The sequence below is a fragment of the Jaculus jaculus genome, chromosome 5, assembly GCF_020740685.1.
Source record: "Jaculus jaculus isolate mJacJac1 chromosome 5, mJacJac1.mat.Y.cur, whole genome shotgun sequence".
Classification (NCBI taxonomy): domain Eukaryota; kingdom Metazoa; phylum Chordata; class Mammalia; order Rodentia; family Dipodidae; genus Jaculus; species Jaculus jaculus.
In genome coordinates, this window is record NC_059106.1 from 151,362,387 (window position 1) to 151,434,475 (window position 72,089).

Consider the following 72,089-nt stretch of genomic DNA (forward strand, 5'->3'; position numbering starts at 1 on the left):
GAAACTCACCACAGGGATGTTCTCTACTTGCTGTCTAAGTCTTTACTATTGTCATTGCTAATTTACTGCTACCGGTTTTCTTAATAGCTCTTCAAGATAGCCATCATACATTACCTTCCAATATCTCCTTTTAATATTTTTCTAGAAATACCTGAGTGTCAGATTCATGCTGAAGGAACTTACTAAGAAGAAGTTCTTATAGAAAGTCTTAATGGAATCACGCAAACAGAGTGGACTAAGAAAGAAGCAAGGCAAGTGTGTTGGCCAGTTTGCCCTGGATATTCTGTAAAATGAATCACACTCAGATATTGTCCTGCCCACAAGCAAGGGGCTTGACTGTGAGACTGTCTTTATTGTGCACTAGTGAGGGGGAGACCTCAGGAAAGGAGTTTTGTACTCCTAAACTTGCATGCAGCAGTAGGTGAGTCAGCTCCTCTCTACAGCCTTCTGGCCTGTTTTTAGAGAAAGATTCAGCTATTGAGTTTCTGGAAGCATGCATTACCTCACAAAAAGGGATGTGGGTTGGGCACTGAAAATTTATATCACAAATATTTTGAAAAGTGGGTCAGTTTTATACTAGAATAAGATTGTTGTCATATATATCTACATATATATAGAGAGAGAGATAGATAGATAGATAGATAGATATAGATATATAGATCTCTCTCTATATATGTGTATATAGTAATTATATATATGTATATATAGTAAAGGCTGGAATAGTCACATCACTTAATAGAACATCTGGCATTTGGGGCCCCAGATGAGCATTATTATAAGAAAATCATCAGTATCCTTATGTTTAGACTTCACCAAAAAAATTCATCACATGTCAGATATTACAAATACTATATTTTAAACATGAATTCATTCAGTTATTGCACAGAGGTGACTTATCAGGTCAGGGCTATGGTCTTATTCTATTATCTATCATACCAGCTGCTTTGTTCCTCTATCTCCCACAGTAATCACTCACTATAACTGCATTGGCCATTCATCCCATGCAGACAAAAATACAGGCATTTTTGTCACAATTTATGAGCAAACACAAACCTTAAAAATGCTAAGTCTTTTAGAATTCTTTCCCCATATACCAAGTAAAAGTTCCCTTATGAATGTATTAACAAACAGAAGGCTTCAGGAAGTAGATAGCTGTCTCAGGATTACATAGGCTTTATCAGTCTACCAGAGGATCCCCACAACTTTCCAGCCCAGTATAAGTAGATGAGTAAGTGTAAGTTCAAAAGTATAAGCCAAAGAACTGGAGTTTTTTCACTTTATATTGGGTCCAGGAATCCACTAAGCATAACTGTGGGGTAAGAATGACTTCTAAATTGGAAGTTGGTTTAAAACACAGCAGAATGCCAACCCTGCCAGGAAGAGCAATCATATTATAGACTTATTTTAAAATGTATGTATTACTCAGATCAGGACTCTGAAAGCCGTCCTATCTGGGATATAAGAATATGTTTCTGTTAGATATTTATAAGCTTCCATCCTGTTCTTATTTCCTTGCTGGAACTTCCCTAAGACTAAAATACAAGGGAAAAATATTATTAGCTTTTAAACACTGCTAAGACACCACTAGCCTCTAAACACATGAAAGGGATTAACCAAATTGTTTGAGATACATAATAGTGGGCCAAGAAACACTTGGATCAAGGTGCCACTGAGACCAAACCACAGCTTTCAGCATTCACTATGCCATTCCTATGCCAAAGAACCCACAAATAGAAGTCAGAGACCTCAGTCGCTCCAGAACAATAGCAGAAGAGTCCATGGACTGTCAACAAATATACAAGAAATAAGTAAATCCTAACCATCACCAACCCACAAGCTTTTTCAATTGTAAATAACCTAAAGAGAACTCTTTCATCCATCCCTGGCAACTGACTTTTGGAATACATCACTGTACTTAGCCTGGCGATGGGCTATGCACCGCCTTTCCCTCAAGCCAGGCTCAGGTTAAGGTTTGGCAGGTTTTCTAAGGTCTTTGACCAATTTCTTCTTGCAACATCCATACCCAAACTCTCCTCACACTTCCACTGAAGAGATTCAAGTCCCCAGAATCTTAATTGACTTAACAAAAATGGTTTTCCTTCTGAGTACATACTTTTGGAATTTGTTGTTTCTATGGACTATGGTACCACAAATGTCAGGTCAAAGAAAAAAAAAAAATTATCTGACTTCCGTGATTGGCGTTCATTCTTTGGCAAAGATGGGAACTGGAATTGGACCTGTCTGGAAACCTTCCCAAGTCGTCTGCTCAGGGCTTTGATAGCAGCTCTGCCAGAAATTGCTCTCTAGCCAGTGAAAATTAACTCACTCAAATCCTTAGAAAACAGCAGCAGGGAAGTAGTACGATGCAGTGGAAGAACAGAGCAGTGCAAAACTGTGTGGCCATGGGTCTGCTCTCTATAATGCCCACTGGTTAACATGATAAAGGAATGTTCTCCAGACATATTTAAATGGTGACTTTATTTATCACTATCATTTTCCTTTTAATATAAACTTGTTCTTAACGTTCTGGTGTGACAGACTCTTTTTGTGTTAGCCTTTCTGGGGCTGAAGTAACTTTGTATAACTTGAACCACAGCAGACCCTCTACCTTGTGCTTCCCAGAGCAGGTGAATTCCCTGCTGAAACTGTCATTCTGGAGAACATGCAGGATTCACAGGACCTTAGTTGGCAATTGTGTGAGTGATGGAGAATGAAGAATGAAGACTTTGGAGTCAAAGTGACTGCTTCCGAATGGGGCTCTAGCTTGCTAGATATGCGGCTTAGAAAAGCTGAATTAATCTGTCTTTTGAAGACTCAAGTATCCATTTTTAGTGATGAAGATAACACATTTCATGTTCTGTTGAGGATTAAATGAACTGCTTTTGACAGTACTGGCACTTAAATTGAATTTTAAATGTTCTTTATTCTTTCAAGCTACTACCCTATGATAAGTGCCTTAATAGAAGTAATGCTACCTTGACTAAATTCAGTCTTTGGGACATGATAGCTAGTAAAGCAAAGCAAATAATGTTTGGTTAGAAAAAAATTAACTTCTTCCTTCATGGTTTTAAAGAATAACTTAATAAACAGCTATATTTTTTATTTATTGTGACATTCATAGACATCCACAGTTTATGTTGACAGTCTACAGAACAATGCTTATAAAATTGTTCTGCCATTTTTTGGTGACAATGCAAACATTTTTTCTTCAGTATTGACTGTCAGACTTAGGGATTTGAACATACCAGGCAACTGCTTTCCCCCTCTCGGCTATACCCCAGAAGCAAACTTAATTTGTTTGTTCATTCATTGTTTTAAAATTTCAATCACAAAAATGAGGTAAACTTTAGGTGCTTTTATATTATTTATTCTCACTTAAATATTCATGTATATTTATCAAAGAAAATGGTATTTTATGATATTGAATTTATCGGCAATATATAATCCTATATAGATACTTCCCTTATGTTCTCAAACAGTGAACCAAATTTGGGATTTTAAAACCTTGTAGATTCCCATGTCACTAAAACTTAAGTATAAAAAGCAGGTGAAATTGTTCCATTTCTATTAGAAAAACAGAAATCATACCAGTAGAATTCAAACGCACTTAGTGATAATTCTGTTTATATTACTAAAGAACATTGTTCCATTAACAAAAACGACTGCAACAATGTCTAGCTAAATCCATACGCATTTATTATTGTAAGAAAGGGAACTATTAAACTGTAGTTATAGTTATTTTAAGAACCAAAATTGTGAAGAGGAAAATACAAATGGGGGTAAAAACTACAATAGCTGCTTTTTTTTAATTAAAATCTGACATTAGGCAGGCTTTCAGTTATAAGAGAGAAGAAAGTACTCTTACTGACATTATGTATTTATTTGACTCACATTATCATTAGAGGGTTTGGTATCTGCCCATGGTCCTACTTGTAATATGTGAAGGTTACTGCTACAACCCAGCTTCTTCTGGTGCTGGAACCAGAGAGGCTCCTCCTCCCCTACCAGCTCCTTTCAGCTCAGTGAGGTGGACTCAAACAGGTTCATTGGGAAGAATTTTGTTCCAAATATTCTGTCACCTATGATTATCCTGCTTGACATTTCTACAAATTATATTTACTTCTGTAAGTTTTAAGCTAATTATCCATTCACAATCTCTCATTAAAATTCCCCTGTTGCCTGAGATTAAATTAGAGATTTGTAAGTGACATCCTAACAATTGTTGTGAGTCACAGCTTTGTCAAGCAGGTTAAAGAAATGCATAGAATTGGTACAGCAGAGCTGTTATGAACTCCTGCTATATTTGCTTTTTGGAAGTTTGGTTCCTTGGATGTTGTTTGTGTCCTGGATATGCTGTTTTTAAGGCATGGACTTTAAAGAATAACATATTTTTCTCAAAAGGTATGCTGTGTAGTAATTGCATTTTAGAGGAGCAGTTGTATTTTCCTTTGATGGGTCTCTTAAAAGTGGTGGGAAATATGTCTTAGGAAATAGTGAATGGTAAACAGATGGTGCTGGCTTGTAAAACTACATGGGTCTAGACATCTGCTCTATCTTGAGCTTTAACTATGGACAAGCACATCAGGAGTCTTGTGTGTTCCAGTAAAGGCTGCTCTATGAAGTTCAAGGGAACATCTCATCTAATCACTGGGGTCCTGAACACATAAGAATATAAGCCTTCCTGTGTGTTCCTCACTGTGTGTTTGGAATTTGAAAACAACAGTTTTATTATTTAATTTTTTTGAAACACTGAAAAATAAGAGGGAAATTTAACACTAATATTTATGTGAATGATTCAAGTTGAAGTGAAATTTTCATTGTAAACATTCAGTTATTTTAAAGGAAAGGGACATTTGTCTTTGCCCCACGTCATGGATTTTGTAGATATCTACCATATGCATATGTTATACTCAAAATAATTCCTCCTGACATGTATTGTTCACCTTAGTGATGGGTGGTGACGTGAATGAATTTTTACTAGAGGCAAGACATATTGTGAAGGAGTCAGACTCTATAACTATACTTTTCTAGTAATAGTGATCTTTGGCTTAGACGGAAAGAATTCCCAACTTTCAGACTACTGAAAATATCCACAAACACAAATGTTTTAGTTTTAAAAATATATCGTTAAATTTTTTATCTTAATCTGAAATACTTTCAAATTTACAAGAATAAAAACAATGACCTTTCACTGTTTTCTATTTAGTGTCTCCAAACTTCTGAATATTATACTCCACCATTCCAGCATAGAAATTGTCCCAAACACAGCCAAATGTAACCTAAAAAAACCACAATATAACCATTCAAACCAGGAAACTAACGCTGGCATATGAGTTCAGCCTAATTCTCAGATTCATTGAAGGTTTGACATTTAGCCCAGCAAAAGGACCCTGTTGAGGTTGACACATTGATTTTATGTCTAATCTCCTACTGTCTTGAAAAGTTCTTCAGTATTTCTTTGGCTTGTGTGAACTTAGTACATCTAATAATTAAAAAAATATATATTTTTTAATTTTTGCATGCCTGTGTATAAAGTGCATATTCATGTGGTATACATATATGTTGTTGTGTGAACATATGTGTGCTAGCGTGCTCATGCTTTTGGAGGCAAGATATTAACAACATGTGTCTTTCTCAATTGCTCTCCACTTTATTTACTAAGGTAGTATCATTCAAACGTAGAGCTCATTGATTCATCTCTTCTAGGTATACAGCTTAATGATTTAATTTCTACTTCATAAAATGATGAATTTTCCCATATTATAAATCTTTAGCACAGGTCCTTCCTTCTGTGGTACAATTAGATAATGCTAAGCCCCTCTCAGCATTCTGTTCTTTGTTTCCTGGGAGTGTTTATCCCAAAACAAGATTTTCTATTAATCAATGCTTACGGTGGCTTTGTTTTGCTCATCCTTTGTTTTGTATTCCTATAATACAACACCCAGAAATTCTAATTGATGAAGAAAAGAAGTTAAGTTTTCTTCACACTGTTATGGAGAATACAAAGTTGAAGGTTGATGGTCCATATTTGATAAAGCCAATAATTCTATCATAGGTACTAGACCTCATTACTCTATCAAATCCTAATTATTTCCCTAGAACCTCACCTTCAAAGACTAACAATGTGTTAATTTGGGAGTTATATTTTGAAGAAATGACTTTTGAGCAACACATGAAACCATAGAATCCTTCCTTAACTAAGAAAACTTTGTAACTCTTTAGCTGTCTGACTCACTTAGAATGAATTTTCTAGAAAGTAAAAAAAAATATGAAAAATTTATCTAATCCCTGATTTAAAAAAGGTTTTGGAACCTTTTTTTGGAACCTCTTGCATGACCAGTCCATCCCTCCTAAAGTTCTATAACACATGTGTACCAACTGTTTAATACTACTTAAAAGCACATGGCTGTGTGCATCTTGAGAACAGAAATGTCACTTTATTCCCTTGAATACTTCCCATACATAAGTCAATAACATAATAGAGGAATGTATAAGAAGCAGAAATGCACAAGAAATATTCATTGCTTTATACATCATCACCACAACTTACTGAGTAAGAGCAGATAATTGTTTCAATATGTCTTCCTAGCTTGCTAACATTATGGCAGATTTTTGTTTGTTTGTTTGTTTCTGAAATACAGCTACAAATTGTTTGCCTTAATTATTACATAAACTTTTTTATTTTCTCTCATTCCTGCTTAGCAGAAATATTGGAGGAGGAAGTATTCATATACTAATGACCATTTTGAAACATTGTGATGAACTTTATGAGTTTGCAAATTTAGACTACAAAGTTGATATAGTTCTATACTTAGAATTGAAGTATTAAAGATGGTATAATGGAAATAGTTTCTAATTCCATGCCATGTTAATGTTAGAGTCAGTATATGTTGATTTATCTCATATACCTAGTATTTCCTGATTTTCTTTCATTCTGGGATAGTTGCCATGATTTTTGTTTATAAGCATCTGCAACATGATAAGGTAGGTGACAATATTTTAGGGACATGACATGAGATGTTGTATTTGAATACTCTACACTTCACACACATATAAAGAAAGACATGCTACATCATTTGAGGTAATCTATGGGCAATGGCCCCAATGTGAATAGCATTCTTTTGGCTAGAGATGGGAGTTTTCTCTGGGCCTGTTGGGGAAAATCTAGGGTCACTTCATTTTACTCCTGGACAGAAAAAACAGGAAGGCCTGGCCTTTCTGCATCTCTGTCCACTCAGGTGTTATTCCACTCCCTTATGAGAAGACCCTTCCTGAAGAATTAAGATTTCTGTGAAGACAGCCATTTTCTACAAATACTGATCCCAGACCATTAGCATCAGGACCAGATTGCCTAATCCAGCTGCCCATCCATGGGGCTCATCCATGGGACTTGAAAAGATGGAAAGACCTCCCATGCTCCTGGATAGGCAGAATTAACATTGTGAAGATGACAATCCTACCAAAGGCAATATATAGAGTTAACGCAATTCCAATTAAAATCCCTACAGTGTTCTTCACAGAGATAGAAAAAATGATCTCAAATTTCATATGGAAAGACAGAAGGCCTCGCATACCCAAACATATCCTCAGCAAAAGAAATACCTCTGGTGGCATCACCATACCTGATATAAAGCTATATTACAAAGCAATAGTAATAAAAACAGCATGGTACTGGCATAAAAACAGGAGTATAGACCAATGGAATAGACTTGAGGACCTGGATTTTGGGCCAAGCAACTATAGCTACTTGATATTCGACAAAGGCCCAAACAATATAGACTGGAAAAAAGATAGCATCTTCAACAAATGGTGCTGGACAAACTGGATAACCACATGCAGGAAACTAAAACTTGATCCACACATTTCACCATGCACAACACTCAAATCCAAATGGATCAAAGACCTCAACATAAGACCAGAAACTCGAAAACTACTGGAAGAAAATTTAGGAAGTACTTTCCATGATATAGGAATGGAAAAAGACTTCCTGAATAAAACCCCAGTGGCTCAAGTTCTTAAACAGTCACTCAACCATTGGGATCATATGATCATCCCTAATCATCAGAGAAATGCAAATTAAAACAACTATGAGATTCCACCTTACCCCAATAAGGATAGCCAACATCAAAAGGTCAAATGAAAATAAATGCTGACGAGGATGTGGAGAAGCAGGGACACTCATTCACTGTTGGTGGGAATGCAGGATGATACAACCACTTTGGAAAGCAATATGGAGACTCCTGAAAAAGCTGGCTATAGAAATATCAACAGACCCAGTTATACCATTACTGGGCATCTACCCTAAAAGCTTCAAACCAAAAGCCAGAGAGATTTGCTCAACCATGTTTGTAGCAGCTCAATTTGTAATAGCTAAAAGCTGGAATCAACCCAGATGTCCATCATTAGAAGAATGGATAACAAAGATATGGTATATCTACACAATGGAATTCTATACAGCAGTAAGAAAAAACGACAAAAAGAAATTTGAGGAAAAATGGTTGAACCTGGAACAGATCATTCTCAGCGAACTTGCCCAATCACAGAAAAAAAAATCTCCACATAGTCTCACTCATCTGCAACACCTAACCTGAATCTGCCCAAGATGCCTTACATACCCAGCAAGCAACTCATGGACTAGACAATAAGATGGATGGGAGGGCAGGGAGGGAATCAAAGGGTGGAAAACAGTAATCTGGACCCAAACGACAATGGTGCCATAAAATTCTACTTCCTAAAAGACAGACAAAATGGCTGAACCTTCACTAGACCCTTACAGGAAACACCTGAACCACAAGACACTGGAGAGGGTAGGATCAAGACTGACCTAAATCTCCTACATCTTCCCTCCCTCCCTCTCCCCCTCTCCCCTTTATCTCTCTCCTCTCTAACTCTTGTATATTAGTTATCTTTTTCCTCAATTTCTTAGTGGACACTGACCTGTAACCCCACTTCCAGCTTGGGCCTACCATCCACAATGAGCTTTTGATCAGAGAAACCTACAAGGTTTCCCAAAACAATGACAGACTTCTGTCAGAGTACTTGATGACCCACCAAAGGCCAGTGGTAGACCCTATTGCTGAAGACTCCATACGCAGCTGACGTGTAAAATGGAATGACATGGCTGGAAGCCAGGAGAGAGTCAGTCCCCAGACAGTCAGCGTGTCTAGTGCCAGAAGGCGCTACATAGGCGACTGGGGGAAATGACCAAGATCTGTCCAAGCAACACATTGTTTATTAGCAACAAATAACCGGATGTGATGCCCACACAAGTGCAATAGTGGTACACAGCCATGGTGAGGAATCAATTGCCCTTGATTTGGCTAACTGATCCACTCAGTGGTACTAGACCCATAGCTGGAGCTGGGAAACAAGTCAGAACCATACCCAAACACAAGCCCACTCTACAATATCAAGCTACCCTCAATCATGGGGTATAAGAGGACCTAAACCTACCATACTGTCTATCAAAAAAGTAAGTGTTATCTCAATTTTCCGGGTGCTAACTTACTCTCCATTGGAGAATCTGCTTCTCTTTTCCAGATAGATGCAGATCCTAAGAAGAGAGCTGCCCCAACATACCTCAAAAGGGGCCCAACTGAAACTAAGGACAACTGGCGAAATAAGCAAGGGTGATGTTTTCCTGTGAACCGGATACCAGCACAAAGGGGAAGGAGACCAACGCAGAGAAAAATCAACTCCTACCAAATCAGAGAGCCAGAGCCTCAGAGGCCCCCAACACCTCAGCACTGAAGCAGACCAAAAATGAACCCAACATGGCTCAGGGAAATCTTGCGGAAGAGGGGGCGGAAAGAATGTCAGAGTCACATGTTGGGTCATGATTTGCAGAGACATTTATCATACCAATAACTGTGGGCTAACTCCACAATGCACGACCCATTTTCATTAACAAGGAGGGTCTAATGGGAGGGGGTAGATCACAGATGAGTCTAAATAATGGTACCAAACTGCCTTTATTTACTGAAAAGAAAACTAATAAATTAAATTAAAAAAATATCCTGAGTCTTGAGATGGGCTTTTCAAACCTCTTCTCTCCTTGGGCAAGAGCTCTGCAGTTATTATTTCTCTTAAGTCTGGGGAACCTCAAGGCCTCTTGCCTCCTTAGGAAAGAGCTATGATCCCTTCCTCCTCTTAAGCTCCCCTCTCTTAAAGCTCTCTCTCTCTCTTAAAGCTCTAAGTCATAATAAAACATTTCTGAACCTTAAGTTCTGGTCTTTGGGTTTCATTCATTGACCTCATGAGACAATAATAAGGGACACCCCAAAACTATTGGGGCATTTCTGAAGGACACCCTGATTTGTGAAGTCTATGCATGGCGTTCTAGTGTGTGTCAGGATGAATAAGTATAGACAGCATTGTTTTACATGTGGACAAATACCTACTGGAAACTTTCTAAAAATTAATTAGGGAGTGTCTCATGTTAAGCAGTTATTTTTTTTTTCAAAGTCGGTTCTTGCTATACCCCAGAATGACCTGCTTGCAATTAACTATCTAGTCTTAGTGTGGCCTTAAACTCATGGTTATCATCCTACCTCTGCCTCCAGAGTGGTGAGACTAAAGGCATGTACCAACATGCCTGTCTAAAAGTTGTTTTTTTGTGTAATGGCTAATAGTAATATTGTATTTCTTCTTTCATTAATAAGTCCTAAAGAGAAATTTCAGAACATAATGTCAATCCATGGAAAACTGTATATGTAGAGAATAGTCAAAAGCATTTACCATGAGCTGTTTTGCCAGAATTGAATGGGATATAAAATAGATTAGTCATCAATGCCTCATGAGCCAGTGTGATAGAATGCAGCATTCTTTTATCTTTAAAGGGAGATAGATAGAGAGAACCATGAATAATCATGACTGATATTAGAAAGGGAAAAGAGTATTCTCAAATAATGAAGCTGTTCTCATCTTATTTAAATTACAAAATGAGAAAATAAGGGTTGATATGAGAGATTTTAAGGACAGTGTGTGGCAAATATTCTCTCTGGTCAGAGCTTCACAAGGCTATTTTCATTGTGGGTAATGAGAGAAAATAAGAAAAGAGAACATTAAACATGAGGCTCATTCACTGTTTGAATAGTGTTTTCTGCTTAGGTTTATACATTTCAACCATAAAATAGTGCAACATTTGGATCTCACATTGTGCTTGTTTGCTTTATTCATCTTTGAAAACAAAATATTTTTTGCTACTAACAGTTCTATGTGCCTTTTTTCTTATGAGGCCGTTTTTCAGATTTGAAAATGCAATGGGCATGAAGACACATGATAACGTAAGTGTCTCAATACTGCCATGACTCCAACTTCTTGTAGAAAACTGGAGAAACAAAACCAAGAATCTAAAGTTTTGGGAGATTTCCTGACCACTTTATGCCTTAATATTTTCATATGCAAAGCAGGAACTTGCATAATATTTGTTCTGTAAGGGCTTTGTAAGGATCACAGAAGTCGTGTTGGAAGGCCCTGTATTTCCTTTCCTTCTCAGTAGGGCCATCCTGCAGGGATCTTTGTTCATCCTGGGGAGCAATTGCTGTCCTGTCAGCTTCCTATCACTCTCCTTTCCTCAGTGCCAACCATGTACCGCTTTATCTATCACAAATGGCTTTCTGGGAGCCTTCTCTCTGTCTGAAGACTTTGTAATGTGCACAAGCACAAGGAATGTGGTTCATGAACAATAACTTCATTTATAAACACCACCTCCCTTCACATATGGTTTTCTACATTGAATTTCAGATAGTTACCAAATGGAGTTAATATTTAGTTCTTTTAATGGCGGTAGCTACATTATGTTAGCTGCCTTTTCTTGTTAATCTTCTTAATTTCCTATGACGCCTAACTTTTTTAAACTTTCTAAATGACTTCATGAAAATTCTGGTCACAGGGTCTGATTTGGGGAGACATGTATATAATATTATACACATAATATTATATAATAATGTATGCATATGCATACATATATTATGTATGATATATACATGTATATATAATATATACATAAAATATTAATCTTGGAATACTTTCTCTTCATCATTATCCTTCCTGGCATGCAAGAGTTATGTAGTTTTGCTTGTCTGACCAAATGAACCTGGAATGGAAGGAAATAATTTCAGTTATACAATTAAAAGAAGTTTGTAGGGCTGAAGAGATGGCTTAGTGGCTACGTACTTGCCTGTGAAGCCTAAGGACCCCGGTTCAAGGCTCGGTTCCCCAGGTCCCACGTTAGCCAGATGCATAAGGGGGCACATGCGTCCGGAGTTCGTTTGCAGTGGCTCTAAGCCCTGGAGCACCCATTTTCCCTCTCTCCCTCTATCTGACTTTCTCTCTGTGTCTGTCGTTCTCAAATAAATGAATAAAAAATGAACAAAAAACATTTTAAAAGAAGTTTGTACTTATATGTTTGTACTTATATTTGATCAGGTATTAGAAACAGATATGCAAATATCAATGGGAAGGGGCCAACTCTGTCAAATCAAATTCCCATGGAAAAACATTCAATGATGTTGAACCAATAATTACAATGTAAATAAATATATGATGATTTAAGACAAAAGGAAGCTGGCTATCAAAATCAATGGTGAAAGGGAAGATCATTAATACACAGTATTGAGAAAATACTACTATAGAAAATATAGGGCTTTAGATGGCAGATTAAAGAAATCACCAAAACACTTCTATTTATATATGCATGAAAAGATGCAAAAGGTTATTTTTATCATCTAGAGATTAGAAAAGATCTTAAACCCAAATGACAAAATTAATGACATTTTGATGATATAAATATCACCTGTCTTTTTTGTCATGACGAACAACTCAGATCACATAACAAATAAGTTCCTAAAAGAGAAGAAAATATTTTCAACACTAAAAACTAAAATAGAGCCAGGTGTGGTGGTGCATAACCTTAATCCCAGCACTCAGGAGGCAGAGGTAGGAGGACCACCATGAGTTTGAGACCACCCTGAGACTACATAGTTAATTCCAGGTCAGCCTGAGCTAGAGTGAGAACCTACCTTGAAAAACAAACAAAACAACAATAACATCATCAAAAAATCAACCAACCAAACAAAAACAAAACAACAAACTAAAATGGAAATGGAGTTGTCAAAAGCACAAATCAACATCATGTGCATCAATGAAACATAGTTTTATTTGATGAATGTTACAGTCAGGTTCGCATTGCTGGTAGAAATCACCCAACCAAAATCAGCTTTTAGGAAAAAGACGTTTATTTTGGCTTATGATCTCAAGAGGAAGCTCCACAATGGCAGGGTAAAACGATGGCATGAGCAGAGGGTGAACATCATGCCCTGGCCAACATAAAGTGGACAATATCAACAGGGGAGTGTGCCAAACACTGGCAAGGGCAAAGTGGCTATAATACTCATTAGCCTGCCCTCAACAACACTCTGCCTTCAAACTGCCTTTAAGAGGCTTTAATTTTCTATTGCTATCAGCTGGGGAGACTATCATTCAGAATACCTAAGTTTATGGGTGACACCTGAATCAAACCACCACAATGAGAAAATGGCCAATGCATATGAATAGGAAAATCAAAAAGGAAACTCAAAAATCTTATAGTCATAGACAAGATACCAAGATTATTTGGTATAGAGAAATGCAAATTAAAACAATAATATAAAATATTTGTATTTTAGGCTGGAAAATTACAAATCCATCAGATGATTAATGTTGTTATGGTGATCATATCTGCCTAAACAGTCCACTGTTAGGTACAAAGCCACATGTGCTGTTTACGGCACTGTGGGTTCATTTGCTGCTGCTTGTTCGTTACAGTCATAATAGGAACCTTTGGATTGTAGAACTCAGAAGCCAAGCTGACAGCCATTAATCACTATTGAGTACTGTGCCTGTGGGTAGAGGAAAGCCCTGTGGACAAGTACATATGGGTTAGGATGTGATTTGGGTGTAAGATTGTGTCTTTTCATTATTTTTATTATCATTATTAGCAAGTGTGTGTGTTGTATGCATGAGTATGTACCCTTGCAGTGCCCAAGCAACTACAGAGGCTGGAGTGGAAGGTTTGGTGTCTAGCTCTTTTGCTCTTTTGACTGGTCTTGTTTTGAGTCAGAGACACTTTTCACAGTTTCTGGAGCTTGTGGGGCTCCATTGATTCTTGGGTCTTTGCTCTCTTAGGGAACTGGGGTTTAAGACATGCATGCCCAACTGTTTTTTTTTTTTTTTTATGGGAATGTGGAGATGTGAATTCAGGCAGGCTCAGGTCCACTCAGGCCCTCTTGCTTGCACAGGATGCTCACTTGACTGCTGAGTCTTTTCCTGGAAAATAATCATATGTCACTTCTGCCCCAAATTAATTTGCTAGAACTATGTATATGTCTTCAGACATTGAGAATTATAGGAACTCTTGTGCATTTATGATTGGAAGTGTAGACTCCTATATCCATTTGAAGAGTGATCTGGGAATATATACTCAAGTTACATGCATGCATATAGAACAGCTCCTTTTTTTTTTTTTTTTTTTTGCCCAACATGAATTACTTTATAACATTTATCTCTTTTAGGCTGTGTCCAACCCTTCCCTAATGACTCTCACTTTAACTTGCTAGAAGGCTTTAGATTTTGTGTCCCTTAAAATTTTTCTTTGTGTTAGTAGTGGGAAATACATCTCTCTATTCATGTTATACATACCATTGAAATAAACTCTTAGTCCCTTCTAGAACTTACTTAAAAAGAGGATTTTTTTGGGGGGGGAGTTGGAGAGATTTCTCAGTGGTTAAAGGCACTCATTTCCAAAGCCTGACTTCCTGGTTTCAATTCCTCAGTACCCATGTAAAACTAGGTGTGCAAAGTGTCACATATATCTGGAGTTCACTTGCAGTGGCCGGAGGTCCTGACATGTCCATTTTCTCCATATCTTTCTCTCTGCTAGCAAATAAATAAATTAAAATATTAAAATAAGAATTGTTTTAATGCTCCCAGTACTTTTATTGCAAAAACCCACAATATCCAAAACTAAAAGCATGTAATTCATGTAAATGTTTGTTAATCATGCACAGGAAATGGTGATGCCAAGTCACCTCCTTTTTGTGTAAGGACTGGAGTTTCCTATTTGCCTGGGGTCTTCACCTTCTTATTGTCTTCCACTCTACCCTGTGGCCTACTTCAGGTTCATCACATTATGCTTCTTGAGGAGTTGTTTAAATTGCACATGGAAAAGAATAAAACATATGGTAAAAAAAATGTAATGTACATCTTTGCTATTCATGTGTCTGAACAATATTTACTCAAATACTTAGGGCTATAATCCAAGTCAGAAAATCTGTCTGTGGCTAGCAGCCCATGAATGCTCAGAGAGCCACTAAAATGCATTCTTGTGGAGTCTTGTTTCCTCCTGCTAGGAATTAATCCTGTTGGAATGTCAGATTGTCACCAAGGCTGATAATCATACATGAATAATGAAGCTTTATGGAAACCACAAAAATAAGAGATTCACCTCTTTCTTAGTATTTTGTACCTAAAAGAATGGTTTTTATCCTTGAATGTCCTTAGTTTCATGAGTGTAAGTGTAAGTTTGTCAACTGTTTCCAATTTGAGTGTGAATTAATCAGCACTGGAGACATTTAGTGCTGATGCACACTTTGTCTCTGGGATCTAGGAGTCCTTAATAATTATTTGTTTACTGCATGAATCAATACAGGGTGGCACTGGTTTTGCAGAAAAAAATGAAATTACACTGGCTGTCTGCGTATTCAAAACATAGAACACGAGCACGAATGAAGTCACTAGTCATATGCAACTAGAAGCAAGATCAAATTATGAATCAAAGAGTCTTTATAGTAGAATAAATCATTAATCTATTGTATGAGTTGAATTTTGTTTCTTTCCCAAATCATATGTTGAAGACCTAAATCCCAGTACCTTAGAATGTGACTTTATTCGAAAATATGGTGTGGCGGTTTGAATGTGATGTTTCTCATAAACTCATGTGTTTTGAACACTTAGCCCTCAGTTGGTCACGGGCGTGTCCCTGGGGCCTGACTTGAGGTATATTAGTCCACCCCTTCTGTGTGTGTACGAGTCAGCCCACTCCCAGACGACGTGACAAGATGTGATGCAAGCCTCTGCTCTGCCATGCTTCCCTGCCATAATGAAGCTTCCCCTTGAAACTAAGTAGAAACAAACCTTTCCTCCCATCAGCTGCTTCTGGTAGGCTTTTAATCTGAGAAGAAAAAAAAAAAAAAAAGAAAAGAAAATGCAACATTTGGGATGTTTATACTAGATTATACTTGGTCAAAAGTCAAATACGACTGGTGCATGCATACAAAGGGGAACTTTGAAGCTAGACAGGCACCCAGGGAGATCACTATATGAAGAATTAAGTAAGACACAGTGCCACATTTCAGGGAAGATCAAAGATTATCAATCAGTCGCCAGGTGGAGGAATATTTGCGGCTTCTCATCGCCAGAACTGGTAGGCAATTGATTTCTGTGTGTGCCCTGCACTTGTTAGCACTTTCATATGGAGGTTATGGGCTGATGTTGGATATCTTCCTCAGACACTATCTTTCTTATTTTTGAGACACATTCTCTCTTGAATGTTGGCACACACGGGTTTGCTTAGACTTGCTAGCCAGCAGGCCTGCATCCCTAGCTCTGGGATTTCAGGTGCTCACTGCCAGGTCTGGCATGTGTGAGTGTGCTAGGGTTCTAGATGCAGTTTTGCATGCTTGTGCAACAGCATACTATCAACTGATCTATCTCTCCAGTCCCTGAACAAAGGCAATAATTTTCTATTTGAGACTCTCAGTCTCACTATGGCAACCTTAAAATAACAATACATTCGGTTATCACAGAGATATGTTTTGGGAAAACTGAAACTGACTTCGTAGGGACAAAACTGGATAGCTCAGAACATCTTCCTTTGCATTCAGATTCTATTAACTCAGAAACAAGTGACTCTACATGTACAGTTGGGAATACCTGAACGGTAGCTGTACAAAGTGTTGCTAAAACAACATAGGTAGATGGATGAGGAAAGGTTATGGAAGGATGCGTTCCCAGTTGAGACAGCTGGGCAAGCTCATGAAATGTTTCAACTTTGGAAGGTAGTAGTATTATAGAACCGAACAGACCCTACTCAGAATTCTGTCATGATTAAGTTGTGCAAATTTAGATATATTTTCCAGTCTCTTTTTTTAATGCTCTAATTTTAAATTAAAAATGTCAGTAAGTTCAGTGAGGACCAAAAGATATTCATGCCTAACTTAATAACAGAGATTGGTATGATTGGTATCCCTTACAAAACAGAACTAAATGAAAGATAGAATTCTGTCAGGGTACTTGATGCCCCACCAAAGGTTAGTGGTAAGACCCTACTGCTGAAGACACCATATAAGTTTGACAAGTAAAATGGAATGTGATGGCTGGAAGCTGGAAGAGAGTGAGTCCCCAGACAGTCAACATGTCTAGTGCCAGAAGGTGCTACATGGGCGACTGGGGTAAAATGACCAATATCTGTCAAAGCAACTCATGGTCTAATCTATTTAGCAGCAAATGACCTGTTGTGATGCTCATGCAAGTGCAATAGTGGCACACAGCCATGGTGGGAAACCAACTGCTCTTGATTTGGCTAACTGATCCCCTCAGTGGAAGGAGACCCATAGCTGGAGCTGGAAAACAAGTCAGAATCATATTCAAACATGACCCCACTCTCCATTATCAAGCTACCACCAATCGTGGGCTACAAGCAGGCCTACACCTATTAAATTCTCTATAAAAAATAAGGATTATCACATTTATCTGGTGCTAACTTTACTCACTATTGGAAAGGCTGCTTCTCTTTTTCAGATAGACGCAAATCCTAAGGACAGAACCAGCCCATCATACTTCAAAAGGGCCCGAGCTGAAACTAAGAACAATGGGCAAAACAAGCAAGCATGCAGGTCTCTTGATGAACCAGATACCAGCACCAGGGTGAAGGAAATCGACACAGAGAATAATCAACTCCTACCATATCAGATATCCAGAGACCCAGAGGCCCCCATCACCTCATCACTGAAGCAGACCAAAAATGAACCCAACATGGCTCAGGGAAATTTTGTGGAAGAGGGGCCGGAAAGAATGTCAGAACCACATGTTGGGTCATGATATGCAGAGACATTTATCCTACCCATAACTATGGGCTAACTCCACATAAACCTCAACAAAGAGGGGCCGCGGGGGTGGGGGTGTAGTACATGGATGAGCCTAACAATGGTACCAACTTGACTGTATTCACTTAATACAAAACTAATTAGTAAAAAAAAATTAATAAACTTAAAAATGAAAAATCCCAATTATTTAATAAAATAAAAATTATTTAATAAAATAAAAAGATACTAACTGATACCAAGAAAAAAAAAAAACCAGAACTATTGAGCTACTGAATCTGATCTAAAAAAATAAAAACAAAGATTATGTTCTCTGTTGGGGTTCAGGTTCTGTAACCTTGTCCTTTCCATAGGGAGGTGATCATAGGACAGCATGAGGATGTCACTACTGAGGGCTCTTCAGGATACTCAGATACCAGTAAAACCTGATCCTTAACATGGAGTGAAGATAGAGGATGAAACCTTGAGAGTTTCTGTAAAAATGCTTATGTTCCTGTGACTTAAATGTGTCTCTCGTGTTATACTTTCCTTCATACAAAGGCAATAAAGTAACAAAGAAAATGAAATGCCAAATTTGAAGTGACTGAGGAGGTAATTTTTTTTTGGGGGGTGGGTTTACAGGTAGGGTCTCACTCTAGCCCCGGCTGACCTGGGACTCACTATGGATGGTGGCCTTGAACTCACAGGGATCCTCCTACCTCTGCCTCCCGAGTGCTGGGATTAAAGGCGTGCACCACTATGCCCGGTTAGTAATTTTTAAATAATATTTATTTTCATAATTGCTTTGAAGGAACTACCGCCAGAGTCAGTTATCTGTCTCATAATAAAACTTGGGAAAGAAACAATGAAAACATGCTGAACATTTTAAATTAGCTGGAGTGGAAAGCATTCAGTTTCCCCCTTTTTGTAGTGTTACTTTCCCACATCCTACAGAGGCTCTTCTTAAACTTCATGTTCACCATTTGGAGTCATTAACCTGCTGTACAGACAGCTGCCCTAGCATTTGGGGTTTGTGTGGAAAAGATGCCTCAGCCGCAGACAATTCCCGTTGGCATCATAATGTGACAGCATCTGAAACCATCCTTTTCGGTTTTCAAGTGTAATCAAATACATGTTTTAAGAAGAGAGAATACTTATTCAGTGAATATTTCTATGTAACTCTACTTCTCACAAAGCAGTGAATATTTCTATGTAACTCTACTTCTCACAAAACATTTGTACTTCAAAATATAATGTATGTATGTTTATATTTGGGATCTTTTATTTAATGTTTGTAGTTATTGAAACAGACACTAACCCATTTTTCTAGTTTTGTAGCTCTAGGTTGTTAGAACAATCATAAGGTTACTGGCACATCCACCAAGAAAACTAAACCAGAGCAAGTACATGGAAAATCACAAATAACATCACAGAAGAAAACGTTTGCAGGTAGAGAATCACTCTTGCTAGTCATAATTGGAGATCCTGCCACAAAAATGTGCTGATGCGCCTCTTTAAATTTATAATTTGTGAACTTTATTTTGCTTACAAATTTATACAGTTTTTGATTTTTTTTTTGTTTCTTCTCATAAACCTATAGAAATATAAAAAAAATTAGTTATTCCTAAGAGCAACTAAATGAGTAGGTATACATATAATTTTTCTGACAAACTGTTGTTTTTTGTTATTCTATTTATCTAAATAAAGGAGTAAAAAGCAAAGTCAACCAAATTAAAATTTTCTTTTGCTATTATTAGACTCCAAATATTTTGCCTTCTCATTGACTTGGGGTTTTAGTTTAAATAGCTTTCAATGTGCTAAAATGTGTAAACTATTAGGCCTTGGGTGGAATGTATGATTAAGCACAATGTACTTCACAGGATGTACGTTAACTAAAAGTTATTAATTTTAGGCTAATTTAATGTTGCTAAATGACATTTCAATTAATAAAGTACTTGAATAAATTACAATGTGACCCAAACTACATAATGTATAAAATTAAGAATGTAATATCTTTGGCTGGGGGGCATGACTCTATTGATAACACACTGGCCACGCATGCATGCATGAGCACCTGTATTTGGATCCCCAGAGCCCATATAAGGCTGAACATGAGAGAACATGTATAAAATCCTGGTGTGCCCATGGCTATGGTAGAGGCAAGGACAGGAGAATTTATCAGAGTGTTGCACACTAGCCCTGCTGGTGAATGCAGTGACGATGAAAGATCCTGCATCAGGCAAAGCAGAAGGTAAGGACCTGTACATGTACACCAAGACAAATACGCACACACACACACACACACACACACACACACACACACACACACACAATGTAATAGCTCAAAATCTTAAAAGGCAATGAAATAGACTCAATATTGCAAAGTATATTTACCTAGACATATATAGACACCTTATAGTGCTTTCTTGATTGGTTTAAAGCAGAGGCCACCATAATAATATCAGGAATGTATTTTCTAGATAAGTTGACTTTTAGCATAACAGAAAAATTTAAATTTGTTATAATTTATTTTTATGTATGAAAGAAGCCAGGGAGTACTAATCAAACTATTTGCCCTAATTTTTTTCATTAATGTATTCATTATTAGATATTATTTTAAAAAGGACATAAGGCTTAATTTGCTTTTGGTAAATATTTGAATTTTTTAAACTTAATCTTTTTAAATATAGCTAAATATATATAATAATAAAATTCAATTACCCTTTTTAAATTTTAGAAAACAGGAAGCAAGGAAGGTTGTGGTAGAGGTGATAAGCTCATACCAGGCAAAATAATTAACCAGTACAGCTATTGACCATATTTTATTAAGATTTCTTTAAAAAAAAAAAAACAGAAAAAAGTGAGAATTAAGAACAATAAAATATCTAGGAAAAGTCAGAAAATTACTTTGTCAAATTTTCATGTTTCTTTTTTACATAGAATAATCAAATATTTGGTAAAGAGGTATGCTAATTAAATTACCTTTCTACTGAGTGAAAAAGGGAAACTATGAAAACTTTGTAGCATGACAGCCAGTTTTAAGTAAGAAAAAGCAAAATTTCTTTTATTGTACAGTTGTCAGAAAGTCATGAGAAATGCTTGCTTACATACAGTTGTTGTGGTGCTTACAGCAGTGGGGGCCAGATAACATCTCTATGTTCCCCGTATTTGTTATACTATTTTTATAATAATTCAAAATAAGTGCCTTATCATTGTAATGTGAAACATCCCGCATTGTCTTATTTGTTTGAACACTTGCTCCAAAGCCCACAATGCTGTTTTGGAAGTGGTGATGTACATATATTATGTAGAGAGGACAAGAGATCACATTGTTGGGCTGGAGAGATGGCTTAGTGGTTAAGGCATTTGCTTGAGAAGCCTAGGGACCCAGGTTCAATTCCCTAGTACCTACATTAGCCAGATGCACAAGATGGAACATTCATCTGGAGTTCATTTGCAGTGGCTGAAGACCCTGGAGCACCCATGCTGTCTCTCACTCTATTCGCCTCTTTCTCTCTCTCAAATAAATAAAATATTTTCAAAAACGATATTTTGATGGAACCTGACCAAACATTATAATGTTCATATTTTAAAGTTCCCAATGAAAAATTTTAAATATTAAAAAGAAGCGCTTAAAATGCTACTAGTATAAATAATGCAAATTACCATGAAGTAATACAAGAAAGAGACCTGCTCAGGCTTTCAAAAGCATAATAGATCAAAATGTTTCCCAACTGTTATAGCTGTGAACTCCTCTTTTTCAATATTCCCCATGTGCATTTGCATCCTAATGTCACTGGAATTAAAGAAAAAAAAAATAATGGGGCTGTTTATGTTCATACCAAATTCATGATTTTAAGCTTCTGTACTTAATACTCTAACTCACTGGCCCATTTACTTTTCTACTTCCTTAGATGGACATTTCACATTTTCTCCATAGACTCCTTAAGCTTCTTAAGCTGTCTGCACATTGACATTGTGGCGCCTCTTCTAATTAGCCAAGAAAAGCCAGTTGGGAGCAAACTTCCATAACCTTCTGCGGCGCCAGTGTGTGCCAGTCTGTCACCAGCTCCCACCTGGGACACCTGTGCTGCTTTCCTTTTCCTCCCATGTCTTAGTCCCCATCTCCTTACAAATATTTTCAGAACATTTTTTTTTATTGTGACAACACTGATGTTTTTCAAAACTTTTTTGTTGTTGTTGTTGAAAACTTTTGTACATGAACATTGTAAATTAGGATCATAAACCTCTTCCATTACCTTCTCTAAAAATATGGAACACTGCAAAGTTCCATGTAATCCTTGTGCAGGAGCCATTATATATATTTTTTTCTGTATTGTTCTAATTTTAGTATATGTGCTGCTGAAGCTACCATGCCCTGTTTACATCTATGGGATTACTCAATTATTATTATAGTGGGTAACTCTAAAATTGGTAGGAAATTGAGGGTTAGTAAAATTAATTATACTTTATTGGATCTTTGTTGAAATACATAATTTTATTTGGTTTAATGAACATTTATGGAATAATAGAAATACATTCTTCATGTGATCAATTTCACTGAAACTAAAATTAATATAATAGCACCAATGAGATTTCTGGCAGATGAAGCAGTGTTCCCATAATGCTAGTTTTTCCTGTGATCTGATTTCTTTGTGAATAAACCTCAAAGAGAAAATTCTGCAACTCACAGAGAACAGTTATTGGATATCTTGAGATTTTTATAAATCTGGATTCCAAAATTATGGCAAACCTTTGGTGGATAGTTGTTATTTATAAATAAATGACTTAATTTTCCAAGTGTAAAAATAACCTAAGAGGCTTTGGTCCTTTGCAGCCTTTAAGAAACCCGGACACAGTCTCCGCTTTCTTTTTCTCAGCCTGCTGGGAAGATGGTGGACATTCAGACTGGGCAAGCCTAGGAAAAGCAGCCGACTATCTTTCAAAGGAAGAAGAGAGTGCTGCTGGCAGAAACTGGCAAAGAGAAGCTTCCCTGTTATTACAAGAACGTTGGTCTCGGCTTCAAGAGGCCATCAAGGGAACCCACATGGACAAGAAAGACCCCTTGCCTGGTAACGTCTCCATTCGAGGGCCAATCTTAGCTGGTGTGGTCACCAAGATGAAGATGCAGAGGAACATTGTCAACCACTGGGACTATCTCCATTACATCCACAAGTACAACGGGTTAGAGAAGCACCACAAGAACATGTCTGTGCACCTGTCCCCTTGCCTCAGGGACGTGCGGATTGGTGGCATCATAACAGTGGGTATGCCAGCCCCTGAGCAAGACTGTGTTTCAATGTGCTCAAAGTCACCAAGGCTGCTGGCACCAGGAAGCAGTTCCAGAAGTGCTCTGAGGCTGGACGCTGGCTGACACCCCAAACAAAAATAAAACCTAGCCTCCTCCCCAGCACAATATAATAATTAAGCCAGGTGTGGTGGCATACACTTTTAATCCCAACACTTGGGAAGTTGAGGTAAAAGGATTACCATGAGTTTGAAGCCAGCCTGGTCTACAGAGTAAATTACAGTTCAACCTGGGTAGATTCCAGTTCAACAAACAAACAAAAATCTTACATTTTTATTTAACATAATTGCTAATTGAGTAGGCTGTTCTGTATATCTTAGAAATAAGTCATAATTGTGCAATGTTAATAAGTCATTAACTTTTTTCAAGAAAGATGAATGATAATGTAAATTTTATCTCTATATAAATTTAGAGTCATATTAAAACTTTCCCCTCACACAATCTTTCTATCTACCGGCAGTGAATTATAGTTAAAACAGTATATTGTCACATGTAAAAATATCTATTTTTAAATATACACTTGATGAATGAATGGGAAAAGAAACCTTGTGTGTGTGTGTGTGTGTGTGTGTGTGTGTGTATGTGTGTGTGTGTGTGTGTTAGCTTTCCTTAGAAACTAATAAGAATAATATGTCATTAGCAAGAAAATAGATGTAACTGGACATCATCATATGAAGTGAAGCAAGTCAGTTGCACAAAGGCATGTATCATACATGTGTTCCCCCCCCAAAGGTAGAAGGTTGGCAGGGAAACATGAAGGTAAATAAAGATGGTAATCCTGGTGGCACAGGCCTGTAATCTTAGATATTTGGGAGGATGATAAAGAAGATCTCAAGTTCAAGGCCTGCCTGGGCTTCATAAGTAAAGTGAGATCTGGGCCAAACAAAGTAACTATAAGACAAACTGTCTCAAAACAAAAAGTCAGGAAGGAAGGAAGAAAGAAAGAAGGAAGGAAGGAAAGAAAGAGGGAGGGAAGGAAGGAGAAAGGAAAGGAAAGAAAGGAAGGGAAGTAAAGGAAAGAAGAGAATGAAGGGAAGAAACAGGAAAGAAAGAAGGAAAGAAGAGAGAAAGAAGAGAAGAAGGGTGAAGTGAGGGCAGGAGAGAAGCAAGAGGACTGCAGGAGAGCAGGTACATCTGAAAGGCAGGGCGCTTGCTTAGCATTTGTAAGGTTCTATGTCCAATCAGCAGTATTGCATACGAAGAAGGTAAACATAGATTTTAGAACATTTTAGAACTGTGGTGGGGCAAAGGGGGAAGAAAGATACAAAAAATAAAACATAACACATGGGTAAATATGATAAAATGCATTATATACAGGTACAGAAATGTCATAATGGACCCTCTTTCCTTGTAATAAAATTATAATCTTCAAAATCAAATCTGAGGCTATCGTTTGCAAAATGAACTATGTACCCATACACTCAATAGATTGTTGGTAGACCACATCTAAAAGCAAACATTCCTGCTGTTGAAAAATGCTTTAAAGAATATGTCACTGGACTTATCTCTAAAGATCTCCTCCCTCAAAGGTAATTACTCCTTGATGTAGTTTGGAGTTGTAAACAGTCCCTTACGCGCCCATCATGTAGAAGCCAGTTCAATGTAAACCCACCCTTCCTTCAGAAATGACTATCGAACAAAATAATTTGAACCAGAAATTTTCAAGTAGGGAGAATGTACAGCAATCTGGCTTTCTTTGTGAATTGCTTCAAACAACAGACATCTTAGTAGTATGACCTACATAATAAGTTGCTTTTAACAGCAAATATCAGTATCAGCCAGCATTCCTTCTTCATTTCTTTAAGACACCCAAAGGGTAGAAACACTGTGGAGATACTTCGCCACCCTCACGGTCTCCAGATTGCTGCTTGCTAATACTTTGTCAAATGCCTGCTTTTAATTTTCCATGTTCATCTTGGCACATTAACACATAAAACTGTTTCCTGTCACAAGAAACACATGTAGACTTAAGTCCGCAATCATCATTAATAACTTCTCCTTTGAGAAAACCTATATCACCTCAAGGGACCCCTCTCGGCGGTTCCCATCTTAGAAACAGAATTAATCACTGTCATTCCTTACAAGCAATTGAAAAGCTTCAGTAGTAAAAGCATACCCAGCAGTATAACTAGGTTCCCAGCTGATGGACATTCGGGAATTAGCACCTCCTGTAGGTAGTGTATTGTTGGGGGTGGATTTATGGGTGTTAGAGCCAGTGTCCCCTTGCCAGTGTTTGGCAATTCACCTGTTGCTATTGTTCGCCTCATGTTGGCCAGGAAGTGATGTCCACCCTCCGTTCATGCCATCATTTCCCCCTGTCATCATGGAGCCTCCCTCGAGTCTGTAAGCCAAAATAAACCCTATTTTTCCCCTTCAAAGGTGCTCTTGGTTGGGTGATTTCTGCCAGCAATGAGCAACTGACTGCAACAGGCTTCTTCATCCCTTGGGTCAAGTATTTCTGAATTGAAAGAGACAAGGAAACCTAACCTCACAAGACGTGTTTACATGGTGTAAAGCAGGTACCAGTGGCGTGCAAACACTGAGGCAGGGTAGGAGAAAATCACCAAAGAAAGTGCTGCTTAATCAAGAAGAAATTCAGGGATTAAGGCACCTGTTTTCCCCTTTCCCCATGACAAATGAGCATCCAGGAAGGAAGTCAGGGGCTACAGTTGATGGCATGTCCAACAGCTGGCCGGAAAGGTAGGGCGAGAACATGGACATCCCTAATGTGAAGCCTGTTCTATGGGGTGAGTATCCCTTATCAAAAATCTTGGGAGAGGGCGGGCGTGGTGGCGCACACCTTTAACCCCAGCACTAGGGAGGCAGAAGTAGGAGGATTGCTGTGAGTTCGAGGCCACCCTGAGGCTCCAAAGTGAATTCCAGGTTGGCCTGGCTAGAGTGAAAACCCTACGTTCAAAACACAAAAATAAAAATAAAAATATTGGGAGAGAAAAGTTTCTTATTTTACCTTACTTAGTATTTCAGAATATTTGCATAAACTTAATGAACTATCTTGATAACAAGACTATAAAAACATGCACTTTATTAATGCTTCCTATATGCCTTATTCATGTAGCCTACAAGTATTATTACACAGGACATTTAGTTTACCATTAATGCATTTTGTCTGTAACTGCATGGTGGACAAGTGTGAACTTTTCCATGTGTGGCATCATGCAGGTGTCCAAAACATTGTGGAACTTACAGCTGAGATTTTGGATTGTTAAATAAATATATTATATCAGTTCTTTTACATTGTTTGAATCTCCTCACTATTAACTACTGATTACATCTAAAACATGATATTTAAATGAAAGAGATATGCACACGTTTCAGACATGTTAAAACATTTATAATTCTAGATAGTTGCATGGCATTTTCTACTTCCACTTGCACATCTGAACCTTCAGTATGTAAATTTCTTCTTAGTTTTAAAATAGGTATATGTGGGAAAGCTCTTACAGCTTTTTAGTATCTTCTTTTTTTGGAATGAGTCTTCCATTTAATAATTAGGTCAACACAACATATTTCTTTTCTAAATCTATTTCTTCAACTAGAAGTTAAGGAGCTAGACATGATCTAGCAATAATATATCCCTGGTTCCTTTGTATGGACAGTTGTGATTTTATATGACTCCTTCACGTCATCAGTTTTGGCTGGAGGTCTAAGAGCCCCATTTCATGCCTGATGTTGGACAGAAACCTTACTAACAGATGTGTGGAAGGATGGCCTGTGTAATTCTTTGAGGTAATGTTATGTTATTCCAAAAATATCTAGTAGGGTTTTATAAAAATGCCAGGCATTTTTTAGTAGAGCCATTGGAATTTCGGCAGAAATGTTTTACAGAGGAGCTCACTTTTAATGTGCAAGGTTTGTGATTTTTATCATGGAACAATTAATCCCCTCAAAAATATTTTTAGAAACAAATTTGAGGATTGAATTCTTCCATAAAGTTAAAATCTTCTCATTATCAAGTGTGAACATTTCCTTAATTCCAACAGGGTAATATTATGAATGTATATTCACATATAAGCATAAATATATATAAACATATGAAATTTCCTTACTTTTAGTACTTTAATACACACACACAAACACACACGCACACACAGACACACATGAAAATATTAAAAGTTTCCATTTTGAGACGCCTAATTTATGAAAGGAAATCTCTTTTAGTATTTCACCTTTTCCAGTGCTTTAGGTATTCCTTGCTAAACCAAATTAGGCAAGACATTGTTGGCACTGTATAGCTCCAGCATCACATGAGGTCATTTCATAAATGTATTGAGAAATACACCGAGAATTTGAAAACAGATCTGAAGTATTTGTCTTGCAAAACAACGACTATATTTGCTTTAGGGGTCATACAGATGCCATGCTAGAACAGAAATGGTAGAAAACAATATGTCGTATTTCATCTGTACTTGCCAAGACATTTAAACCAGTAGTTTTGAGTGTTATTGGTGTCTGGTTGAAGATTCTCTGTTATCAATGAACTCATTAGCATACAGTAAAACTCAACTCCAGGACCAGGTCTGGTCTGTGTGGCAGCAAAAGTGTTATCTTCCTTTTTCCTCATCATGAGCTGTCGTGGTAAGTATGCCCAGTGTATTCTATTTTGGGAAAACCAAAGAGAAAATATTTCACTTTAAGAGAAAATGAAGATAAGAATTCAAACTAATGTAAAAGGACTGTACTGTCCTGTTCTCCTTTCTCCCAAATAAATAAAACCTTGGTAAGATTATTAAGTTTAGGAATCAATTTAACTAAGGCATAGGACTCTGTGTTGTTTAGTTCAGCATTACGGACATGTTTGTCTGTTTAAGTGAGTCTCAAATGATCCCCTGAATGCCTTGCCAGGGTAAAAGGCTGTGTTCTATACAATTGTTTGTCTTTCTGTCCTTTGGACTGAGACCTCAGTCTTCTGCCATTGGAATTGGATTTGGATGAGACTGAAACCCTTACCATCATTTCTCCTGGTATATTAAACTTGGATTGATACTATAAAACTGGATCTTCTGTGTCATTTTTTTCTTAATGCAGTATAGAATTCCATTGTGTAGATATACCACATCTTAGTTATCCATTCTTCCAGTGATGGACATCTGGATTGATTCCAGCTCTTAGCTATTACGAATTGTGCCGCTATAAACATGGTTGAGCAAATCTCTCTGGCCTATGGTTTGAAGGTTTTAGGGTAGATGTCCAGTAAGGGAATAACTGGGTCTGTTGGTATCTCTATGGTCAGATTTTTCAGGAGTCTCCATATTGCATCTTCCCTCCCTCCCTCTCCCTCTCTCTCTCCTCTCCAACTCTTGTATATTAGTTATATTCTTCCTCATTTTCATAGTGGGCACTGACATGTGACTCCCAGTACCAGCATGGGGCTATTATCCACAATGAGTTTTTGATCAGAGAAACCTACAAGGTTTCCTAAAAGAATGGCAGATTTCTGTCAGAGTACTTGATGACCCACCAAAGGTTAGTGGTAAGACCCTATTGCTGAAGACACCATAAGCAGCTGACACGTAAAATGGAATGGCATGGCTGGAATCCAGGAGAGTCAGTCCCCAGACAGTCAGCGTATCTAGTGCCAGAAGGTGCTACATGGGTGATTGGGGGAAAAAAAAAAAATCTCTCCAAGCAACTCATGGTCTAACCTACTTAGCAACAAATAAACGGTTGTGATGCCCACACAAGTGCAATAGTGGCACACAGCCATGATGGGGAACCAACTGCTCTTTATTTGGCTAACTGATCCCTTCAGTGGTACAGAACCCATAGCTGGAGCTGGGAAACAAGTCAGAATCATATCCAAACATAAACCCTCTCTCCAATATCAAGCTACCATCAATCATGGGCTACAAGAGGTCTTACACCTATTTTAAACTCTATAAAAAAAGTAAGGATTATTTCATTTGTCCCATTAATCCTTAGAAACAAACTCAATAAAGAAATGGAAGATGCTATGAGAGAGTTGTAATCTGTTTTAAAATCAAGTGGAATTCCTATATCTGATCTAATAAAAAAATAATGCTAAGAAAAACAGTAATAAAATATGAGTTAGAAAGACTAATGCTGCTCTCAACTTTGGTGAGATCTTACTTTAGTAGCTGACAGTTACTCCTTAGGAGACTCAAAATGCTTCAAAATTCTGCAGTTAATATGCATTGCTAAATGACACATCTCTGTTATGCACTCCCAGGTTCAGGGAACATTATACATATGAAGGGTGGGAATAATTTAAGAGCCAGAGGCTGAGGAGGAGTGCTTTTGGAAAAGTTTCTTCTGTATATAAAAGGACTGATGTATTCATGACCTCACAACAGCTGTGGTTACCTGTGCAAGACCTGCATGGACTGGGCTTATTAGCATTCCATCATGGAAGGCGAAGGAATGCAAAAAGGGAGCTACTTGCAGAGAAGAAGAGGCATAGTGGAAGGGGAAAAAAATCAGCTCCTACAAAATCAGATATCCAGAGACACAGAGGCCCCCAACACCTTATCACTGAAGCAGACCCAAAATGGACCCAACATGGCTCAAGAAAATTTTGCTGAAGAAGGGGCAAAAAGAATGTCAGAGCCACACGTTGGGTCATGATACACAGAGACATTTCTCCTACCCATAACTGTGGGCTAACCCCAAAATGCATGACCCATATACCTCAACAAGGAGGGGCAATGGGGAGGGGGTAGGACATGGAGGAGGCTAACAATGGTACCAACTTGACTGTTTTCACTGAGTACAAATTAATTAATAAAAAATAAATTAATTAATTAAAACTAAATAAATAAATGAATAAACAAAATTAATAAAAAAACAAAAGAAGGAAAGGAGAGGGTATTATGATCAAAATAAATTACATATATAAATTGTCAGTCAGTGTTTTTAAAAATTAGGGTACAGCAGCAACAAAAAAATAACCTAGCAAATATATAACTGGAGTCACCAAAAGAAGAGAGTAACCATGTTACCAAAATTATCACATAATACATAATCATATAATTTTTCTGAATTGTTTAGGGATCAGGAGCCACAAAGCCAACACTTTTTATAGTCTCAAAACAAAGAAAACCAGCCTTACAAGGATGCAAATCATTGACGTTCACCTGAGGTGAAGAGAAAATATTTGAAACAGACAAAGGGAAATAATGAATAACTTTGCAAAGACCAAAAAACAATGTTGTTATGTAGCTCTTCAATAGAAACAGCTAAAAACCAAAAAAACATTGAAACACCATTTTAAGTAAATAAAAAAATCAATGAGTTTATAAGAGTTACTTGGTTGAGGAGGATCTGAGGTGATTTACAAAGTATGATTCGGGGGGGGGTGGTGGTGAGACAGAGAAAGAGAGAGAAGAGTTGAAGAGTTTCTGGGAGATTCTCCTGAATAGTTTCTCACATATTCTTAGGCATCTTGGGATCAGGTGCTAAGCTCTAGCATCTTGCATCACGTGGGTCTTGAGGACGTAAACTCAGTTATTCACTTATGCAGCAAGTGCTTTACCTGTGGAGACATCTCCCTAGAATATCGTAATTTTTAAGAAGAACCTTAACAACCAAAATATTACTAACAAGCCACCAGAAAAGAATTAGAAAAAATAAAATACTTTACTTTTTGAAGGAGAAAAGACATAGGCAAAAGAAATGGAGTGATGGGTCAAACTGGGTATAAGAACTTTAATTTACAGACTTAAACAACTTGGCATGTATGTCATTTTTTTTTGTAAAATATATATGCATATTATAAAAATACATATATATATATGTATAATTATTTCAACATAAATGTGAGATACATAAATTCAGTGTATGTTAATGAAGTGTGGGTCATCACACTTTTTCTGTTAATAGCTGCAAAATAAATTTCATTCAATTGTCCATGGAACATTTAATAAAATTGAACACCACATGCTGAGGCATAAAAATTATCCCAACAAGTTTCAGGGGATTTGCAAATGAGATCATATAGCATGCATTCTGACAAAACTGACCTTAAGGGCTAGAGAGATAGCTTAGCAGTTAAGGCTTTGTCTGCAAAGTTTAACAACCCAGGCTTGATCCTCCAGTACCCACGTAAAGTCAGATGCAGTGATGCATCATCTTGTGTTTACTTGCAGTGACTGGAGGTTCTGACACTACCATCCTCTTTCTGAATCTCTTCTATCTCTCTCTGCTTGCAAAAAAAAAAAAATAAAATAAAATAAAACGGCAATAAAGTGACAGTGGGAACAACAAAAGGGTAAAGCTTACATGCAATCCTTATACTTTCAGGACAATGTGATGATCTTTAAAATAAGCATTTGTAAATATTGCATATGACAAAGAGAAATTACATAGAATATACTGATCAACATATAATGATAATATGTTGTCATGCAAAAAATTAAAGAACATTGCTCAGGTCATACATAGAAGAAAAGCAGTAGCTATAATTCAGGACAAAACTGAAAAATATCAACAACATAAGTTCCTATGTTAAGAAATAGGGGGGAAAAAGTAAAATGAAAGAAAGCAATACACAAGAAAGTATAAGCAATGAATTAGAAAATATGTATTCAAGAAAACAATCATTCTTGTTGTTTGAAAGTATTATTAAATGCTCTTAATTTGAAAGGAGGGAGGGAAAGAAAGTAAGATTGAAGGAAAAAAAGGTACTTATAGGTATCTTATGGATAAGGAACATAATTAAGATAATTGTATTATATGAACCACTTTCTTAAAAGCCAAAACTTACTAAAACTGACATAAAATAAATTACTCATTGTAAATGTATTTACTACCTATATCATCATCATTTGTCCTATTTCTTTCAAAAATGGAATCTATAACCCAAATTATCCATTAAGAAAACTTCAAAATCAAGAGAGGTAAGTTTTGCTTTTTTTTTTCCCCCCAGTAACCAAGTTAAGCAGCATCACTATTACCATACCCTGTTTTGAGAAGAAAGCAGGAAGAATATTTCTCAAAAATTTTTAAATCTATTCTTTTTTCTTTTGGAACAGGGCAGTTAAGGCTCTGTCTGTACTTTCAAGAGACTCTTCCTGCTGCAGACCCTCAATAGCTACCTCAAGGAGCTTCTTCCATACTTTGTTTTCATGAGCTACCATACATGGATGACAAAATCACTGATATTTCAAGTATGGAAACTTATAAGCGTTGTTTGAGAACATAGGAAAAATTATAAACACAATATAAGCAATCTAATAATGCACAAACATTCTTTGTTCTTGTTTTATAAGACTTGTATAATGCTGATAAATTTATGTAATTGAATACATTAATAAAATAAAAGAGCAAAGCATGAATTTTTGGTTACATGCCAAAAACTATTGATAATGTCAATATCTCTTTTGACTTAATATGGTTTGAAACTACCAATTAGAAAATTCAATGCACAAATGATATCATTTGAAATGCCTTCACATATCTGAAATACTTAGAAATATATAAAAGTTTGTTAATCCCCAACTCAGAAAATTGAAAAGCAAACATTATTAAAACAAGGGAAGCTCATGGCTATAGCCACAACATTCAGGATGATGAGAAAGGGGAATGCCATGAGTCTGAGGACAGCTGAGGGCTAACAGCAAGTTCCAGAGCAGCCTGGGTTATGTAGTGTCTTTTTGAAAGAAAAAGGAGCAAGCAAGAAAGGAGGGAGGGAAGGACAAGGGAGGAAAAGGGGGAGGGAGGGAAGAAGGCAGGGAAAAGAATATATTTAAATAATAAAGCATTTTATGAATTGGAGCAATTGTAAAATAAAAATCAATTATATGGACCTCTCAAATTGTAGGTGCAATAAAATATCAAAATCTCACCAGAGGTATATGTGTGTGTGTGTGTATATAGATAAAAATCGGATTCTGAAATAAATATGGAAATGCAACCTCCAAAAAATAGTAGATGATCTTTTAGAGTTAGCTTTAATAACTCCATAGTACCAAACATTGTGCTTTATGTAAAGCTAGAGGAAAGTTATAGTGTTGATTCCATTAGGCACACGGGAGAGTGGGGCCTCGAAGGAACGCAGAGTGAGCATAAGTAACCAACAACACCACTGCTGCAAGAAGGCCAAAGTAATGAAGTAAAGAAAGTTTCTCATTGTCACTATATGACACTAGAAAGAGGAAGCATCTGCATAGGAATAATGTGCACCTTGTACTTTTCAGTAGAAGTTATGAATTAATTGAATATTCAAATGAAAACTCAAATGTAAAAGAAAATGGAGAAACATTGTTCTTTCTTAGTTTTGAGATTATTTTAATGGCTACAGCTTGGATGAGTGGCTTAATAAATTTGAGATGTCAATCGAAAAAATAAAGCTAATTAGCATAGACTGGGGAGATGGCCCACCCATATAAGTATGAGGACCTAAGTTCAAATGCCTGCTGTCATGTAAAAAAAAAAAAAATCACAGTACCATGGCACATACTTGTAATCCTATCGTTGGGGAGGCAGAGGCAGGAGGAGCCCATGCATTTTCTGGGTAGGCAGTTTACTCAAATCAGTGAGTTCCAGGTTCAGTGAGTAACTGTTTTGAAAAACTAGGTAGAGAGAAATTGAGGAGGGTAACTGAAGAGGATCTCTGACCTCCACCACATGCACACACATACTCACACATCTATGAACAGGCATACACACTTGCTAAACCACACACTTGCATGCACACACATACACATGAACAGACATGGCACAAGCTAACTAATGAACTGGAAATCACAACAGAGGTTGACTGTCTAGGCTGGCTAACTCTGAGTCTTCTGGAATGTTGCTTGTGTTTGTAAAAACCATTTACAGTAGCACCCAAAAGCATCATAACCCTGTGAGTAAGTCAAATGATAGATGTGCTAAGCTTCTCTCCAGCTAATTATGTTATAAAAATTATTGAGTGAAATATAAAGCAGGGCAAATAAGTGAATGGCATACCACCTTCATAAGCTGGGAAACTCATTATTTTAAATTTGCCTTCTCTGTCTTTAAAATAAATGTAAAGTGGCACATTGTAGAGACATTTCATTGTAAAGCTAGGTTTGATATACTTCAATAAAAATTTTACTGAAAGTAAAGTAAGACATAAAATGAATTGTAATTACTTACAAAAAAAAAAAAAAAGGAAAGAAGTATGTCCTGGCAGCATATCTCTGCTCTGTCACATTGGAGATGAGGATGTATGACAATCTAACTATGGTGCTAATACATTCCGCTGCTTGTGCCAAATTTCTCACCTTCTCAAATTGCATGAGCACAGACATTTTGGACCTTTATACCTATGACATTCTGGGAAATGGCCTTACCATTCTTCAGTAATATTTTACAAGTTGAACTTGGTGTGGAAAGGATCACTGGCCTGAGATATAGTTGTTTGGTAGTAGAACTGTTAGCAGTCTGCTGAATCACTACAGGTCATGATGATATGATGATATGAATATATTATAAATGCTCCAAGACCCATCACAAACTCTTTCCTTTAAGACATAAAACACAGCATAAAGGAAGGTTATAATGAATGTCCAGAGACATTCGTTCACAACTAAGTTCCATGAGTAAGCTGAGCATAAGTCAGATCCATATGCACAAATTCATGAATGCAAAACTGCTGAAAACAAGTGGTGTCCCACTCATAAAATAAGAGGATATTTTGTTATGATTCTGCATAGTTTTGAAGTTATTGAATAGATTTTTTAAATACTTAGATTAGTTCATCCAATTTCTCCTTCTCATAGAATTCTTCTTTTAAGTTTCTTAATGTTGTTCAAAGAAATGTAGAGTTAGAAAGTTGATTATTTTGGATGGAGTTTTATAAAATTCTATATTACTTTATTAAATTAGTAGAGATTCTTGCCTCAATCCTAAGTCTATTTTCAATAGTTTTTATTTATTTTTAATTCTTCCCTATGGGGCCATATGAAAGTTTAATTTCATACAGTATCCTAGATTTTTAGATTATTTATAATATATTTGGGCATTTAAAGTAAATTATACTGAAAAATCATGTAGTCTGTTTTAGAAGCTGGAAACATATTATATTTAACATTTCTGTAGGATGAATTTTAATTTTTATAAATTGTTAACTAGTTTTCATTCTAGACTTGCTTTGTGCTTGTCTGCTTCATCCAAAAGTAGGTATCATCAGTAACTCAGTTACTAACAGCAGACATTTGAGTGACTGCTCTTCTCCTAACTTTCTACAGCTAACTCAGTATTAGATTCTATCTGGCATACCTTACTGAGCTGCTTTGGTTCCCTGAACTCCATACCTCATAAAGAGCTAGCAGTCTTCCTAAGTCACCAAGTCACAATATTTTGTAGCAGGGAACCTTCTCTGAGAGCCTGTAGAGGTTCCCATCTGCTGATAATCAATTGTTGTGCAATTCACTTCCACTGTGAGTTGCATGGACACATTAATTTCTCAGAACAGATGAACAGAATAGGATAAAAGTAATGGTGTGTTACTTCTGAGTTTATGTTGCACAAGAGCCTCTGACCTTCTTTCTCTCTCTCCCTCCCTGTCTCTCTCTCTCCTCCATCATGCTTTCTGGAGTGGAAAGCTGCCATGCTGTGCAATGCCTTATGGAGAGGTCTGTGTGGCAAGAAACAGAAGATGGCCTCCAGCCAATAGCCAATGAGGAGCTAAGGCTTTCAGTTCAACAGTCCACCAGGAACTGAATGCTTGCCAACAACCACACAAGCAAACTTGGAAATGGATTCCAAATCAACCCGGGAGATGCCTGTATCCTTAGCTCACATCATGATTTCAGCCTTGGGAGAGACCCTGAGCCAGAGGTCTTCAGAAAATGCAGCTAGATTCACACTACAGAAATTCCAAGATAATAAATGCTGTAGGGATAAGCCTGCAAATTTTGGCAGCCATTTGCCATTAAGAAATAGACAGATAATCAATACTCCACTACTTAAATCTCTTCAATCACTTCCAATACAAACGTCCCTCTGTCTAACCAGCCCGACTCCTGCTCCCCATTGTCCAGTGACCTTCTGTGCCTACAGCACTCCAGGCAGACCAGGTTTCTTCTTTCAGTTTTTGGAGTGAGTGCAACTCTTGTTTTTGCTGGTGTTGACTCTCTGTTGCATGCTTTCATCTTTTCACTTTTCTTCACTGGCTTCTTGACAGCTTTCCATCTTCCTGGGTCCTGTATCAGAAAGCTTTTTCCCCATACTTCTTAAATACAGTTAGACCTTTGTTACATTTTCAGAGCACTTTTCCAACTTGAACTAATTTTAATTGTTAGAATGCTGCTTTGTTTTTGGTTTGTTTATGTTTTTCTTACTGGGGCCCAGCTAAAGCAGGGCCCATGTAAGAGCATGAGTACTCTCAGCCTATACACCCCCACTGCGAGGGATTGCAAACAACATTGGACTGTGCTGGTGTACAGCGTTCTATAAGTCACTGCACTTGCTATCACATTAGATGAGGCAATCTCAGTTAGAATGAGTTCAAATAGTATTTAGAATCAAGAACAGTAAAAATTTACAACAAAGTATTAAGTCAAAATTATTATCAGATGCTAGCCATTTAATTCTCATAAGCAAAACTGTAGGTTTATTTATATGTTACTATTGTCTGCTTTGATATATATATATATAGTTTTCTTTGCACAACAGTATAGTATAAAGAAATAATTTAGGAAGTTTCAGTATTCTGTATTGTAAAATCTCATTAAAATTAAAATTGAAAAAGCATTCATATATTGAGTTGGGTTCTTACCTATAATAGGACCACAACATATACTTCTCCCTCATCAGTGGTTATGTATGGTTTAAAAGACATTTGAAAACATTTAAAGCGAATTGTCATGGACTTTTAAAAATTATTCAAAATTGTATATTAAGGAGAGGGTCATCTGGCGTGAATAAACACCGAGCCAGTCTTTTAGGGAGTGGGTGTATTTTGTCATTGCATTACTAATTTTTCTTTAACAGTTCTGAAGTATCCTCAGACTGAGTCAATGGCATACCAAAAGCATTAAAACCAGAATTTGTTTGATATAGGTTTTAGCATAATACCTCACAGAATTTCTTAAAAGTAGAACAACCCTTTTCCAATCCAATGAAGATAAAAAGCTGTAAGTGTATACGTCTACCATTTCTAAAACTATAATGGGTATCCTAGAGCCCAGTGCCATCTTCAATGCTACTTATTTACATGAATTGAAATATAACAATTAATTAATGCTCATTAGATCAATTGTACTTGTCCAATTTATAGAATGTGTTCCTAATCTACACAAGACACTTAGTGCTTTGTGTTTACTTTCTCCCTCCCATCTCTCCTTTCTTTCTTTCTTTCTTTCTTTCTTTCTTTCTTTCTTTCTTTCTTTCTTTCTTTCTTTCTCTCTCTCTCCTCTCTCTTTTGAAAACATCCCAGCTATCCCAGCTTTCCTTTCCCCTCCCTTATGCTACTTGCCTCAGGGCCCTTTCATGCTCACAAGCTTGGATTTCTGTACCCATTGATGCCTCCATTTGACATATGCTGGTTGTACTTCTTAGTATATTTACAAACATGGAGAAGGAAGCACCTGAGATAGTGGGGAAGTTTGGGTAGGACGCAGAGACTAGTTGACATGTTGTATGGACCATTGTTAATTCATAAATATGTGCAGAGTTAGATTAAGATGTGAGGTTTCAAAGATGAAATAGCAAAGGGGAAAGGAAATAAAGTTTTCATGTTATTGGCTAAATGCATGTGCTAAGAATGTTAGCAAATGTTAAAGTCTTTGTAAGTGGAGATCTAGAAAAAACAACTTTACTTCCAATCTTCAAAAACTGTTAACTTGTCCAAGAGGTTATTATTGGCAAGAAAAATGTATGCATGCAACAAGTTTGCAATCCTCTTTAGCCTCCCAATCAGTTTATTGCTGTCTTGAGAGCAAAGGGAAGTTAGTAATGGTCTCTAATAATTCATGTGCATGAAGGGAGGCAATGGGATTAATGTAGTGAAATATTCTGTTCCTAATTGTATAAATGCTTCGTGGATTGTATAAATTAATTCAAAATAATGTAAATTGAAAATAAATTTCTCAAACTAATGCAAAAATATATTTCTAGGGGATTAAGGAATAACTTGTGGAATTTTGAATTTAATAAATTTTCTAAGCTTTTAAAACACACACATACACATGTGAGAAAATTCAATGAAAAGTATTACTCATGTGTTTATGTGCCTGCATTTCTTGGCATACTCTTTCCCCTCTCTTTCTCTTACTGCTTCATATGTTTGCCTTATTTTTCCACACTTCCTTTCTGGTCATCCTGTGCACCTCCTTATGGTGGAACTCAGCCAATGTCGTCCATTGTTCCCACGATGTTTACTACCTCGATGAAATCAGGCTACGACTAGACTGTGCTTCCAAGATTTCTCTTCCCACAGCATTAAGTTCTCCCACAAAGAATACATTTGCCTAAGATGTCGACATCTGGAAAATCTATGATGGTTGTAGCTTAGGAGCCTCAGCCCTGACATCAGTGAGCTCATAAGACAAGGACAGGAAGGAAGTCAAGACATCAGAATCAATATCCATGTGAGGTTTTAAACCAATCCACTCCTGTGTTTGAGAGAAATGCAGCAAATGATTTTGGATTTTTGAGATTTGATCATCAAGATAAAATAAATATGGAAATCTATGGACAAACAGGACTTTAGAGATCATATAATTTATATGACCATTGACTGATTCAAAGCAATGAACACCCATAAGATAAGAACAAAATTTTATTTTGCTTTTATTTATTTGAGAGAAAAAAGGGAAGGAGGGAAAGATAAAGATAAAGAATTGGAAAGTGAGCATGCCAGGGTCTCTAGCCAGTGCAAACAAACTCCAGACACATGTGCCACTTTCTGCATCTGACTTTACATGGGTACTTGGGAATCATGCCTGGGTTCTTTTGCTTTGCAGGCAAGTGCCTTAACTGCTCAACCATGTCTCCAGCTCAAGAATATACTTTTAATGCCATTAATTATCAAAAATTTTATATTTATAATATAAATGCTTAAATATGAATTGCTTTTGTATATTCACAAACTAGAAAGATTGAGTGTACATTTGTATACACATATGCTTCTGAGAAAATCTAGTAACATTAATTTTAAAAATATTTTTTAAATTTACTTGCACAGCAAGATCAGGATGGTTTTAAAGTATTACTAGGCCTGATTCAATACAACAGTAACCATATTACTTTGCTATTTATTTAATAAAATAATGAAATACTATATATGCTATACTATGATAGTTGACACAAATTTATTTCTGATATGTCTTTAAAATATATTTATGAGTTTCAGTAATGCAGTCAATATTAACAATGGACTGGCTCTGAAACCACTTATGGTTACCAAAATAGGAAGAAGCTCAAAACTATTATCTAAAATGGAGTTAGAATCTTCATACAGTCTAACCATATTCTCTGGCACATTTTATATAATCTCTGGGTCACTTCTAATATCTATTAAAATTGAAATCCTACTGCTTTGCTCTATTGTTTAGGGAATATTGACAAGAAAAGCCTCTTTACATATGTATTACAGATACAACTTTTCTGGATACTTTTGATATGATGTTAGTTACATCATGGGCTTCCACAAATATGTATTTGAATGTCTTTTTGTATGTGTGTGGTGTGTAGGAGTGGATGGTGTATGCATGAGTGCGGATGCACATGTGTATGAATTAACATGCATGTGTGTGTTCATGTGTGTGGAGTACAGGGTTCAATGGTGGGTGTCTTCCTCGATCATTTTCCACATTATTTTAATGTATAGGATGTCTGAACCTTGAGTTCAATGACTGGGAAAGACAAGCTAGCCAGTAAGTTCATGGAGTTCCTACTTCTGCATCCCAAGCACTGGGGATACAAACACATATTACCATTCCCAGCTTTACTAGGTTTCTGGGGATCTGAACTCAGGCCTTCATGCTTATACATGTTGTTTATCCACTGAGCAACTTCTCCCTCAATTGTATTTTGAAGCCAAGTACTATACTCTAGCCCAGGCTTCAAACATTAGTAAAGATTCCCAGAAAGCCATTGAATCTGAGGCCATGCGACTATGGACTAGCAAATAAAATAACACTGGATGGCATTTAGTGGAATGAGATCTGAATTCAGAATGAGAATTGGCTTTGCATTTTACCACAGATGAACCCATGTCCTTTGTCAAATCACAGTTCTCTCAGGCATCTCCTAGGAAATGATGGCACTAGATGAGTTACTTACATCTGTTCCAGATCAAAAGACAATTTTGAAATCAAATATATTTAAGTCTCACTTTTCTATAACATGTGGACTTGGTCAAATTGCATTATACAGAATTAATTCTGTATAAGACCATTCATTTTCCATTATTCACTTTTATTTGAGTTGTGAGTTTTGAAACTCTCTTAAAGAATATTTAGCCTTTTGGATTTTCTAATAGGATTTATACCTATCAATATTGGTAAAAGATAATTATAAGGATATACTATTTCCTCTTATTTTGGAGCTGATTTGTTAATATACACACACAAAATAATTCTATTTAAACTTTTATTTATTGTGTGTGTGTGTGTGTGTGTGTGTGTGTGTGTGTGTGTGCATGTGTATGGACATACCAGGGTCTCTTCTACTGCAAACAAATGCCAGGTTCTAGGCATGTGTGCCACTTTATTTGTGTGCTAGGCATTCAAACTCAGGCCAGCAGGCTTTATAAATGAGCACCTTTAACCACTGAGGTATCTCCCTAGAACATTATTGCATCCTCATATTCTTGAGTTTAGTTCTACATCACTCACTCTTCTCCCAGCTGACTACCTTCTACCATGGATTGTCAGTGTTGAGAACTCTCCAGTCATCTTTCTATTTAAGAGCCTTTTGACACCATTCAATTTTAATCTACTTAAAATTTAAAATGCAAGTAGGGCATGGTGGCACACACCTTTAATCCCAGCATTCAGGAAGCAGAGGTAGGAGGACTGCTGTGAGTTTGAGGCCACCCAGAGAATACAGAGTGAATTCCATGTCAGCCTGGGCTAGAATGACACCCTGTCTCCCAAAACCAAAACTATAAAAATAAATGTAAATGGCATCAAAAGTCAAATTGTTCTTTGAGGTTTATAATAAAAAGAAGTTTTGCAGATGGTGGGAGAAAAAGAATTATATATCTAGAATCAAGCACTTTATTTAGTCATTCAAACGTCACTTGAGATAGGTAGAGTTTTTTCTCTCATGGAAAAGAGTTGATAGAATCTTAAGTTGTTAATGAAGGTGACTATAAAAATTAATTGCACCCAAATTACAAATATTCAGTGATTGAAAACAAAAAAAATACATTGTTCACTTATAGGTTTTCATTCCCATGCAGGGTTTCTCATAATAATACATTATATAACATATAAAATATATATTACATTATTTGAAGAAACCACTTGTACCTTTTTACCCATAACTCTTTAACTCCAAATAGTTATATGAATAATCCTAACTTCCAGAAGGTAGATACACAGAACCTTTCCCCTCCCCTACAGGTGGATGTCAATATGACACTAGCAAGAAGTCATTGACCTTGTGACTCTGCTGAATGCCTGCTGATTAACAAGAGCTTCTAGGACATTGTCTTTCACGAGGCAGGTGTCTCATGTATGTTGACCTCATCACCAAAGTCAGTATTTTCCAAGTATTATCTTCCTGTTATAAAGATTCCTCGATTCTTGGATTTGTTTAAATATTTATTTATTTATTTATTTATTTATTTATTTATTTATTTATTTATTTATTTATGAGAGAGAGAGAATGGACATACCAGGGTCTCTAGGCACTGCAAACCAACTCCAGATACAGGCACTGCCATGTGCATCTGGCTTACATGGGTTCTAGGGAGTCAAACCTAGGTCTTTAGGCTTCATATGCAAGTGCCTTAACCACTAAGCAATCTCTCCAGCCCAGTTCTTGGAAGTCTTGCTGAGATGCACAGAGAGTCTTTGCAAGCAAAGTTTATTACAGAACAAGCAGTCTCATGAAGGCATAGTGGACCTTCCTAGAGAGATCAGCCCAGGGGTTGTCAGGTTAATAGTTTTTAATTTCTAATTTCTTTCTGTATCTAATCCTGTCATTACTTTTCTCCCTTATGATTGGTGGACCATTTATCTTCACAGTATGTGGTAACTAGCTTGAGTCAGCATTGCTCACGATCTTTTGGCCCCATCATGAGGTCTCATAACCTGATCTCCAGATGATGACCATATTTATCAGTTTAGATATCTTGTTTTCACAGAGCTACATTTAAACAATACAGCTTTGCCCCACCCCCAGCCAGCCTTCTTCATCCACTGCTCATATCTCACTTCTACCTAACATTCATGCACTATATCATGAGCACATGACAGATAGAAACAAGGAATAACAATGAGGAGTGGATCTTGAGAAAGATTGTTTCAGCAATCTTCTCTGGAATACACAGGAGACAAAGTGTGGGAATTGAGGAGCTATTTATAGAAAATAAAGCTCACTCAGGAATGTTAAATGACACATCTAAATTTAGACAGCAAATAGGTAAATATCTATTGCTATTACCTTAGCGCTGTTGGCATAAGACTCCTGAACAAAAGCAGCTTGTAGGAGGAATGGTTTTATTTTCACTTACAGATTTAAGGGGAAACTCCATGATGGCAGGTGAAAACATGGAATGACCAGAGGCTGAGCAATACCTTCTGGACAATGTCACAATTAAGGAAGTCATCCAGCCACATACTCTGACCTTCCCATGCATGTGTGTGCTCACACACACACACACACACACACACCAACATCCATGGGAGCACATGTGCAAACATGTATACACATGCCAAATAAAGAAAAAGAAAATTAGAGGTATCATAATATGTAAAAGTTTGTAAATATCTAGAAAGGCCCATTGTCTCTGAGTGGAAAATTAGAGGATAGAATTTTGTTATGAAAATGGACAAAGAGACATGTCCCTGTCACATGGAAATGACAAAAGAAAAGGCAATAAGGCTATAGAATGAACAAGAGCAGAAACACCACAATTCTGCAAGAAATGAAAGAACATAAATCATTTAGTCAAAATTCTTCTTGGCAAAAGGATGGGAATGGATTGAAGTTTAGAACTGAGGGTTTGATGTGGTGTGGCCTTCTGTACAGCCTGAGTTTCAGGAAGGAGCAGTTGTGTGGAGATCTGTGTAGACATGTCCAGAAGAGGAAGAGTAGAAACATTCATGAAAAAGGGTCATTTTAATAAGATGCAAATAACAGGAAGATAAAGAAGTAGAGTATAAACGATAATTGCATAAAGTCTCAGACAATGTTGACATGATGAAAACTATTATTGAATTTGTCACAGGTCATGTTCCTACAAAGGATGATTGGTTTTCTGACACCTTACTTAACTTTTTTCAATGTCCTATATTGTCCATAGTAAAATTTCCAATTTTTTCCTGAGGGCATTCCAAGTCAGAGACCCAGAAGTACATTTTCCAGAATCCTTTCCTTAATGTGACTCCTGATTTCTGTTTTACAATGGCAGCAGCTTGTAGTCTGATGTTGTTTTGAGGGAGTTTGGAAATAGACGATGACAATAGAGATACAGGATGGATTGTGGTGAGGTTGGGGTAGCTAAGACAGTGGGGACAAAGGGCTCAAATATGAATTACAACCAAGATATTCATTTTGTCAAAAAACGTGGAAAACCCTGTTATTGCAGGTATCTGTTCTTCAGAAACAGGACCTTGAATGAATAGTGGAGGAAAATTGCTGTGAATATATTTATTTGACTTTATCCATAGTTATTTTCCAAGTTAACTCTAGGCAAGGTGATAGACAACATATAGGACATATCCTTTTATATATTTATTAGAGAAAGAAAGAGAGAGAGAGAGAGAGAGAGAGAGAGAGAGAGAGAGAGAGAGAGAGAGAGAATGAGCACACTAGGGCCTGTAGCCACTATAAACGAACTCTGATGCATGCACAATATTCTTTATTTGGTTTACATGGGTACTGAGGAATTGAACCTTGATCTTTAGGCTTTATAGGCAAGCACCTTATACTCTAAGCCATTTCTCCATCCCAAGGAAATATTTTTTGAAAGTATTAATTTAAATATATGGACTACAAAATACTTAGAGACATCCCATGACATTCTTGTGGGGAAAAGAATTAAGAAAATTTAGAGCTTTTTATTTTTGTTTAAGATTTTCCTCCATAACATTAAAACTAGTAAAGATAATCAACAATGTAACTGGTGAGGTAAGGATAGGAATATTATTGATTTATTTTATTCACACTAAAAGATATTTACTTTTTAGATAAAAGCACTATATGTATATATAGTTTTTTCTAGGTAGTGTCTCACTGTAGCCCACACTGATCTGGAGCATATTATATAGTCCTAGGCTGGTCTCAAATTCACAGGGATCCTGCAACCTCTGCCTCCCAAATTCTGGGCATGTGACACCACACCCTAATCAGATTGACTTAAAACATTTTTTGTTTATTATTTATTTATTTGAGAATGACAGACAAAGAGGGAGAGAGAGAGAGAAAGTGGGAGAGAAGAGTGGGGGAGAATGGACTCCATCCATTGCAAACAACTCCAGACACATGTGTCCCCTTGTGCATCTGGCTAACATGGATCCTGTGGAATCAAGCCTCGAACTGGGGTCCTTCAGCTTCACAAGCAAGATCATAATGGCTAAGCCATCTCTCCAGCCCAGATTGAATTTTAAAGTAAGAACTTTGTTGTTGTTTTTGAAGGATTAGAAGGTCTATTTTCTGTGTTCCTTCCTTTTATTTCAGAAAAAAATTGAGGGATAAAGATATAAATAAGTGGTAGAGTGCTTGCATTCCAAAGCTCTGGGTTTGATTCCCAGTAGCCTGTGAAGAAAGAGAAAGATAAAGATAAAAAAAGAGAGATTGGGATTGAGATTCATACTATATTCCAGGGGCTCAGTTGTTAAAAGCCCATAAGCTTGGATTCAAGTCCCTGACACTTACATAAAGATGGATACAAAATGGTGCATTCTGGTAGGCATGCACCCATTTTTACCCACTTCCCCACACAAATAAATAGCAATTAGGAGTTTTCTTGTTTCTGGGGACTTCTTCCTGTTGTACAGGAGCTCTGTCTTCTTTCCTTCTCTTAAGCTCTGATATAAAATCTTTCTAAACTTTAAAAAAAAAAAAAAAAGAAGAAGATTGAGGATATCTAGGCCATGGCAGTCAGTCCAGTGCTTGAATTCATCTTTTGCCCTAAAAAGAAATTCCTTTGTTAGAAAGTTCATCCTTTCAACAAAAGAAAGTCACTGGCTTGTAATCTAATCATTGTAAAAAAAAAAAAAAAAAAAAAAAAAAGCCTGGATTTTTCTGGCACCAAAGAAAATAAGAGAGAGAGAGAGAGAGAGAGAGAGAGAGGGAGGGAGAGGTTTTGGATCATAATAATGCTCGAAACTAAGAGCTGGAGAGGAAGGGGAATAACTTGAACCTAGTCACTGCTCATGCAGTGTCGGGTGGTGCAGTGCTGTCCTGGCTGACAGCACAGTGTGGTTGCCTCCTGTCACCCGCTGGCTCCAGGAACAGATCAACTCAGAGTTCACCAAGGGAAGGGAACAAATCACACACAAAAAAATTATTTGCTTTTTTTCATTTTAAAGATATTTTTACAGATGAAAGAATGAGAAACTTTTTTTTAAAAAAAGAGCTGTTATATTTTTAGAAATAATGTCAGCAGCACAATATTTTTATTAGCCTGAAATAGGGCATGCCACGTTTTTGTTTGATGCAATAATGATGTTAGGGATCTGAGTTTGTTGTTGCTGTTTTTTATTATTATTATTATTATTTATTATTATTGTCGCTGAGTCTCATGTTGGCAGCCTTTAACAGGCAGGTATATCAGAGACAAATGTGGAAAGGAGGCACGCAAGTTCGCGCCTCAGACTTTGAGAATATAGGCTGACTTTTACTAACACGGACTTTGTACTTTTCCAAGTTTTCAGAGTGTATTTTCTGTAGACTTTTCTAGAGAATGCTATTTAGTAGCCAAATACTGTAGATGGGAGGCTGGAAATGACAGCAACTTATTTTCTTCACAGCTCTGCAAACCAGAGGTGCAAGTCAGAGATTCAGCCAGTTGTGTTTCTGAGGAGGGCTCTCTTCCCAGCTTCCAGATGGTGGCCATCTTGCTCAAGGGCTCTAGGTCACATGAGCTCTTTCTGAGAAGCATGTGTACAGAGTAATCTCTCTCCCCCTCTTCTTATAACACTTATTATGCTACAGAACCTTCAGTATTTAACCCATGAACAATTTAACTACAAATGCAACCGCATAGAAGGTTAGGATTTGAATATTTAAAATTTAGGCAAGGTCTGGAGAGATGGCTTAGCAGTTAAGGAACTTGCCTGCAAAGCCAAAGGACTCAGGTTTGATTCCACAGGACCCCCATAAGCCAGATACACAACATGGTGTTTACATAGTTTACTTGTGGTGGCCTAAGGCCCTGGCGTGCCCATTCTCCTTCTCTCTCTTTCTTTGCCTCTTTCTCAAGTTAATAAATAAATATATTTAAAAAAAAATAAAGTGAAGTTTAGAGAATAAATTTCATTAAATAGCAAGTAATTTAAGACTTTAGGGTAATCAGATAATTTCAAGACATTGAAATTGTTTAAGACTACTCTTTTCAAAGTATATATATGAGAAAGAGAGTAAAAGATTTGTCAGGTCTGTTTAGTGGGTGGAATAGATGTGAAACATAGTCTCTCATGCTACTACATTATAAAATTTTAAAGGGACTATTTGATCTTTCATTTTCCAGCCGTTGTTTCTCTTTACAACAGCTTGCCCTTCAGTTATGTTTACTACTGTCCGGTATATTTCCAGGGCAAACATTTTGTGTGATCCTTGCAATTTTGTGGTGATATGAAACCTGTCATTAGACTTTGGCTAAGGAACGAAGGTCAGAGCACAGAGGAGTAAGCAGGAAGTAAACTGTGAAATTTGAAGATAAGTCCCGCTCTTCTCCTGGAGGAAGTTGTGTTAGCAGAGTGGGTTGAGGGACTCTGTCTGTAAAATGGTAATGTAGTTCTGGATTAGATCCAGATTTTAAAATGTCTGTTTCTATGAAGATAAAAGGAAATGACAGATTAGCTGTTAGTCAACATTGAATCTGTAGACTTAGAACCCTGGTTTTCTGATGCTGCTAAAGGAGTTTTCTAGAAAATTAACATTTTAGGGGGAAAAAATCACTCATCATCTTGGCTATGTATATATATTCTATCTATCAAATGAAATATCCATTTAAGGTTTAGAAAGAGAAAATATCTGCTCTATATCCTATAGAGAAAATGATGCTTCTCCTTAGAAAAGAGAATAAAATGATGATTACAGATGTTTAATACGGCAACTATAAATTCAGTGATTTATAAACTTAAGAATTATGATGGGAATAAAACCCAATGTCCTTATAGGGAAGCCCAGACAGGCAGCAATTTGCACATGCACTCTGTGTTATGGTTTGGTTTTTAAAAGAAGCTTATGGTGGTGCTAAGGGTTAGCCTGTAAAATGAAACATGAGATGTCTGGCAGATCGGACGCACAAAGTACCATGTAAGAGTTCTTGTGTTTACACTTGCACAAGGATGGTTGTAAGCAGATCTTTCCAAACAAGACAGAGCAATTTAGAAGGATTAAGGGATATGAATTCGCTAGACTTTATGCCAGCCACAATTTTCTTTCTTTCTCAAGCTTCATGAAATTAAGCTCCCCATGCTGATAAACCCAGAACAAAGGGATTCTCAAAGTTCTTTTTAAGGAATTTTCTCCCTATGGGATCTTGTTGCTTGTGACTTCAGTCTATAATGTCATTTCTTTTGTTCCACAAGTCTAATCCATTTAAATTGTTTTCCATGTAGTAGCAAGCAGTTTCACTGAGCTAGCTCCTTGAGGTTGGGGAAGAGAGCATATAGATTTTCAACCTCATTTTGTTTATGTATGTTTGCAATATAATGAAAAATGTCCTTTGGTTGTAATTCATCTCTGTTTTGTCCCCATTCCAAGATAAATTTAGTTTTTGGGAAATCACACTACGATGCTTAGTCACTTTTGATTTACATTGGAAAAAAAGGGAAAACTATACTATTGCAGTCTTTCTTTAACACTGAAGTAGGAGTTTATATTTTCAGGCTTCCTTTTGGGCACAATCACATAATTAGTCTTTTGGCTGTTATACTGAACTAACCCTCAAATTCTCACATTCACCACAAGTTAGGCAGAAATTTCAGCAAGACACCTCCTGATTTATGGAAGAGCACATATGTTTTTCTATATTAGAGGAGAGGTAACTTGGAGGACAGTCATTAGTTCATGATTGAATTGAATGCCTGCATGGTTACCTCACTGACTATTTAATCTTGGGCAAGATTACTAAGGAAAGTATTATCATAATCAATTGTTATTCCTATTAATTTTTGATATGAGGTTTCACTACATTGTCCATCTAGGCCTCGAAATCCTGGGTCAAGTGATTTTCTTATCCTAAACTTCTAAGAAGCTGGAACTACAGGCATGAGCCACTCAAACCTATTCTGTACAAAGATGTATGACGGATAGCAGATACTGATAGGAATATTTACATGTAACCATACACAGATAGTACTTTATCAATTACATAGTTATATTGATATGATACATTTTATTAATAATATATAATGGCAACCCTGTCATTGAAATTATATTAACCATGTAATTTTCATATGGATTTGATTAAACTAAATGTATTTTGAGCAAATTTATCTGTTCAGTTTTCCTGTTCCCACTGCCAAAGAAACAATAGAAAAGTAAAACAGTCCTGAGTTCACCTAGAACATTCTAAACAAAAGTATTATATAAGGTCCACTAGTATAGGGGTTACATATGGCTACAGAGTTTGTGTAATTCTTATTAAGCAATGAATTAATCTGCAGTTTACTTTTTTCCTATGCTTACTTTCACAGAATGTTAATCTCAGCCTATGTAAACTTGCATGTGACATTTTACTTATAGTTTTCCTTCCAGATTTGTTTCTATCTCTCTTTTCTCTTTGATAAAGTCTCAGATGTTTGCACTACCCAAACTTCCATATGTAAGAAACTTTTAGATCATCAACACATAGTGAGAGAAGATGTCCATTGACTCATAGTTTGGGTTCATAATCAGTTGGCCTCATTGCTTTTAGGCCTGTGGTGAGACAGCATGATGGGAACTGAAAAAAGCTACAGGATATGTGGTATCCAGAACAAAAAAGATGCAGACACTTATGATACCCTCCAAGAGCATGCCCTCAGCCATAATAAGACCTTCACTAGGCCCCAGGTGTTATAGCTTCCCCAATTCTAGTAATACTGTGAGCTGAAAATGAAGTTCATAATATATAATGCTTTAGGATATGGTCTAGATTTAAACAAGTGCACGAATCTCTGGCATCACACAGAGCTAGGGAGATAGGCTTCAATTGTTTCTGGCTTCCTGTGTAGGTCACCCAGCACCTCAAGTGGTTTACAGATCTTTTAGACTTTTTTTTTTATTATTGCTCTTACTAACACAAATGCAATCTGTCTTATGTAGCCTTTTGTGAGAAACATTTTTTTTTTAATCACTGAAAGCAGCAACCATGTTCACCTTGGCAATAAAGAATGACAGCATCTTTAAAACATATTTGGTTTTTGAGAACAGGAAACCAAAGTAATTTTATGGAATATATGATATGATCAATATATCAATTCTAATCCTAAGTATGTTTAAAAAAATGATCTGGGGCTGGACAGATGGCATAGCAGTTAAGGTGTTGGCGTGCAAAGCCAAAGGACCCAGGTTTGATTCCCCAGGACCCACATTAGCCAGATGCACAAAGGGGTCCATGCATCTGGAGTTTGTTAGCTGTGGCTGGAGGCCCTGGTGTGCCCATTCTCTCTCTCTCTCTCTCCCCCTCCCTCTTTCACTGTCAAATAAATAAATAAAAAAAAATAAAACATTAAAATAAGAATGATCTGAGGAAAAGTCAAATGCATTCCATCATTGTATGTTCCATTAACTATTTTACATGACTCAGTATTTAAACTTGTTTCACATTGGCGTTTCCCCTTAGTGTATAAGTTAAATAATATATTGTACTTCAGGAATTTTTCATTCTTATTGCATGAAATGTTTAGTTCATGGTCTTAAACATAGTAAATTGTTCACATATCCCATCACAAAAAATCCCTGTTTCTCAGAGAACTGTTTTCTTGGTGTCTCCTTCTCCTCAGGTTCAGTTGTTTTTTTTTTTTTTTTCTTTTTCCTTTACTTTGGCCAGCCTCTTAATGTTTTAGCATTTTATTTTGGGTTTCTTTTTATTACTCTCTACTTTGATATACATTTTTCATATTTCCTATTGTGATGGTTTATTTTGACTTTCACCTTGATATGACCTAGAATCACCCGTGAGGGAGTATGTAGACTAGAACAGATTTTGTGAGCACTATGAGGAAATTCTCTTGATCAGGTTAAGGTAAGAAGATCTGTATTAACTGTGGGTAGCACCATTCCATGGTCTGGGGTCCAGGACTATGCGAACATGAGAGGAATGGCTGAGCCACAGTATTCGTCACTGTCTACTTCTCCCCTGCTGGTGTGACCAAGTGATGCTGACTTCCTGTTTGTACACCATCATGGACTTCCCCTCATGACTCTATACTGAAATAAATCCTGCCTCCCTGAAACAGATTTCTGGCAGATATTTTGCTTCAGCACTGAGAAGTTGACTAACTCATGCATCATTCCATACCTTACTTTACTCTCATATTTTTATCTCATACTTTACTCTCATATACTCTCAAGTAACTTCCTAAGGACATATAAATGGTAATAAACTTTATGACCAATTGTCTGTCTAAAATGTCTTGGTCTACCTTTCTTTGATAGTTTATTGAGATATACTACTTACCCATATTAGTGCAGATACATTATGCTGTTATTAACAAACACCTTACCAATACTGGTGATTTAACAAGAAAATGCATTTTTCCCCTAAAGTTATATGTCCAAGGTAGACAGAGAAAGAAGCTTTTTTTCAATGCTCTTCAATCCATTTAAGTCCCCACCTTACATACTTCTGTAGTTATAATGGTTGAGAGGAGAAAAGTTGAATATTGGTTTTAAATGACCCACACTACTTCCGTTGTACATGAGAAAGTCAGCCATGTTTACTGAGACAGTCTAAAGAGAGCATGCTACATCGTACATGCTCCCCACGGAATGGCATGTAATTCATATTTCATTTCACTAAATAACCAAGGTGTGTCAACAATACAAATGACATTGAAAAAGATATGGAAATGAGATTGTACCACAGAGGAACAAGTGTGGAATAAGGTCATTTGTGAATAGCCATTTTAATACACTTTAATGAGAAATAATTTTCCTGAGATCTTCTAGATGCAGCCTATTGGTTTGGAGCAACCATCACACTTCTGAGTGCTGTTCTCTTGTACTCTGTCCCCTGACAGGGTAAGATTATCACAATGTCCTTTTGTTCTGGTGCTATGAAACTTAGGGTGATGTGATTCAGTGTAAGTTTGCTAAATTTTATTTACTAGGCATTAAATGGGACTTTGAAGACATCACTTTATCTGCTATTGAACACATTTTAAAATTATTTCTTATCCTATAATTAGCTTTTCTTTTTATGTGTTCTCTCATTTTAGAAGCCCTATTATTTTAAATATGTAATGGAGAAATATTGCACTCCAACTTATACAAATGATACCATGAAAATTCAATACAGAAGAAATTTCTATGAGCTTGGGTGAATGAAAAAAGACTTGCCTCACAGGAGGTAGGGAAATGCCATAAAGGGAAACAAACAGGTCAGCATGCACTGCACTTTGTCGCTTTCTCAGCAAATTTAATATACTTTTTAATGCTTCTTAACACATTTATGAACAAAACATTTTAATTCTACTTTTTAGCTTAGGTATGAAACTTACACATTATTTTTAGAACATAGGAAAGAAAAGTCATTACTAACTATGATGGAAATAATTACCAATAATTATGACACATCAAGTTTTGCGGGTAAGACAATCATAAGTATAAAAATCAAAGGATTGTATTACATTTACTTATTTTCTATATTCTGTATCAAATAAAATGTGTCAATTTCAACTGCAAGCAAAGCCAATTCCATGTTCTCTAGTGGAAAACAATCAATAATATAACTTATATATTTTTTTCTCAAAGGAAATTTTAAAGATTGCATACACAATAGGATGCTAGATCATCCATCAATGACCACCTGCATGCTACAGAATCTGTTTAAGTGTATGAAGCTGGGAGCCTCGGAAATCCCATCTGGTGCTGGAAGCTTCCTGGAGAATGACTGGCATAATTTTGTATTGAAAGGCTGAGGAAGCTAGGGTTGGACGTCTGTGGGCCATGACAGCTCCAAGAGGCATACTTTCTCTGTTACTTTCCAACGATACCTTACTTCCTCTTTTTCCAAAGTTCACTTTGTCGAGAAGGCACCCCAGTCACTGGACTGCTGCCAGTCATACCTATAAAATGTTTTTGCATTTCAAGTACTGCCTCAAACTTTGCAAACACACCATGTCAGAGGAAATCGACAGAGGTATGTTGATAAGCATTAGCTACCAAGAGGTGCACTTCTCTAGTACTGGACATCTCAGTCAAGATAATCCAGACCAGCCATTGCAATAGGTAATTGCAGTGTATGGATCAGTCAAGTTAATCCAGACCAGCCATTGCAATAGGTAATTGCAGTGTATGGAAGCATAAGGAGAATCATTGTCTGCTATTGCATAAGATTGTTTTACAGACTTAGTCACAATTTAAGCAGTGCAAGTCTCTAGAGCATTCTCCTTCACCAACCCCAGGCTGTTTATTTTTTCTATAGACAAACAATTTATTGTAATACTATTACTTCTATGAGTGGCAATAATTATGCAACTTAATAAAATGACAAATATGTTTTACAGAAATAAAAAGTGATGAAATTATGCTTGAGAGTTTCATGTAACAGACATAAATGAAGTCATTTTGCTAGAACATGGATTATTCTAGACCAGCTGAAAACAAAGTAAAGACAATGCTCTATAGAGGTGCTTATATCTGTTTGATATGTAGGTGAGAAATAGAAGACTCTTACACCTCCATCCCTTTACCAGTGGCCAGCTGACAGGTCTTCTTGAGCACAAGAAAGTACATATCATTTACCCCCTTGGGAACCAGTCGTTTGAATAAATCCTAACCTAAAGGTGTCAAATTCTATTGCCTACATTGGATTCCTTGAAGAGGGTCCAATTTCATTGTGTTCCAGGAGTCAATGCCAGGAACTGGAGCCAAGTACAGTTGGATTGAAATGAAGGAAATTCTATTCCGAGGGCAGCTTAGCAGTCATCAAAGTCCCGGGAGCCGAGAGTAGGACAGAGGGCCACAGATGTGGTGGCAAAAGTTACATAACACATTTTTTTCCAAGGAGAAAATGTATTATCTTTTTTTTTATATAAGAAGTAATTTCCCCTTTTCTGTTTCCATTTGCTTAAAGGCAAATAAAAGTAATGGCCTCTATCTCCCTTTTATTTTAGAGGCTAAATCAACCCATCAGAGAAAAGTAGATCAATAAACACTACAATAAGGATGGATAATCAGTAGATTACATAAGTGTGTTCTTTACATTTAAAGGTGATGTTTTGCTCTAATAATGTGTTTATAATGCATCAGACTCAAGGGGGGGTTTTGAGCATTTCTTTCACAATGTGTGGGTATAGGCCTCTTAAGTGACATTTTTGGAGATTAATATACTTTAAAAAAAAGCCACTTGAGGGCTGGAGAGATTGCACAGTGGTTAAGGTACTTGCTTGAAAAGCCAAAGGTCCCAGGTTCAATTCCCCAGGATACTAGTAATGCAGACACACAAGGTGATGCATGAGTCTAGAGTTCATCTGCAGTGGCTAGAGGCCCTGGTGCACCCATTCTTCTCTCTGTCTGTCTCTTTCTATCTCTCTGAAATAAACAATTTTTTAAGTGAAAAAAAAAGAAGCCACTTGAGATGCTGTTACTTTTCTATGTATTAGGGACCTACTTTAGGATAAATATTAGTCTAAATAGTACTAAGGACAGTGAAGAACCCACACTTATCATAGATCACTTAGGTAAACTTAAACAAAATTTATACTCCATAGACCTGCTCAGCTGTGGCTTTGGACTAGATGTCTCCATAGTCTTTCAAGTTCAGCAGTATCTGATGTCAATGTAACTCATGTCCTCTGGTTTCCATTTGGTTCACAGCTCACCAGGGAACATGGAAGCACAGCCCAATATACTTTCCTTTTAATTTGACCTAAATGATAGCATTTATGGAAAGAAGAAGGTAGCTAGTTTCTCCTAAGCTCTTTTAACCTCCAGCACACACTATCATTTCTGAGGTACTTTCATGCTCATAATATGTATATGATAGTTCTGAAAAGTTCCCAGCAAACTATTAGATTTCCTGTTTGATATCCTAAATTTTAGGATTTTTAAGCCTTTTTGGTCCTTCCCTTTTTTTTTTTTTATAAAATGGACTAGGTAATTTTATGCTATCCTATACTGTTTCTGCCATCCTACTGTGTGATAAGCCTGCTATACTAAAGACAGGAATATATATTCCTCCATTCCATTCTGATTCCTTCATCATCCAAATGAAGTGTTTCTGATAAAGCTGAAATTCAGCAATAAGATCTAAAGAAGGCTGATAGCTGATGGGGAGATCAATATCAGAGTTCAAACATCAGTAGAACCCTCAGAAGTCAGGTATTTAAAATTACCCAGAGCTGAAGGTGAAAATGCCTTAGACCACTGCTCCTGCTGCCAAATCCCCATCACAGGTTGGCATCACACAGCAGGCTCTATTCTTCATTTTCTTGTTTTTGTGGGAAAACTTCACCAGTAGTTCAAGTGCCATTTATCCCAACTTTTCTGTGTAGTCTTTGGAGCATCTTACTGCAGTAAGAGTAAGTTCTTCATGGGGCTAATGAGATGGCTCAGTGGGTAAGTGCCCTGGAGGGTTGTATTTGCTCTGAGTTCTAGCCCTGGCACCCATACAAAAGCAGGACCATGCAGGCCTGCGATCCCAGTCCTGTGGGAACCTGAGACATGAGAATGGCTTGGGCTCACCTGACAGCCAGTCTGACTGAAAATGGCAATTCCAGATTCAGTGAGAGACACCACCTCAAGAAAATGACATGGAGAAGCTACAGAGAATGCCTAACATTTTCCTCTGGACTCTGCACTCATGCACATGTCCCATGAGCACCCACACTCTGCACACACATGTGTACACCACACTGCATAGGGCACAGCACGATACATATGGGCTACATATACAAAGAAAAAACAATTTAAAAAAGGTTCTTGTTGGGACATCACCAGTAAAAGAAGTAGTCATTTTGCCATTCCTTGAGGTCTACTTTGTGTTAGGTTATATTGATAAGTAGGGATACATGTGTGCATGTAGTTCATATGATGTAGTTCATTATAATCTAAAGGGAATTGAATATCTCATTTGCAAAATTTAAAAGGTCCCTATGGCAGGCAGAATAATGCCCCTGTCAAAAGATATCTATATCACAGTCACTAAAACCTGCACATAGTCTAGGTTGGCTGTGGATACAATTAAGAATGCTAATTAGCTTGCCTTAAAATAGAGAGATTCTGGGCTGGAGAGATGGCTTAGCGGTTAAGCGCTCGCCTGCGAAGCCTAAGGACCCCAGTTCGAGGCTCGGTTCCCCAGGTCCCACGTTAGCCAGATGCACAAGGGGGCGCAAGCGTCTGGAGTTCGTTTGCAGAGGCTGGAAGCCCTGGCGCACCCATTCTGTCTCTCTCCCTCTATCTGTCTTTCTCTCTGTGTCTGTCACTCTCAAATAAATAAATAAAAAAAAAATAGAGAGATTCTTTTTCCTAAATTGTTCTTTTGGGCCTATTGCAGTCACCATGATCATTGGCAGGATCCAGGAATGACTGACAGCATGCCTGTAATTTCAGTACTGAAGAGGAGGCTGAGGTAGGAGGGTAGGAAACTAGAGGACAGCTTGAGCTACCCTGTCTCAATACCAAAATGAAACAAAACCAAATATGAAAGGAAGGGACAGAAGAAGAGGCAGAGTGATGCAAACTGACAGAATTCAATTTGCTGTGGCTGACAATGATGAAGGAAAGGTTCCTGTGACTAGGCGTGGGCCAGCCTGTGGATACTGATAGCAGCCTCTAATCTAGAACACTGCAATCTTGCCAGCAGCTGGAACTCAACCCAGCCAAACTGCTCACCAGGAGATCCTGAAAATTTAAAAAAAAAAATGCATCTTTTAGGCCACTAAATTTATGGTAATTTGTAATGGCCACAGAGGAAAACTGATTTCACATCCCATGATTTAGGGCCCAGCTTCTGTTCTAAATGATCACAAGAGGAAAGACCATGTTCTGAGACAATTTTCATCAATGAACAACAAAGCAATATTGAAAAATGACATCTGATAATTAACATATAAATAAAAAGTTACCAAAAGGGAAAAGTAAGAGCACTTATAAATTTGTTATGGGGATTACATGAATTTACATGGGCAGTAGGGAATCAAACACCAACTGTCAGTCTTTGCCAGCAAGCCCCTTTAATGGATGAGCCATCTCTCCAGCCTCTGGCTTAGCATATTTTAGAATAATTATCAGTTCGTTGTGTTATCAACAGTGTGGAATCTTGACTTCTTTACTTGAGAACAAATCCTGGTTTAATTACTCCCTAGCTATGGAGTATTATTAGGTTTAGGCTTACAAACAAACTAAGCTTTGTTCTTTTTCTTGAAAATAGAAAAAAAATGTACAATGCATGTTATACATCTGTAATATACATGGCATATTATCTGAGTATTCTCTAGAGGAGCATGACCAATACAATGATTGTATAATATGGAAAATGATTTATTACATTGCCTTAATTCAAGGAAGTTTGAGTAACTCAAAAATGGTTGGCTGCATGCTCGAGAACATAGTAGGTTCTCAGGATTAATCTAGAGGCCTCAGCAGTCCCAATCTGGCACTAAAGGCTGACAAGATTTGTGGATGGCTATTGGTCTTCAGCCCATATTGGAAGGCCAGAAAAACTGGGTTCTCATGTGAATCAAGGATGGAGGTAGCAATAGGTTAGAGACTATCATCTGCAGGAGCAACACATCAGAAAGCAACCAGTTAAGCCTAGACTAAAAGAGCAAAATTAGCGGCTGAGACAGGAAAATCTTAGATCCTGGGCTGTTCCACGGGAGCATTCCCTGGAAATCCCTGCTGTATCGAAGGAGAGATGAATTTCAAAGGAGATTGCTTTCACTTAAACCCAAGAAAGAGAGAATTATCTCAGATTCAATTTTCCTTCTGCCTTCTAATCTCACACCACTGCCTTCGCCTCATTCAACTTGGCAAAAGACCAGTTTACACTGGTGACTGGAGAATTGAGCCTTACAGCCAAATAGAGCACAGCCAGAAGAGGAGCAGGGATGGATCTGAGAGCAAACAACAAAGTGCCTGAATATGGAGATGGACATGGTCCCTGCAGTATCGCCTAGTTGTAAGATTACGCATTTGGTATTCCGTGAAGAACGTTGGGCATCAAATATGTCCAGATGATGTTGGCTGTTGCTACCGCTCCTTTTCCTCTGCCTACATCAATGAAGCAATGAAAGTAATGCCTGAATCATAAATTAGGGCTTGGAAAACATTCCAAATGTTCTCAAATCAATTGTTTTCTGGAGACAGATTATCATTTTCGGAGCTTTGTGGGGTAACAATATGTTGACGTCTGCACCAGAGAGACCTTGGTGATAGAGACAGCAAGCTAACAGGAAGTGGCACTTGCAAACAAATCTTCCCTTGCTCCACATTGTTGTGTTGCTTTGAATACATGCAAATAGACAGTCTAAATAACTTTTAAGTTATCTTTTGAGAAAATTTTATTAATAGAGCTTTTGGCTGTCTCTAGAATTTATTTAAGAAACTCTTTGGCCATAGTGTTAGCATGGAAAATTTAATACTTTGCCAATACACCTGCAAGTCAGTGGTGAAGTGTTTCATTTCTGTTTTGTTGCATATATGTGTTTAGTGTTTGTATGAAAAAGAATCATAATAACCTTTAATGCCATTGAACTTTTCATCATTCATGCATTTGCCTCATGTCTAAGATTTTACTCATTTTAGGTAACAGGAAATTCTCAAATGTGTTTACTGACCACTCTCATGTCTGTCTTCCTGTACCTATACTGAGCTTCAAACCTACACATAGTTACTTAGTGGATATTATATATGTTTTTTCATAGGAAATGATATCTAAAGTGCCACATGACATGTTAGCCACAAATGTATTGATCTTGCTCTTGTCAATTCATATCTTGGTGTAGTGGTTTGAATATAAAATGCACCACCTTAAACTCATGTGTTTAAATACTTAATCCCCAGTTTGTGGTGCTGTTCTGGAAGGTGTTGGAAACTTTAGGAGGTAGAACATTGTTAGAGGAAGGGAGCCATTGAAGGGTAAGCCTTGAGGAATTTTACCAAGGCTTCATGTGCTCTCTCTCTCTCTCTCTCTCTCTCAATCCTCCTTCTTTCCTATTGATGTGGCAATGGACATAAATTTTCTGCAATGATGGATTTCTCCCTCTGGAATGGATGTATGAAATTACTTTTTCTTTCCTTAAGCTGCTTTTTTGGGGGTACCTTATTTTACCAACAGTAAAGTAACTAATAGAATTGATAAATTAAACCATTTTACCTCTCCCCTTATCATGAACAAAGAGTCATAATAATTCCCAATAATCAGTTCCAATAACTTCCCTACCTTGGCTCCATCTATTTATAAAGTTTTGTCTGCCCTGTTCAAACATTGATGATCTACTTCACTCTTCTATCTCATGGTTTCTATTTTAGTTATTTCATGTCAAACTTTTCCTCAAATGACAGCCTAAGTTTCCTTTATGATTTCCTTACTTAAAATCTGATCTTTGTCTTAACAAATGTTTATGTGCAGTAACATGTGTTTTCTATGTCTAAAAATGTTTGTACCCAAGGGTTTCAAGTAGAGTTTATTATTAAATTTATTATTAAAATTCAATTAGTCTGATAATTTTTAAATCTTTTAAAGTAGCTTCTAAAATATACACATTATATATGTGGCTAAAATGGATTCTCTTAGGGAGCACTGGCATAGTATTGAAGTAAGCAAAAAGTGTTCATATGTGAAAACATGCTGTGAAAGAATACTATAGAAACACTGAGAGTTGAATATGGTCAGAATTCAAATTAAAAGACAAAATATTAGGAACAATCTTATCACATATTTAGCTATTTCATAAGTATTGGGATACCCAGGAAAAAAGAAAGAGACAAGCAGTAGATTGTCAGTAGAAGGAAATTACAAAAACAAAACAAAACAAAACAAAATTAAAAAAAAATGTTAGAGGAGCCAAAAGAACCAAGAAGTAGCAGATATTATGAAACATTCCAGACATGTAAAGAAAATTGGCTCATGTAAAAAAATTATTAGTTGAAACTGAAAACTGAGCACAAGAATTAGAAGCTACCATTGAATAAATATAGAAATTAGAGAAAAACACAAAATAGAATTAAAAGGAATATGTTCTTTTAAGGGCCTCCAATACCCAAATAAAAATTGCAGCATGAGAAATGAAGAATATATAAGGAAATACATTTTTTTGCAAATATTTTTGTACAACAAAACACTTGCTGATGTCCCATAGCTCCTCCAGTGCCCTACACAATGGAAATAATTGAGGCCAAGAAACTAACTGTGAAATTTTACAGAGGCTGTCTCAAACAATGGCCACTAGAAGCTTTCAGACAGAGAGTTGTATGTGAGGGTATGGAATAATAGAAGTTTTATCAATTTTTTGGTAAAACACTAGGAGACTAGAAGATGTTATATATACACCTTCAAATTATTTGCAAAAATTAAAGTATACTAAAACTCTTAGACTAAATATCTATTTAAGTTCTAGACATGAAATAATTTAAGACATTAAGCATTGAACATAAATGCCTGCATGTCAGGTAGAGTTTTTTTTAATTATGAGAGAGAGGGGGCTGGGATAAATGAGTGATGAGTATGGGCTTGCTAAGGCCTCCAGCTGTTGCAAATAAATTCCAGGCACAGGTGTCACTCTGTGCATGGGGCTTTATGTGGGTCCTGGAGAATCAAACCTAGATGATCAAATTTTGCAAGTAAGTGCGTTTGGCTGCTCAGACACCTCTCCAACCCCAGGTACCTTTTTCATAAGTCATGGTCTGCTAAAGCTAATTAAAAGAAGAAGAAGAAGGGGCTGGGGAGAAGGAAGAGGAAGGAGAAGGAGAAGGAGAAGGAGAAGGAGAAGGAGAAGGAGAAGGAGAAGGAGAAGGAGAAGAGGTAGGATTCCTTGGCATCTAATATGAGTGGCTGGAGAAGTTCAGAGATGGGAGAGATGTCCCCAGATAGCAACTTCACTGCAAGCTGAAATCACCAGTTTCTATTTGTAGCACCTTAAAATGATTCCAAATTTTTGCCAAGATTGTATTTTTAGCAAATTCAAAATATTTACGTGAACTAAGAGATTTATAGGTTTAGGATAGCATCTGGAAATAAATTAATAGTAAGTGAGTAAAAAAAATAGAAGTAAGACAAAATTTAACTTCAGTAAAAGAAAATGTTTTCCAGGAAAGGAAAATATTATCTACCATGCTCAAATTTATTTATATATAACATGGAATATCTGTCACACATGTATCTATCATCTGTCTATCTATCATATTTCATCTGTCTATTGTGCGTGATGTGTGGTGTGGTTTTTGTGGTGATACGTGTGTGTGTTTCCAAGTGCATATGTCCATATGTGTATGTGGGCACACAGGCTGAGGCCACAGAAGAACCTCAGGTTTCCTTCCGCTGCCTTTCTTCTTGTTTCCTTAACATGGTGTCTGGCACTTTACCTGAATCTGCCATTTGTTATTTTAGTCAGACTGGCTCACCAGTAAGCCCCCAGGATTGTGCTGCCTCTCTTCCCTACAGGAATGGGGTTCCTGATGTGTGTAGCCACACCCAGCTTTTTATGTGGGTGCTGTGGACTGAGCACAGGCCTTGTCATGCCCTCCTGCTTGTGTAGCAGCACTCCCACTCACTGATCCCGTCCCTTACATACTGAGTACTTATATATTTTTCCCAAATTATCCTATTTTATATATTAGCATGCAAAGTACTAGGTTTCATTATGTTGTACTTGAAACAAAGTTTTCCTCTTCCTGTACTCCTGTTTTTCCTTTACCTTTTGTTTGCTTTTGCGCTCCCCTCCCCTCACATTGCCTCCTGTTCCTTCTAAAGAGATGGAATTGCAAACGATTATAAGATATTGCCTTTCATATGTGGATTCCTACTGTTAATGCTTTAATATTTGTTTATAAATACATAAGCTGATGTGAGAGCAAGTAGATACTATTAATCAAGCTCTTGAATATTAACTTAAGCAAAGTTAAAAGAATGCCTATAGTGAACTGATTGTGAGTGTGATGACCTTCCAGGGTTAATGAGGGTGAATGAACTGAGCCTACTTTTTTTTTTTTACAGTAAAGAAGTCATTTGAAGATGTGTAAGCCTGAACATTCAGTTAGATGTAAAAGAAATATGCTTCTTAAAAAAATGTAGATGTTGTGCTGGAGAGAGAGGATGGACATACCAGGACTGCTAGCCATTGCAAATGAACTCCAGATACATGTGCCATCTTGTGCATCTGGCTTATGTGGGTACTCGGGAATGGAACTTGGATTCTAAGGCTTCAAAGGAAAGTCCCTTAACTACTGAGCAATCTCTTTAGCCCATTATTAATACTGCAGAGAATCAGGCTGGAGGGATGACTTATCAGTTAAGGCATTTGCCTACAAAGCCAAAGGACTGAGGTTTGATTTCCCCAGAACCCATGTAAGCCAGATGAACAAGGGGGGCACATGTGTCTGGAGTTCATTTGCAGTGGCTGGAGGCCCTGGCATGTCCATTCTTTCACTCTCTTTTCCTTTTTCTCTGGCAAATAAATAAATAAAAATGAAATATTAAAAAAAATGTAGATGTTGATTAGTCAAGGTTATCCAGAAAAATAGAACATAGGCACACACAAACACATGCATGTGCATCCCCACATACACAGAGAGAGAGAGAGAGAGGTGTATACAGTGAAAATGACATAGAGATTTATTATACAAATATTCATATAACTGTGTAATTATAGACAATTTAAGAAGAACATTTCTAAAAATGAAAAATAAGAAAGATCTAGGAATATAGCTCTGTGAGTGTGTGACTGCCACATGTCAATCCCCGCCACCACAAACAAAATTGAGTGTGGTTTATATGAATTTTTATAGCGCATTATTCAAACCTTTTTGAGATAAGACTAAAATAAATATAGTAGAGGGCTGGAGAAATGGCTTAGCAGTTAAGGCATTTGTCTTTAAAGCAAAGGACCCAGCTTCAATTCCCCAGGTCCCATGAAAGCCAGATGTACGCATTTGGTGTCCGTTCACAGTGGCTAGAGGCCCTGGTGAGCCCATTCTATTCCCCTGCATCCCTCTCTCTTTTTCTTTTGCTGCCTCCTTCTTGCTCTGAAATAAATAAATAAATAATATATTAAAAAATAAGGTAGGCCTATTAATAATACTACCTCAATATCCATATCATCAAATAACAGAGTCTACTTCTGAATGACTCATATTCATGAGGCATTGCCCTAAACTAACACTAATATATATCTAATATATATTTCAGTACTCACAGTAATATGAAATGAAATCTCCCTCTCTCTCTATATATATATATATGTGTGTGTGTGTGAGTGTGTGTGTGTGTGTGTGTGTGTGTGTGTGTAGGCATTTATTGTCAGACGAGAATACTAAATGAGTTCCTTCTTCAGAACTACCTATCTTATCATTATGAAATGTTTTATTCTTTGTTAATGGATTTGATTTTCTTTCAATATACCAAAAATATTATTGGAGCCAAACATGGTAACATAAATTGATAATTAGCTTGGATAATATTCTTTTTTTGTATTTCTTAAAAAATAGCATGCTTGGTGTTCAGTGAATTTGCTCAGAAGGCAATTCCCAAAGAACAGAACATATATTATATGAGGCTATGAAAATTGTAATATCTTGGTCACAATATTTTGAATGTCAATAAACATTTGAATATATTTGTATCTGTCAATCTTATCAACCTATCTGCCTATGTCTTTGTATGAAACTACTTGTGTATTCATTCAGCCATGCATCTATTCTTGTTCAAAATTCCTGACATTGCACTATAGAGAACACCTGGAGGAGAATGTATGTCATGACACATATCCACAGTCATTGATTAAGGAAACCATGTTATGTAGACCTAGCTTTTTTCATCTGGTGTTTGGGAAAACATGACATGGTCATAAGTGTTCCACTTTGCATTCCCTAGCAGGCAGCATGTGTGGTATATGTCCTTGATCAGTATATACTTTGTGCTACAAAAGAATCAAATATGGTAGGCATAAAAATAGCCTATGTTTCTGAACCAAATTTACCTTCAAATGTTTGGGATGTATTGTTGTTTTCCCCATTTTTAACAAACATACTGAAAAAGGGAGTGAAATTTCATACTAGGGAGCATTTCTTAGAAGCCAGGCTCATATATGTCAATAATTTCCAAAATTGTTTTTAGAGATGTAACCGTTATGTTGTCACATTTTAAAGTAGAATCTTAGTCCTTATCAAGATCATAACAATATGGCGCACTGACATAGACCATGCCTATAGAGGATATCTTTTGTTTTATACCTGTTCAACGAATACTGTTGATCATTTATGAGTATTTCATTGAATCGTTACTTTTTTGGCATTTATTGTTAATTTACTTTTCAACCTATTGGAAATTGAACCTACATCTGTAAGGCAAAAACAGTACCAATAAGGTACATATCCAACCTAGAATTATTACTATAGACCGAGAAAAATGAATGGATCTCTTAGATTTTTAAATCATTTCTATTAAAATGGCATAATTATCTTAGTTTATTGTTAAATTAAGGTTTAAGCACCAAGCCAAAAATAAAAATACAAAAAGGAAAATGTCCCTTTAAGAATTCAGAATTGCTTCCTCATTTTTTTTCCTTTTTGAAAAAAAAAAATTAGCATAAACTGAGAGTGTTGGCATGTGCCTTTAATCCCAGCATTTGGGAGGCAGAGGTAGGAGGATCACCATGAGCTCCAGGCCACCCTGAGATTACATAGTGAATTCTAGGTCAGCCTGAGCTACAGTGAGACCCTACCTCTAAAAACGAATTATATATATATATATATATATATATATATATATATATATATATATATATATCATATAAAGAATCAGGTTCCATTGTGATTATTTCATAGCTCTTTTTTGTTTTCTTCCCCCATTCTTTTCCTTTAACTTCCCTCCCCCATGCCATCTTCCCAACATAGTTTTTTTTTTAATTCTGCTTTCATGTTTCAAGAGTACTTTTACCCACCCCACTTTATCACTACCTGTTGCTCCTTTTCATGTTCTTCTATCCAGTCTAATAGCTTACACCCACTCTCATGCCCCCTAATTACATCATCACAATTTCTAAATGTTGAAAGTTAAGCTGGGCATGGTGGTGCACAACTTTAATCCCAGCACTTGGGAGGGAGACAGAGGTAGGAGGATCACCATGAGTTTAAGGCCACCCTGAGACTACATAGTGAGTTCCAGGTCAGTGTGGTCTAGAGGGAGACCCTACCTCGAATACCCCAAATACATACATACACACACACACACACACACACACACACACACACACACACACACACACACATATATATGTTGAAAGTTATGTAGGCATGTGTGAGAGAGAACATGCAATTTTGTCCTTCTGAGATTGATATCCAGAATCTATAAAAACTGCAGGAATTCTTTTCCTTCTCTTGTCTCCGCTGCTAATACACCAGTATCAGGAGTAGACTAAATCATCTGCTCACTGCGGCAGGCATCCTATGGCAGTTAACCAAACAAACAACTGCCCACTGATGAAGAAACACTAAATTTGATCACTTATGCTACCATTTGTACTCAGAGCCTTACAAATGTGAGACAATCATTCTGCCACTGAGCCACATGGTTTCTGTCATTTTTTTAAAAAAAAAAATATTAGAGGGAAAGAGAGAGAGAAGCACAGGGAGATAGACACAGATAGTGAGAAAATGGGTGTGCCAGGGCCTCTAGCTACTGCAAACGAACTCCAGACACATGCACCACCTTGTGCATCTGGCTTACTTGGGTCCTGGGGAATCAAACCTAGTCCTTTGGCTTTGCAAGCAAACACCTTAACCACTAAGCCATCTCCCCAGCCTTATTGCTATCATTTTTAATGTCTTCATCTATAATACCAAGATGACAGGACTCTCCTAATAATGTCCTTCCAAGGGCCTGCAAAAATGTAGCCTTGGACTTGAGCTTCAGTATCAGTTCTTGCCTGGGTCTCAAGTCTGTAGACACATTGAACCGTGATTCTTATTCTTGTCCTTCATCATATGAGCCAAGCACTTAAAGCTCTCTCTTTCTCTCTTACACACACACACACAGACACACACACACACACACACACACGTTCATATACTTGCTGTTGCCCTTGCTTCTCAAAGGAGCCCTGACTCGGAATATAAGATTTCTGACTTTTGAAGGTTATGAATGAGTCTTCTTTTTTTTTTTTTACCACAATTCCTATCTGACAGAGGTTACTTTATTTTCATTTCTCAGTTCATGTTTGTAGTTTTTACTAGAGAGGCATAAACACTGGATAAACACTAATGAAGAACTATAACTCAAATAAGACTAGTCATCAATCAAGACATATGCAGCAGTGATTCATGAGACACCTTCCAGTATTTGATTTCCAACTTGAAAACACAGGGATTATGCTGATTTGTATGTTGATTTAGTTATTCTTTCTATCATTCACATTCTAAACAAACATGGACTGAGACACGGTGCCAGATAGTACGTTACTTGCAGAGCTTCTGCAAATAATTCTCCAGTGGGAAGATGCATGTATAAACTATTCTGATAATCACTGTGAATAACAGACTTCAAGCTCTCACTAAGTGCTGTGCACAGTACTAATCCTTTCCCATGATTGATGTTATTTATACCTCCAAAATTATTTACAAGAAAGATGCTGTTATTATATCAGTTTTACAAAAGGGCAAGTAAGACCCAGAGAGATGAAGTAACTTGTTTAAGGTCAAATAGCTGGTTAGGATTACAACAAAGATTCTAAGCCCCTTTGATGTCAGCCAGGGGACAAGGGACATATGAGTACTGCTAAGTCTATAAAGATGAATCAAGTCATGAATGAGATCATCTTTGAGCAGGAAGGTTTAGGAAAATTGATGGTGGGGGTGTGTGTTGCAGATAGTAGGTTTGTGGTCAGAAATGGCTTAATGTACAATACCATCTTGTGGGATAAAAAGACATCTAAAATGATTTAAAAGGCAAATTATGTGATCTAATTTGAGTTTCAGGAAACTAACTGTTGCAGCACTGGGAAAGGCAACTTGGGTAAGAATTGGATCCAAGACAGAGAAGTAAGTTAGAAAACTCACAGGTATCTGGAAAGTTGTTCCCAGGCTATTCTGAGGCACCCAGATGGGGAGGAGTAGATATGCCAAATGAAGAGCTGGTGACTAGGATAACAGGTGACTTCTTCCTTACCTGATTACCACATACCCATTGATGTGAACAGAGGAGTGGCTAGATCATTTTATGTGACTAGGAAGAAGAAATATTCTCGTCTGAGGCAAATAATCAGGTCAATGTGCTCTGTTCTCTGTTTGGAACTTGTTCTTTACCTCATTGGCACAGGAGGTGGAGATGCTACTAATCTGTTTCTTATATAGATCAAGACATCAGAGAGAAAATGTTGGTCAGTGTGAGAGTTGTGGGGACTCAGGAGGTGATTGAGATATGTAGGGGTAATATGAGACCACTGAGGAATGACAGAGTAGCAGGAATACTCTCAGATATCTAAGACTAGCAAAGAGAAAGAAGCATTGTTGTGATTTAAATGTAAAATGATCCCTTTTATCAAGTGTTTGAACATGTTTACCCAGCTTATGCAGCTCAGAAAGTTTGTTCAACCTTTGGAGGTGGAGTGTTGCTGGAGGAGATGGGTCATGGTGGGCAATATTTGAGGCTTTCTAGTCTGGCTATACTTCCTACTCTCGTTCTGCTTCCTGACTGTGGTTGAAGTGTGGCTAGCTGGTCTCATGCCCTTACTGCCATGTCTTCCTTGCTGTGATGGTTTATATCTCTGGAACTATAAGCCACAATAAAGCCTTTCTTTACTTAAGTGGCTTCTTGTCAGGCATTTGGTCATAGCAATGAGTAAAATAACTTATACAGCAGCCAAGAATATGAGAGAGAGAGAGAGAGAGAGAGAGAGATTGGGAAAAATATGACAGTTATGCAAATAAAATGTGATTCATAGGCTTGTGAAACAAGTATCTTCTGCAGAGGATGATGTTAACAATTTCTATAAAGTGGATGGATCTTGGACACAAAGTAAATGACCTAGAATGAGTTCCATGATGGTGCTGCTGAATTTTTTACTGTGTTGAAACTAGATTTGGATCTTAAAAACATTGTAACCAGTTTTGAGCACCCTATTTAAATTCCCTTTTATCTGCCTCATGAACCTTCACCCCATGAATGGCAATATATGTGACTGCATTTTCATCATTGTGAATCATACACAGAACATCTCATACAGCTAGGTCAGGTTTCTCCCAAGGCTAATTTCTGCATATAAAGTTGTACATGTCCATTATGAGGGAGAGATTTGTAAGCCAATATCTTTCCATTGAAAGCATATAGACTCTTTTCATACATTGCTCTTTCAATAGACAATAGAATTTTGTTTGCCTCTTAGATTTTTCCCAACTGCTCAGAAGTTTGGAATGGTTACACACATGAGACCAATGACTCTTCTGACACTAGAAATCCAAATGACTTCACTTTCTCACACATTCTTGGACCATGTGATGTTTTTCCCTTGCAGGGCCCATGACCTAGTGATGGCTATTGCAGATTCAATCAACTTTAAAAAAAATCCACAAAGATGTTCATTATTCTATAGTTTCCTAGACTTCTCGTGGGATTATTAAATAATAACTAATTTTGGTGATTAGCATCTACCACAAATGCTTGGTGGAAGTTTCACTTCCTGAACTTGATTTAAGCAGAATTGATTTTCATAATATCATTAACTGAGGGGCAGGGGAATCTTAAATTGTAGTATAATTTTTTTGCATATTAAGGTCAAAGAAGAGCAGAGAATAATGATCTACTTTGGCTGTGAAAGAATTTTGAGGAAAAATTGCTTATAAAATTTCTCCATCAGAGATAGTAGATATTGAATGAGATATCTAATTAAATAAGTGGTAAATTATGTAGTGTAATAATAACTTTAAATGTAACAGTCTACTCTTATTATTTAGTATTTCTTGGTCTTGTATTAGCATGTGTACTTGAATAACATGTGTTACTGCTCATGTGTTGTGGACTAGAATAATGCCCCCCCCCCTTTTTTTTCTGTTAACTGAAGCTGGTTTCTTCAAAATGCCAGGTGTGAGGTTCATTGGGTTTCTTATTTGAGAGATGATGAATTATCAGAGGGCTAATGTCAGATTTGCCTGACAGAATGTTTTCTTCAAGCTGAAATGTCATTGTTAATATCATATCAAGAAATTTCTTCAGGCCTGGCAGGTGGCGCATGCCTTTAATCCTAGCACTTGCGAGGCAGGGGTAGGAGGATAGCTGTGAATTCAAGGCCACCGTGAGACTACCAAGTAAATTCCAGGTCAGCCTGGGTTAGAGCAAGACCCTACCACGAAAATCCAGAACAGAAATAAAGAAATTTCTTCAGTTTTGAGATACATTTTCACAGCTCCTGTGTGTGATGGGGTCGGGGGAAGGAACAAAAGATAACAAAATATCCTACAGGATTAAGAGAAGTATTAAGAGGATGCATGATAATGCTTGTAACCAAGGGTGTTGGAGTTAAATACAATGACTTAAATTCTATGTTTCAGAGGAAGATCTTGGGAAGACTTTAGTGTTGCTTTTGTTTTTTTTCAAACCCTTGAATGCTTCATGTACAAAATGCTAATGTGATGCTTCAAGAAATAAAGGCTGCTACCTTAGAAATAGCACTGTGGTAAAATGTAGAAACACACATAATCTATATGAGCAGATTGGTAGGACAGGAGGCACAGAATACTAAGAATCACAAAAAGACTTTTTCTTAGGATGTTTAAGATTGATGATAAGCAGAAAGTTGTTTAAGAGTCCTTGTTGAAGGAGTGGTGCTATTAAGGCATTCTTGTCTTATTCCAATGACCTCATGGGCAGTTTAAATTAAGATGCTTATATAATATGTGGGACTATGGTGAACAGGATATAGAACAGAGATAAATGATTTTTAATGAATGTGGCAGTGAAATCAATTGCTTATTGCATATCCCATGGGTACATATAGCTTCTAGCTCCAGAAGTTGTAAGCTGTACAAATGCGGATGGTTAGCATTATGATGTTGAGGGATGGGATGGAACAATGCATCCTGAGAGCCAACTTTCTGAGATTACCATCTGTGTAGCTACACAAGACTTTCTGCTTAGGAGGACATGGTGTTTAGTTCAATGCTTTGTTTGGAATCATTAATATTTTTGAACCAAAAGTCCATGAACTCATTTTTTTTTTCACTGAGCTGCAGTCATTTTTGTAGGCAGTCCTATATTACATTCTTATTCTAGACAAATGGTTTCAAATACAGTGATTCTGATCCAACATCCCCTGAACTATCTCCAGACTCATTAACAACCTGGATTGGTATTTGTTTGTCCTAACTGGGGTTGTGTTTTGGGCATCTACTGCATACAGCCCAGGATGCTGTAACTATCCTATCATTCACCTGTAAGCCCCTCACAAGGGCACGTTTCCTGGTCAAAATGTCAATCAAACTGTGGTTGAGAAACTCTGGTTCAGTTTGATGCCCATTGCCTAAAGATGGATATATCCATGGATAGCTAGATAATCTTATGGTTACCTGACTTGTGCAGGTACAAAGTTAGCAAACTTTGGAGGAATTAAGCTCAATACGAATGTTGTATGCATAACGTTCCTGATGAGAGGATATGTTTCTATAACTGGATCAAGTAAAAAACAGCATTGAACAAGCTTGATACAGAAGGCACTCCTTTGCCTTGGCAGCTATAACTGGACCACTAGCAGCACCTGGGTAACTCACAATTTTTGTTTGTAATAGCTGGCAGTGAAAAGTTGGATTCTGGCTCAGTGGTCAGAAAAGCCTATTTTCTATGTTCCAAATCAGGATTCTTGTTATAGTTCACTTCTGGGTCAGGGTCCCATTAGGTGAGAGAAAACATCTCAATCTCTCACATTTACTGGTTACCACAATGACCTATTTGGCATCACAGTTTCTTACAGATTTTTTGAATAATTGCTATGCCACATGAACAGGATCTCTTCAACTCTTTGGCCTGTTGTTTTGTTCATTTGTTCTTGTGGACTGCAGAGACTGAGCCAAATAGCCTTGTGCACTGGACATTATTAGATGGTCTAGAGTTGTAGCTTTCCTCCCTATGTAGCTAGAGTTGCTTCAGCCACAGGGAAATTATTTTATGGCTATGGATCTGTCACTAACATCTAAGAGTTATGTCAGAAATGAGAATTATGACCAGGGCCTAAAAGAAAAACAGATGATGGGAAGTGGGTAGGTTCATTAATGTGACTGGAAAAATAACTTAGAATGCAGGTCTTAATATCCATGGGCAGTTACAGTCTGTTTATGGAAGAAAGACAGTAGGCTTATATTAAATTTTAATTTTATATCGTGGAGTGTTACTTTGCATTTCTTTCCTAGTTGTTTCTTTCTGTTTCCCAAGAGCATTTACTATCATCTTCCTGGAAAGATTTAAAGTATAAATTCAATTAAATTATGTTAGTTCTCATTTTTTGTTTACATATTGGTTATATGAATTTTAAATGTGATTTCACAATGTTATGATAACAACTATATTTTACCTATCTTATAACTTGGGACAACAAAGATTGTAAAGACTAAAGTTTTTCAGGGCTTTGAAGATATGACGTGCAGGAGAAATTCTTCATATTAGAATCTCTTACTATCCTGGTAAGAATCATAAACATTCTAGCCTTTACATATAGTCAAATAGAGTGATTTATTGAAATACTTAATTGTATTTTGGCCAAGTAGACAAGTTTAAGTTTGTCTCCTAAACTATGTTTTATATGTTCATAAACTATTTATATAGTGTTTATTATCCTAACAGCATATAGACAATAACTTCCATTACCTCCCATTCTGTTTCTCTAAGTTAGTTGTTATCATTCTATAGGACAGTTACTTCCCTCTTTTTAATTTTCTCCAATGAATTAAAAATTAACTCCAGATTTCAAACTGGAGAGATAATTAATATACACAAATATATAGTTGAAAAGAAGTAA

The 72,089-nt window shown here is 36.9% G+C and overlaps 1 non-coding gene and 1 pseudogene across 1 annotated transcript; one reads left to right on the plus strand and one right to left on the minus strand.

Moving 5' to 3' along the window:
• Window positions 1-22,385: 22,385 nt before the first annotated feature.
• LOC123461241 lies at window positions 22,386-22,491 on the minus strand. The gene has a single exon (XR_006637532.1). It is a non-coding gene; the product is annotated as a U6 spliceosomal RNA (small nuclear RNA).
• A 520-nt stretch (window positions 22,492-23,011) lies between these two features.
• Window positions 23,012-23,540, plus strand: LOC101594256 (annotated as a pseudogene).
• Window positions 23,541-72,089: the final 48,549 nt, after the last annotated feature.